Below are 72,089 nucleotides of genomic sequence, written 5' to 3'. Positions count from 1 at the left end.
ACACCATTGTTCACTGTATGATAACAGTGAGAAAATTAATCGTAAGAAGAAGTTTATATTAGTTAAAGTTTGCTCTCTGTGTATGTATTGTTCTGTTCCAGTGATGTTCTTTGATTAAATCTGAAGGGAAAAGATATCACCTAAGGGGTCAAAGCCTGTTCCCCAATGGTATCTGCTGAAGCTTTTGCAAGAGGCATATATAACCCTCGGGTGCCAGCAAGTTTTCACCAAGGTGGTAGGACCCAGCGATCCATTTCCCGCCTTTGCTTACCTTGTTTATTCGTGTAGCCAGCCCTCCAGATAATCAATATGCACTTGCTTAGCATTTTTTCCATTGGGTTATTATGGAATCAAACCAATCAAGCGTTCTAGACTTTGACAGGTTCTTCTTATTTGCTTTCATGTTACTATAGACAACTATGCCTAGGGTTTTGAAGTTATATCACACCGCATGTAGTCACTTACATGTATGCTTACTTGGCATATGTAATTCTTTAGGTATTTACAACACCATTGTTCACTATATGATAAAAGTGAGAAAATTAATCGTAAGAAGAAGTTTATATCAGTTCAAGTTTGCTCTCTGTGTATGTATTGTTCTGTTCCAGTGATGTTCTTTGATTAAATCTGAAGGGAAAAGATATCACCTATGGGGTCAAAGCCTGTTCCCCAATGGTATCTGCTGAAGCTTTTGCAAGAGGCATATATACCCCTCGGGTCCCAGTAAGTTTTCACCAAGGCGGTAGGACCCAGCGATCCATTTCGCCCCTTTGCATACCTTGTTTATTCGTGTAGCCTGCCTTCCAGATAATCAGTATGCACTTGCTTAGCATTTCTTCCATTGAGTTGTTACGGAATCAAACGAATCAAGAGTTCTAGACTTTGACAGGTTCTTCTTATTTGCTTTCATGTTACTATAGACAACTATGCCTAGGGTTTTGAAGTTCTATCACACCACATGTAGTCACTTACATGTATGCTTACTTGGCATATGTAATTCTTTAGGTATTTACAACACCATTGTTCACTGTATGATAAAAGTGAGAAAATTAATCGTAAGAAGAAGTTTATATTAGTTAAAGTTTGCTCTCTGTGTATGTATTGTTCTGTTCCAGTGATGTTCTTTGACTAAATCTGAAGGGAAAAGATACCACCTATGGGGTCAAAGCCTGTTCCCCAATGGTATCTGCTGAAGCTTTTGCAAGAGGCTTATATACCCCTCGGGTCCCAGCAAGTTTTCACCAAGGTGGTAGGACCCAGCAATCCATTTCGCCCCTTTGCTTACCTTGTTTATTCGTGTAGCCAGCCCTCCAGATAATCAATATGCACTTGCTTAGCATTTTTTTTTTCCATTGGGTTATTATGGAATCAAACTAATCAAGAGTTCTAGACTTTGACAGGTTCTTCTTATTTGCTTTCATGTTACTATAGACAACTATACCTAGGGTTTTGAAGTTCTATCACACCACATGTAGTCACTTACATGTATGCTTACTTGGCATATGTAATTCTTTTGGTATTTACAACACCATTGTTCACTATATGATAAAAGTGAGAAAATTAATCGTAAGAAGAAGTTTATATTAGTTAAAGTTTGCTCTCTGTGTATGTATTGTTCTGTTCCAGTGATGTTCTTTGATTAAATCTGAAGGGAAAAGATATCACCTAAGGGGTCAAAGCCTGTTCCCCAATGGTATCTGCTGAAGCTTTTGCAAGAGGCATATATAACCCTCGGGTCCCAGCAAGTTTTCATCAAGGTGGTAGGACCCAGCGATCCATTTCCCGCCTTTGCTTACCTTGTTTATTCGTGTAGCCAGCCCTCCAGATAATCAATATGCACTTGCTTAGCATTTTTTCCATTGGGTTATTATGGAATCAAACCAATCAAGCGTTCTAGACTTTGACAGGTTCTTCTTATTTGCTTTCATGTTACTATAGACAACTATGCCTAGGGTTTTGAAGTTATATCACACCGCATGTAGTCACTTACATGTATGCTTACTTGGCATATGTAATTCTTTAGGTATTTACAACACCATTGTTCACTATATGATAAAAGTGAGAAAATTAATCGTAAGAAGAAGTTTATATCAGTTCAAGTTTGCTCTCTGTGTATGTATTGTTCTGTTCCAGTGATGTTCTTTGATTAAATCTGAAGGGAAAAGATATCACCTATGGGGTCAAAGCCTGTTCCCCAATGGTATCTGCTGAAGCTTTTGCAAGAGGCATATATACCCCTCGGGTCCCAGCAAGTTTTCACCAAGGCGGTAGGACCCAGCGATCCATTTCGCCCCTTTGCATACCTTGTTTATTCGTGTAGCCTGCCTTCCAGATAATCAGTATGCACTTGCTTAGCATTTCTTCCATTGAGTTGTTACGGAATCAAACGAATCAAGATTTCTAGACTTTGACAGGTTCTTCTTATTTGCTTTCATGTTACTATAGACAACTATGCCTAGGGTCTTGAAGTTCTATCACACCACATGTAGTCACTTACATGTATGCTTACTTGGCATATGTAATTCTTTAGGTATTTACAACACCATTGTTCACTATATGATAAAAGTGAGAAAATTAATCGTGAGAAGAAGTTTATATTAGTTCAAGTTTGCTCTCTGTGTATGTATTGTTCTGTTCCAGTGATGTTCTTTGACTACATCTGAAGGGAAAAGATATCACCTATGGGGTCAAAGCCTGTTCCCCAATGGTATCTGCTGAAGCTTTTGCAAGAGGCATTTATAACCCTCGGGTCCCAGCAAGTTTTCACCAAGGTGGTAGGACCCAGCGGTCCATTTCGCCCCTTCGCATACCTTGTTTATTCGTGTAGCCTGCCTTCCAGATAATCAATATGCACTTGCTTAGCATTTCTTCCATTGGGTTATTACGGAATCAAACGAATCAAGATTTCTAGACTTTGACAGGTTCTTCTTATTTGCTTTCATGTTACTATAGACAACTATGCCTAGGGTTTTGAAGTTATATCACACTACATGTAGTCACTTACATGTATGCTTACTTGGCATATGTAATTCTTTAGGTATTTACAACACCATTGTTCACTGTATGATAAAAGTGAGAAAATTAATCGTAAGAAGAAGTTTATATTAGTTAAAGTTTGCTCTCTGTGTATGTATTGTTCTGTTCCAGTGATGTTCTTTGACTAAATCTGAAGGGAAAAGATACCACCTATGGGGTCAAAGCCTGTTCCCCAATGGTATCTGCTGAAGCTTTTGCAAGAGGCATTTATAACCCTCGGGTCCCAGCAAGTTTTCACCAAGGTGGTAGGACCCAGCGGTCCATTTCGCCCCTTTGCATACCTTGTTTATTCGTGTAGCCAGCCCTCCAGATAATCAATATGTACTTGCTTAGCATTTTTTCCATTGGGTTATTATGGAATCAAACTAATCAAGAGTTCTAGACTTTGACAGGTTCTTCTTATTTGCTTTCATGTTACTATAGACAACTATACCTAGGGTTTTGAAGTTCTATCACACCGCATGTAGTCACTTACATGTATGCTTACTTGACATATGTAATTCTTTAGGTATTTACAACACCATTGTTCTCTATATGATAAAAGTGAGAAAATTTATCGTAAGAAGAAGTTTATATTAGTTCAAGTTTGCTCTCTGTGTATGTATTGTTCTGTTCCAGTGATGTTCTTTGATTAAATCAGAAGGGAAAAGATATCACTTAAGGGGTCAAAGCCTGTTCCCCAATGGTATCTGCTGAAGCTTTTGCAAGAGGCATATATAACCCTCGGGTCCCAGCAAGTTTTCACCAAGGTGCTAGGACCCAGCGATCCATTTCGCCCCTTTGCATACCTTGTTTATTCGTGTAGCCTGCCTTTCAGATAATCAATATGCACTTGCTTAGCATTTTTTCCATTGGGTTATTACGGAATCAAACTAATCAAGAGTTCTAGACTTTGACAGGTTCTTCTTATTTGCTTTCATGTTACTATAGACAACTATGCCTAGGGTTTAAAGTTCTATCACACCACATGTAGTCACTTACATGTATGCTTACTTGGCATATGTAATTCTTTAGGTATTTACAACACCATTGTTCACTGTATGATAAAAGTGAGAAAATTAATCGTAAGAAGAAGTTTATATTAGTTAAAGTTTGCTCTCTGTGTATGTATTGTTCTGTTCCAGTGATGTTCTTTGACTAAATCTGAAGGGAAAAGATACCACCTATGGGGTCAAAGCCTGTTCCCCAATGGTATCTGCTGAAGCTTTTGCAAGAGGCTTATATACCCCTCGGGTCCCAGCAAGTTTTCACCAAGGTGGTAGGACCCAGCAATCCATTTCGCCCCTTTGCTTACCTTGTTTATTCGTGTAGCCAGCCCTCCAGATAATCAATATGCACTTGCTTAGCATTTTTTTTTCCATTGGGTTATTATGGAATCAAACTAATCAAGAGTTCTAGACTTTGACAGGTTCTTCTTATTTGCTTTCATGTTACTATAGACAACTATACCTAGGGTTTTGAAGTTCTATCACACCACATGTAGTCACTTACATGTATGCTTACTTGGCATATGTAATTCTTTTGGTATTTACAACACCATTGTTCACTATATGATAAAAGTGAGAAAATTAATCGTAAGAAGAAGTTTATATTAGTTCAAGTTTGCTCTCTGTGTATGTATTGTTCTGTTCCAGTGATGTTCTTTGATTAAATCTGAAGGGAAAAGATATCACCTAAGGGGTCAAAGCCTGTTCCCCAATGGTATCTGCTGAAGCTTTTGCAAGAGGCATATATAACCCTCGGGTCCCAGCAAGTTTTCACCAAGGTGGTAGGACCCAGCGATCCATTTCCCGCCTTTGCTTACCTTGTTTATTCGTGTAGCCAGCCCTCCAGATAATCAATATGCACTTGCTTAGCATTTTTTCCATTGGGTTATTATGGAATCAAACTAATCAAGCGTTCTAGACTTTGACAGGTTCTTCTTATTTGCTTTCATGTTACTATAGACAACTATGCCTAGGGTTTTGAAGTTATATCACACCGCATGTAGTCACTTACATGTATGCTTACTTGGCATATGTAATTCTTTAGGTATTTACAACACCATTGTTCACTATATGATAAAAGTGAGAAAATTAATCGTAAGAAGAAGTTTATATCAGTTCAAGTTTGCTCTCTGTGTATGTATTGTTCTGTTCCAGTTATGTTCTTTGATTAAATCTGAAGGGAAAAGATATCACCTATGGGGTCAAAGCCTGTTCCCCAGTGGTATCTGCTGAAGCTTTTGCAAGAGGCATATATACCCCTCGGGTCCCAGCAAGTTTTCACCAAGGCGGTAGGACCCAGCGATCCATTTCGCCCCTTTTCATACCTTGTTTATTCGTGTAGCCTGCCTTCCAGATAATCAGTATGCACTTGCTTAGCATTTCTTCCATTGAGTTGTTACGGAATCAAACGAATCAAGAGTTCTAGACTTTGACAGGTTCTTCTTATTTGCTTTCATGTTACTATAGACAACTATGCCTAGGGTCTTGAAGTTCTATCACACCACATGTAGTCACTTACATGTATGCTTACTTGGCATATGTAATTCTTTAGGTATTTACAACACCATTGTTCACTATATGATAAAAGTGAGAAAATTAATCGTGAGAAGAAGTTTATATTAGTTCAAGTTTGCTCTCTGTGTATGTATTGTTCTGTTCCAGTGATGTTCTTTGACTACATCTGAAGGGAAAAGATATCACCTATGGGGTCAAAGCCTGTTCCCCAATGGTATCTGCTGAAGCTTTTGCAAGAGGCATTTATAACCCTCGGGTCCCAGCAAGTTTTCACCAAGGTGGTAGGATCCAGCGGTCCATTTCGCCCCTTCGCATACCTTGTTTATTCGTGTAGCCTGCCTTCCAGATAATCAATATGCACTTGCTTAGCATTTCTTCCATTGGGTTATTACGGAATCAAACGAATCAAGATTTCTAGACTTTGACAGGTTCTTCTTATTTGCTTTCATGTTACTATAGACAACTATGCCTAGGGTTTTGAAGTTATATCACACTACATGTAGTCACTTACATGTATGCTTACTTGGCATATGTAATTCTTTAGGTATTTACAACACCATTGTTCACTGTATGATAAAAGTGAGAAAATTAATCGTAAGAAGAAGTTTATATTAGTTAAAGTTTGCTCTCTGTGTATGTATTTTTCTGTTCCAGTGATGTTCTTTGACTAAATCTGAAGGGAAAAGATACCACCTATGGGGTCAAAGCCTGTTCCCCAATGGTATCTGCTGAAGCTTTTGCAAGAGGCATATATACCCCTCGGGTCCCAGCAAGTTTTCACCAAGGTGGTAGGACCCAGCGATCCATTTCGCCCCTTTGCTTACCTTGTTTATTCGTGTAGCCAGCCCTCCAGATAATCAATATGCACTTGCTTAGCATTTTTTTTCCATTGGGTTATTATGGAATCAAACTAATCAAGATTTCTAGACTTTGACAGGTTCTTCTTATTTGCTTTCATGTTACTATAGACAACTATGCCTAGTGTTTTGAAGTTCTATCACACCACATGTAGTCACTTACATGTATGCTTACTTGACATATGTAATTCTTTCGGTATTTACAACACCATTGTTCACTGTATGATAACAGTGAGAAAATTAATCGTAAGAAGAAGTTTATATTAGTTAAAGTTTGCTCTCTGTGTATGTATTGTTCTGTTCCAGTGATGTTCTTTGACTAAATCTGAAGGGAAAAGATACCACCTATGGGGTCAAAGCCTGTTCCCCAATGGTATCTGCTGAAGCTTTTGCAAGAGGCATACCCCTCGGGTCCCAGCAAGTTTTCACCAAGGTGGTAGGACCCAGCGATCCATTTCGCGCCTTTGCTTACCTTGTTTATTCGTGTAGCCAGCCCTCCAGATAATCAATATGCACTTGCTTAGCATTTTTTCCATTGGGTTATTATGGAATCAAACTAATCAAGAGTTCTAGACTTTGACAGGTTCTTCTTATTTGCTTTCATGTTACTATAGACAACTATGCCTAGGGTTTTGAAGTTATATCACACCGCATGTAGTCACTTACATGTATGCTTACTTGGCATATGTAATTCTTTAGGTATTTACAACACCATTGTTCACTATATGATAAAAGTGAGAAAATTAATCGTAAGAAGAAGTTTATATCAGTTCAAGTTTGCTCTCTGTGTATGTATTGTTCTGTTCCAGTGATGTTCTTTGATTAAATCTGAAGGGAAAAGATATCACCTATGGGGTCAAAGCCTGTTCCCCAATGGTATCTGCTGAAGCTTTTGCAAGAGGCATATATACCCCTCGGGTCCCAGCAAGTTTTCACCAAGGCGGTAGGACCCAGCGATCCATTTCGCCCCTTTGCATACCTTGTTTATTCGTGTAGCCTGCCTTCCAGATAATCAGTATGCACTTGCTTAGCATTTTTTCCATTGAGTTGTTACGGAATCAAACGAATCAAGAGTTCTAGACTTTGACAGGTTCTTCTTATTTGCTTTCATGTTACTATAGACAACTATGCCTAGGGTTTTGAAGTTCTATCACACCACAAGTAGTCACTTACATGTATGCTTACTTGGCATATGTAATTCTTTAGGTATTTACAACACCATTGTTCACTATATGATAAAAGTGAGAAAATTAATCGTAAGAAGAAGTTTATATTAGTTAAAGTTTGCTCTCTGTGTATGTATTGTTCTGTTCCAGTGATGTTCTTTGATTAAATCTGAAGGGAAAAGATATCACCTAAGGGGTCAAAGCCTGTTCCCCAATGGTATCTGCTGAAGCTTTTGCAAGAGGCATATATAACCCTCGGGTCCCAGCAAGTTTTCACCAAGGTGGTAGGACCCAGCGATCCATTTCCCGCCTTTGCTTACCTTGTTTATTCGTGTAGCCAGCCCTCCAGATAATCAATATGCACTTGCTTAGCATTTTTTCCATTGGGTTATTATGGAATCAAACCAATCAAGCGTTCTAGACTTTGACAGGTTCTTCTTATTTGCTTTCATGTTACTATAGACAACTATGCCTAGGGTTTTGAAGTTATATCACACCGCATGTAGTCACTTACATGTATGCTTACTTGGCATATGTAATTCTTTAGGTATTTACAACACCATTGTTCACTATATGATAAAAGTGAGAAAATTAATCGTAAGAAGAAGTTTATATCAGTTCAAGTTTGCTCTCTGTGTATGTATTGTTCTGTTCCAGTGATGTTCTTTGATTAAATCTGAAGGGAAAATATATCACCTATGGGGTCAAAGCCTGTTCCCCAATGGTATCTGCTGAAGCTTTTGCAAGAGGCATATATACCCCTCGGGTCCCAGCAAGTTTTCACCAAGGTGGTAGGACCCAGCGGTCCATTTCGCCCCTTCGCATACCTTGTTTATTCGTGTAGCCTGCCTTCCAGATAATCAATATGCACTTGCTTAGCATTTCTTCCATTGGGTTATTACGGAATCAAACGAATCAAGATTTCTAGACTTTGACAGGTTCTTCTTATTTGCTTTCATGTTACTATAGACAACTATGCCTAGGGTTTTGAAGTTATATCACACTACATGTAGTCACTTACATGTATGCTTACTTGGCATATGTAATTCTTTAGGTATTTACAACACCATTGTTCACTGTATGATAAAAGTGAGAAAATTAATCGTAAGAAGAAGTTTATATTAGTTAAAGTTTGCTCTCTGTGTATGTATTGTTCTGTTCCAGTGATGTTCTTTGACTAAATCTGAAGGGAAAAGATACCACCTATGGGGTCAAAGCCTGTTCCCCAATGGTATCTGCTGAAGCTTTTGCAAGAGGCTTATATACCCCTCGGGTCCCAGCAAGTTTTCACCAAGGTGGTAGGACCCAGCAATCCATTTCGCCCCTTTGCTTACCTTGTTTATTCGTGTAGCCAGCCCTCCAGATAATCAATATGCACTTGCTTAGCATTTTTTTTTCCATTGGGTCATTATGGAATCAAACTAATCAAGAGTTCTAGACTTTGACAGGTTCTTCTTATTTGCTTTCATGTTACTATAGACAACTATACCTAGGGTTTTGAAGTTCTATCACACCACATGTAGTCACTTACATGTATGCTTACTTGGCATATGTAATTCTTTTGGTATTTACAACACCATTGTTCACTATATGATAAAAGTGAGAAAATTAATCGCAAGAAGAAGTTTATATTAGTTAAAGTTTGCTCTCTGTGTATGTATTGTTCTGTTCCAGTGATGTTCTTTGATTAAATCTGAAGGGAAAAGATATCACCTAAGGGGTCAAAGCCTGTTCCCCAATGGTATCTGCTGAAGCTTTTGCAAGAGGCATATATAACCCTCGGGTCCCAGCAAGTTTTCACCAAGGTGGTAGGACCCAGCGATCCATTTCCCGCCTTTGCTTACCTTGTTTATTCGTGTAGCCAGCCCTCCAGATAATCAATATGCACTTGCTTAGCATTTTTTCCATTGGGTTATTATGGAATCAAACCAATCAAGCGTTCTAGACTTTGACAGGTTCTTCTTATTTGCTTTCATGTTACTATAGACAACTATGCCTAGGGTTTTGAAGTTATATCACACCGCATGTAGTCACTTACATGTATGCTTACTTGGCATATGTAATTCTTTAGGTATTTACAACACCATTGTTCACTATATGATAAAAGTGAGAAAATTAATCGTAAGAAGAAGTTTATATCAGTTCAAGTTTGCTCTCTGTGTATGTATTGTTCTGTTCCAGTGATGTTCTTTGATTAAATCTGAAGGGAAAATATATCACCTATGGGGTCAAAGCCTGTTCCCCAATGGTATCTGCTGAAGCTTTTGCAAGAGGCATATATACCCCTCGGGTCCCAGCAAGTTTTCACCAAGGCGGTAGGACCCAGCGATCCATTTCGCCCCTTTGCATACCTTGTTTATTCGTGTAGCCTGCCTTCCAGATAATCAGTATGCACTTGCTTAGCATTTCTTCCATTGAGTTGTTACGGAATCAAACGAATCAAGAGTTCTAGACTTTGACAGGTTCTTCTTATTTGCTTTCATGTTACTATAGACAACTATGCCTAGGGTCTTGAAGTTCTATCACACCACATGTAGTCACTTACATGTATGCTTACTTGGCATATGTAATTCTTTAGGTATTTACAACACCATTGTTCACTATATGATAAAAGTGAGAAAATTAATCGTGAGAAGAAGTTTATATTAGTTCAAGTTTGCTCTCTGTGTATGTATTGTTCTGTTCCAGTGATGTTCTTTGACTACATCTGAAGGGAAAAGATATCACCTATGGGGTCAAAGCCTGTTCCCCAATGGTATCTGCTGAAGGTTTTGCAAGAGGCATTTATAACCCTCGGGTCCCAGCAAGTTTTCACCAAGGTGGTAGGACCCAGCGGTCCATTTCGCCCCTTCGCATACCTTGTTTATTCGTGTAGCCTGCCTTCCAGATAATCAATATGCACTTGCTTAGCATTTCTTCCATTGGGTTATTACGGAATCAAACGAATCAAGATTTCTAGACTTTGACAGGTTCTTCTTATTTGCTTTCATGTTACTATAGACAACTATGCCTAGGGTTTTGAAGTTATATCACACTACATGTAGTCACTTACATGTATGCTTACTTGGCATATGTAATTCTTTAGGTATTTACAACACCATTGTTCACTGTATGATAAAAGTGAGAAAATTAATCGTAAGAAGAAGTTTATATTAGTTAAAGTTTGCTCTCTGTGTATGTATTGTTCTGTTCCAGTGATGTTCTTTGACTAAATCTGAAGGGAAAAGATACCACCTATGGGGTCAAAGCCTGTTCCCCAATGGTATCTGCTGAAGCTTTTGCAAGAGGCATTTATAACCCTCGGGTCCCAGCAAGTTTTCACCAAGGTGGTAGGACCCAGCGGTCCATTTCGCCCCTTTGCATACCTTGTTTATTCGTGTAGCCAGCCCTCCAGATAATCAATATGTACTTGCTTAGCATTTTTTCCATTGGGTTATTATGGAATCAAACTAATCAAGAGTTCTAGACTTTGACAGGTTCTTCTTATTTGCTTTCATGTTACTATAGACAACTATACCTAGGGTTTTGAAGTTCTATCACACCGCATGTAGTCACTTACATGTATGCTTACTTGGCATATGTAATTCTTTAGGTATTTACAACACCATTGTTCTCTATATGATAAAAGTGAGAAAATTTATCGTAAGAAGAAGTTTATATTAGTTCAAGTTTGCTCTCTGTGTATGTATTGTTCTGTTCCAGTGATGTTCTTTGATTAAATCAGAAGGGAAAAGATATCACTTAAGGGGTCAAAGCCTGTTCCCCAATGGTATCTGCTGAAGCTTTTGCAAGAGGCATATATAACCCTCGGGTCCCAGCAAGTTTTCACCAAGGTGCTAGGACCCAGCGATCCATTTCGCCCCTTTGCATACCTTGTTTATTCGTGTAGCCTGCCTTTCAGATAATCAATATGCACTTGCTTAGCATTTTTTCCATTGGGTTATTACGGAATCAAACTAATCAAGAGTTCTAGACTTTGACAGGTTCTTCTTATTTGCTTTCATGTTACTATAGACAACTATGCCTAGGGTTTAAAGTTCTATCACACCACATGTAGTCACTTACATGTATGCTTACTTGGCATATGTAATTCTTTAGGTATTTACAACACCATTGTTCACTGTATGATAAAAGTGAGAAAATTAATTGTAAGAAGAAGTTTATATTAGTTAAAGTTTGCTCTCTGTGTATGTATTGTTCTGTTCCAGTGATGTTCTTTGACTAAATCTGAAGGGAAAAGATACCACCTATGGGGTCAAAGCCTGTTCCCCAATGGTATCTGCTGAAGCTTTTGCAAGAGGCTTATATACCCCTCGGGTCCCAGCAAGTTTTCACCAAGGTGGTAGGACCCAGCAATCCATTTCGCCCCTTTGCTTACCTTGTTTATTCGTGTAGCCAGCCCTCCAGATAATCAATATGCACTTGCTTAGCATTTTTTTTTCCATTGGGTTATTATGGAATCAAACTAATCAAGCGTTCTAGACTTTGACAGGTTCTTCTTATTTGCTTTCATGTTACTATAGACAACTATACCTAGGGTTTTGAAGTTCTATCACACCACATGTAGTCACTTACATGTATGCTTACTTGGCATATGTAATTCTTTAGGTATTTACAACACCATTGTTCACTATATGATAAAAGTGAGAAAATTAATCGTAAGAAGAAGTTTATATCAGTTCAAGTTTGCTCTCTGTGTATGTATTGTTCTGTTCCAGTTATGTTCTTTGATTAAATCTGAAGGGAAAAGATATCACCTATGGGGTCAAAGCCTGTTCCCCAGTGGTATCTGCTGAAGCTTTTGCAAGAGGCATATATACCCCTCGGGTCCCAGCAAGTTTTCACCAAGGCGGTAGGACCCAGCGATCCATTTCGCCCCTTTTCATACCTTGTTTATTCGTGTAGCCTGCCTTCCAGATAATCAGTATGCACTTGCTTAGCATTTCTTCCATTGAGTTGTTACGGAATCAAACGAATCAAGAGTTCTAGACTTTGACAGGTTCTTCTTATTTGCTTTCATGTTACTATAGACAACTATGCCTAGGGTCTTGAAGTTCTATCACACCACATGTAGTCACTTACATGTATGCTTACTTGGCATATGTAATTCTTTAGGTATTTACAACACCATTGTTCACTATATGATAAAAGTGAGAAAATTAATCGTGAGAAGAAGTTTATATTAGTTCAAGTTTGCTCTCTGTGTATGTATTGTTCTGTTCCAGTGATGTTCTTTGACTACATCTGAAGGGAAAAGATATCACCTATGGGGTCAAAGCCTGTTCCCCAATGGTATCTGCTGAAGCTTTTGCAAGAGGCATTTATAACCCTCGGGTCCCAGCAAGTTTTCACCAAGGTGGTAGGACCCAGCGGTCCATTTCGCCCCTTCGCATACCTTGTTTATTCGTGTAGCCTGCCTTCCAGATAATCAATATGCACTTGCTTAGCATTTCTTCCATTGGGTTATTACGGAATCAAACGAATCAAGATTTCTAGACTTTGACAGGTTCTTCTTATTTGCTTTCATGTTACTATAGACAACTATGCCTAGGGTTTTGAAGTTATATCACACTACATGTAGTCACTTACATGTATGCTTACTTGGCATATGTAATTCTTTAGGTATTTACAACACCATTGTTCACTGTATGATAAAAGTGAGAAAATTAATCGTAAGAAGAAGTTTATATTAGTTAAAGTTTGCTCTCTGTGTATGTATTTTTCTGTTCCAGTGATGTTCTTTGACTAAATCTGAAGGGAAAAGATACCACCTATGGGGTCAAAGCCTGTTCCCCAATGGTATCTGCTGAAGCTTTTGCAAGAGGCATATATACCCCTCGGGTCCCAGCAAGTTTTCACCAAGGTGGTAGGACCCAGCGATCCATTTCGCCCCTTTGCTTACCTTGTTTATTCGTGTAGCCAGCCCTCCAGATAATCAATATGCACTTGCTTAGCATTTTTTTTCCATTGGGTTATTATGGAATCAAACTAATCAAGATTTCTAGACTTTGACAGGTTCTTCTTATTTGCTTTCATGTTACTATAGACAACTATGCCTAGTGTTTTGAAGTTCTATCACACCACATGTAGTCACTTACATGTATGCTTACTTGACATATGTAATTCTTTCGGTATTTACAACACCATTGTTCACTGTATGATAACAGTGAGAAAATTAATCGTAAGAAGAAGTTTATATTAGTTAAAGTTTGCTCTCTGTGTATGTATTGTTCTGTTCCAGTGATGTTCTTTGACTAAATCTGAAGGGAAAAGATACCACCTATGGGGTCAAAGCCTGTTCCCCAATGGTATCTGCTGAAGCTTTTGCAAGAGGCATACCCCTCGGGTCCCAGCAAGTTTTCACCAAGGTGGTAGGACCCAGCGATCCATTTCGCGCCTTTGCTTACCTTGTTTATTCGTGTAGCCAGCCCTCCAGATAATCAATATGCACTTGCTTAGCATTTTTTCCATTGGGTTATTATGGAATCAAACTAATCAAGAGTTCTAGACTTTGACAGGTTCTTCTTATTTGCTTTCATGTTACTATAGACAACTATGCCTAGGGTTTTGAAGTTATATCACACCGCATGTAGTCACTTACATGTATGCTTACTTGGCATATGTAATTCTTTAGGTATTTACAACACCATTGTTCACTATATGATAAAAGTGAGAAAATTAATCGTAAGAAGAAGTTTATATCAGTTCAAGTTTGCTCTCTGTGTATGTATTGTTCTGTTCCAGTGATGTTCTTTGATTAAATCTGAAGGGAAAAGATATCACCTATGGGGTCAAAGCCTGTTCCCCAATGGTATCTGCTGAAGCTTTTGCAAGAGGCATATATACCCCTCGGGTCCCAGCAAGTTTTCACCAAGGCGGTAGGACCCAGCGATCCATTTCGCCCCTTTGCATACATTGTTTATTCGTGTAGCCTGCCTTCCAGATAATCAGTATGCACTTGCTTAGCATTTTTTCCATTGAGTTGTTACGGAATCAAACGAATCAAGAGTTCTAGACTTTGACAGGTTCTTCTTATTTGCTTTCATGTTACTATAGACAACTATGCCTAGGGTTTTGAAGTTCTATCACACCACATGTAGTCACTTACATGTATGCTTACTTGGCATATGTAATTCTTTCGGTATTTACAACACCATTGTTCACTGTATGATAACAGTGAGAAAATTAATCGTAAGAAGAAGTTTATATTAGTTAAAGTTTGCTCTCTGTGTATGTATTGTTCTGTTCCAGTGATGTTCTTTGACTAAATCTGAAGGGAAAAGATATCACCTAAGGGGTCAAAGCCTGTTCCCCAATGGTATCTGCTGAAGCTTTTGCAAGAGGCATATATACCCCTTGGGTCCCAGAAAGTTTTCACCAAGGTGGTAGGACCCAGCGATCCATTTCGCCCCTTTGCTTACCTTGTTTATTCGTGTAGCCAGCCCTCCAGATAATCAATATGCACTTGCTTAGCATTTTTTTTTTCCATTGGGTTATTATGGAATCAAACTAATCAAGATTTCTAGACTTTGACAGGTTCTTCTTATCTGCTTTCATGTTACTATAGACAACTATGCCTAGGGTTTTGAAGTTCTATCACACCACATGTAGTCACTTACATGTATGCTTACTTGGCATATGTAATTCTTTTGGTATTTACAACACCATTGTTCACTATATGATAAAAGTGAGAAAATTAATCGTAAGAAGAAGTTTATATTAGTTCAAGTTTGCTCTCTGTGTATGTATTGTTCTGTTCCAGTGATGTTCTTTGATTAAATCTGAAGGGAAAAGATATACCCTAAGGGGTCAAAGCCTGTTCCCCAATGGTATCTGCTGAAGCTTTTGCAAGAGGCATATATAACCCTCGGGTCCCAGCAAGTTTTCACCAAGGTGGTAGGACCCAGCGATCCATTTCGCGCCTTTGCTTACCTTGTTTATTCGTGTAGCCAGCCCTCCAGATAATCAATATGCACTTGCTTAGCATTTTTTCCATTGGGTTATTATGGAATCAAACTAATCAAGAGTTCTAGACTTTGACAGGTTCTTCTTATTTGCTTTCATGTTACTATAGACAACCATGCCTAGGGTTTTGAAGTTCTATCACACCACATGTAGTCACTTACATGTATGCTTACTTGGCATATGTAATTCTTTAGGTATTTACAACACCATTGTTCACTGTATGATAAAAGTGAGAAAATTAATCGTAAGAAGAAGTTTATATTAGTTAAAGTTTGCTCTCTGTGTATGTATTGTTCTGTTCCAGTGATGTTCTTTGACTAAATCTGAAGGGAAAAGATACCACCTATGGGGTCAAAGCCTGTTCCCCAATGGTATCTGCTGAAGCTTTTGCAAGAGGCATATATACCCCTCGGGTCCCAGCAAGTTTTCACCAAGGTGGTAGGACCCAGCAATCCATTTCGCCCCTTTGCTTACCTTGTTTATTCGTGTAGCCAGCCCTCCAGATAATCAATATGCACTTGCTTAGCATTTTTTTTCCATTGGGTTATTATGGAATCAAACTAATCAAGAGTTCTAGACTTTGACAGGTTCTTCTTATTTGCTTTCATGTTACTATAGACAACTATACCTAGGGTTTTGAAGTTCTATCACACCACATGTAGTCACTTACATGTATGCTTACTTGGCATTTGTAATTCTTTTGGTATTTACAACACCATTGTTCACTATATGATAAAAGTGAGAAAATTAATCGTAAGAAGAAGTTTATATTAGTTCAAGTTTGCTCTCTCTGTATGTATTGTTCTGTTCCAGTGATGTTCTTTGATTAAATCTGAAGGGAAAAGATATCACTTAAGGGGTCAAAGCCTGTTCCCCAATGGTATCTGCTGAAGCTTTTGCAAGAGGCATATATAACCCTCGGGTCCCAGCAAGTTTTCACCAAGGTGGTAGGACCCAGCGATCCATTTCGCGCCTTTGCTTACCTTGTTTATTCGTGTAGCCAGCCCTCCAGATAATCAATATGCACTTGCTTAGCATTTTTTCCATTGGGTTATTATGGAATCAAACTAATCAAGAGTTCTAGACTTTGACAGGTTCTTCTTATTTGCTTTCATGTTACTATAGACAACTATGCCTAGGGTTTTGAAGTTATATCACACCGCATGTAGTCACTTACATGTATGCTTACTTGGCATATGTAATTCTTTAGGTATTTACAACACCATTGTTCACTATATGATAAAAGTGAGAAAATTAATCGTAAGAAGAAGTTTATATCAGTTCAAGTTTGCTCTCTGTGTATGTATTGTTCTGTTCCAGTGATGTTCTTTGATTAAATCTGAAGGGAAAAGATATCACCTATGGGGTCAAAGCCTGTTCCCCAATGGTATCTGCTGAAGCTTTTGCAAGAGGCATATATACCCCTCGGGTCCCAGCAAGTTTTCACCAAGGTGGTAGGACCCAGCGATCCATTTCGCCCCTTTGCATACCTTGTTTATTCGTGTAGCCTGCCTTCCAGATAATCAGTATGCACTTGCTTAGCATTTCTTCCATTGAGTTGTTACGGAATCAAACGAATCAAGAGTTCTAGACTTTGACAGGTTCTTCTTATTTGCTTTCATGTTACTATAGACAACTATGCCTAGGGTTTTGAAGTTCTATCACACCACATATAGTCACTTACATGTATGCTTACTTGGCATATGTAATTCTTTCGGTATTTACAACACCATTGTTCACTGTATGATAACAGTGAGAAAATTAATCGTAAGAAGAAGTTTATATTAGTTAAAGTTTGCTCTCTGTGTATGTATTGTTCTGTTCCAGTGATGTTCTTTGACTAAATCTGTAGGGAAAAGATATCACCTAAGGGGTCAAAGCCTGTTCCCCAATGGTATCTGCTGAAGCTTTTGCAAGAGGCATATATACCCCTCGGGTCCCAGAAAGTTTTCATCAAGGTGCTAGGACCCAGCGATCCATTTCGCCCCTTTGCATACCTTGTTTATTCGTGTAGCCTGCCTTTCAGATAATCAATATGCACTTGCTTAGCATTTTTTCCATTGGGTTATTACGGAATCAAACTAATCAAGAGTTCTAGACTTTGACAGGTTCTTCTTATTTGCTTTTATGTTACTATAGACAACTATGCCTAGGGTTTTGAAGTTCTATCACACCACATGTAGTCACTTACATGTATGCTTACTTGGCATATGTAATTCTTTTGGTATTTACAACACCATTGTTCACTATATGATAAAAGTGAGAAAATTAATCGTAAGAAGAAGTTTATATTAGTTCAAGTTTGCTCTCTGTGTATGTATTGTTCTGTTCCAGTGATGTTCTTTGATTAAATCTGAAGGGAAAAGATATCACCTAAGGGGTCAAAGCCTGTTCCCCAATGGTATCTGCTGAAGCTTTTGCAAGAGGCATATATACCCCTCGGGTCCCAGCAAGTTTTCACCAAGGTGGTAGGACCCAGCGATCCATTTCGCCCCTTTGCTTACCTTGTTTATTCGTGTAGCCAGCCCTCCAGATAATCAATATGCACTTGCTTAGCATTTTTTCCATTGGGTTATTATGGAATCAAACTAATCAAGAGTTCTAGACTTTGACAGGTTCTTCTTATTTGCTTTCATGTTACTATAGACAACTATGCCTAGGGTTTTGAAGTTATATCACACTACATGTAGTCACTTACATGTATGCTTACTTGGCATATGTAATTCTTTAGGTATTTACAACACCATTGTTCACTGTATGATAAAAGTGAGAAAATTAATCGTAAGAAGAAGTTTATATTAGTTAAAGTTTGCTCTCTGTGTATGTATTGTTCTGTTCCAGTGATGTTCTTTGACTAAATCTGAAGGGAAAAGATACCACCTATGGGGTCAAAGCCTGTTCCCCAATGGTATCTGCTGAAGCTTTTGCAAGAGGCATTTATACCCCTCGGGTCCCAGCAAGTTTTCACCAAGGTGGTAGGACCCAGCGATCCATTTCGCCCCTTAGCTTACCTTGTTTATTCGTGTAGCCAGCCCTCCAGATAATCAATATGCACTTGCTTAGCATTTTTTTTTCCATTGGGTTATTATGGAATCAAACTAATCAAGATTTCTAGACTTTGACAGGTTCTTCTTATTTGCTTTCATGTTACTATAGACAACTATGCCTAGGGTTTTGAAGTTCTATCACACCACATGTAGTCACTTACATGTATGCTTACTTGACATATGTAATTCTTTCGGTATTTACAACACCATTGTTCACTGTATGATAACAGTGAGAAAATTAATCGTAAGAAGAAGTTTATATTAGTTAAAGTTTGCTCTCTGTGTATGTATTGTTCTGTTCCAGTGATGTTCTTTGACTAAATCTGAAGGGAAAAGATATCACCTAAGGGGTCAAAGCCTGTTCCCCAATGGTATCTGCTGAAGCTTTTGCAAGAGGCATATATACCCCTCGGGTCCCAGCAAGTTTTCACCAAGGTGGTAGGACCCAGCGATCCATTTCGCCCCTTTGCTTACCTTGTTTATTCGTGTAGCCAGCCCTCCAGATAATCAATATGCACTTGCTTAGCATTTTTTTTTCCATTGGGTTATTATGGAATCAAACTAATCAAGATTTCTAGACTTTGACAGGTTCTTCTTATTTGCTTTCATGTTGCTATAGACAACTATGCCTAGGGTTTTGAAGTTCTATCACACCACATGTAGTCACTTACATGTATGCTTACTTGGCATATGTAATTCTTTCGGTATTTACAACACCATTGTTCACTGTATGATAACAGTGAGAAAATTAATCGTAAGAAGAAGTTTATATTAGTTAAAGTTTGCTCTCTGTGTATGTATTGTTCTGTTCCAGTGATGTTCTTTGACTAAATCTGAAGGGAAAAGATATCACCTAAGGGGTCAAAGCCTGCTCCCCAATGGTATCTGCTGAAGCTTTTGCAAGAGGCATATATACCCCTCGGGTCCCAGCAAGTTTTCACCAAGGTGGTAGGACCCAGCGATCCATTTCGCCCCTTTGCTTACCTTGTTTATTCGTGTAGCCAGCCCTCCAGATAATCAATATGCACTTGCTTAGCATTTTTTTTTCCATTGGGTTATTATGGAATCAAACTAATCAAGATTTCTAGACTTTGACAGGTTCTTCTTATTTGCTTTCATGTTGCTATAGACAACTATGCCTAGGGTTTTGAAGTTCTATCACACCACATGTAGTCACTTACATGTATGCTTACTTGGCATATGTAATTCGTTCGGTATTTACAACACCATTGTTCACTGTATGATAACAGTGAGAAAATTAATCGTAAGAAGAAGTTTATATTAGTTAAAGTTTGCTCTCTGTGTATGTATTGTTCTGTTCCAGTGATGTTCTTTGACTAAATCTGAAGGGAAAAGATATCACCTAAGGGGTCAAAGCCTGTTCCCCAATGGTATCTGCTGAAGCTTTTGCAAGAGGCATATATACCCCTCGGGTCCCAGAAAGTTTTCACCAAGGTGGTAGGACCCAGCAATCAATTTCGCCCCTTTGCTTACCTTGTTTATTCGTGTAGCCAGCCCTCCAGATAATCAATATGCACTTGCTTAGCATTTTTTTTTTCCATTGGGTTATTATGGAATCAAACTAATCAAGAGTTCTAGACTTTGACAGGATCTTCTTATTTGCTTTCATGTTACTATAGACAACTATACCTAGGGTTTTGAAGTTCTATCAAACCACATGTAGTCACTTACATGTATGCTTACTTGGCATATGTAATTCTTTAGGTATTTACAACACCATTGTTCACTGTATGATAAAAGTGAGAAAATTAATCGTAAGAAGAAGTTTATATTAGTTAAAGTTTGCTCTCTGTGTATGTATTGTTCTGTTCCAGTGATGTTCTTTGATTAAATCTGAAGGGAAAAGATACCACCTATGGGGTCAAAGCCTGTTCCCCAATGGTATCTGCTGAAGCTTTTGCAAGAGGCATATATACCCCTCGGGTCCCAGCAAGTTTTCACCAAGGTGGTAGGACCCAGCGATCCATTTCGCCCCTTTGCTTACCTTGTTTATTCGTGTAGCCAGCCCTCCAGATAATCAATATGCACTTGCTTAGCATTTTTTTTTTCCATTGGGTTATTATGGAATCAAACTAATCAAGAGTTCTAGACTTTGACAGGATCTTCTTATTTGCTTTCATGTTACTATAGACAACTATACCTAGGGTTTTGAAGTTCTATCACACCACATGTAGTCACTTACATGTATGCTTACTTGGCATATGTAATTCTTTAGGTATTTACAACACCATTGTTCACTGTATGATAAAAGTGAGAAAATTAATCGTAAGAAGAAGTTTATATTAGTTAAAGTTTGCTCTCTGTGTATGTATTGTTCTGTTCCAGTGATGTTCTTTGATTAAATCTGAAGGGAAAAGATACCACCTATGGGGTCAAAGCCTGTTCCCCAATGGTATCTGCTGAAGCTTTTGCAAGAGGCATATATACCCCTCGGGTCCCAGCAAGTTTTCACCAAGGTGGTAGGACCCAGCAATCCATTTCGCCCCTTTGCTTACCTTGTTTATTCGTGTAGCCAGCCCTCCAGATAATCAATATGCACTTGCTTAGCATTTTTTTTCCATTGGGTTATTATGGAATCAAACTAATCAAGAGTTCTAGACTTTGACAGGTTCTTCTTATTTGCTTTCATGTTACTATAGACAACTATACCTAGGGTTTTGAAGTTCTATCACACCACATGTAGTCACTTACATGTATGCTTACTTGGCATATGTAATTCTTTTGGTATTTACAACACCATTGTTCACTATATGATAAAAGTGAGAAAATTAATCGTAAGAAGAAGTTTATATTAGTTAAAGTTTGCTCTCTGTGCATGTATTGTTCTGTTCCAGTGATGTTCTTTGATTAAATCTGAAGGGAAAAGATATCACCTAAGGGGTCAAAGCCTGTTCCCCAATGGTATCTGCTGAAGCTTTTGCAAGAGGCATATATAACCCTCGGGTCCCAGCAAGTTTTCACCAAGGTGGTAGGACCCAGCGATCCATTTCGCCCCTTTGCTTACCTTGTTTATTCGTGTAGCCAGCCCTCCAGATAATCAATATGCACTTGCTTAGCATTTTTTCCATTGGGTTATTATGGAATCAAACTAATCAAGAGTTCTAGACTTTGACAGGTTCTTCTTATTTGCTTTCATGTTACTATAGACAACCATGCCTAGGGTTTTGAAGTTCTATCACACCACATGTAGTCACTTACATGTATGCTTACTTGGCATATGTAATTCTTTAGGTATTTACAACACCATTGTTCACTGTATGATAAAAGTGAGAAAATTAATCGTAAGAAGAAGTTTATATTAGTTAAAGTTTGCTCTCTGTGTATGTATTGTTCTGTTCCAGTGATGTTCTTTGACTAAATCTGAAGGGAAAAGATACCACATATGGGGTCAAAGCCTGTTCCCCAATGGTATCTGCTGAAGCTTTTGCAAGAGGCATATATAACCCTCGGGTCCCAGCAAGTTTTCACCAAGGTGGTAGGACCCAGCAATCAATTTCGCCCCTTTGCTTACCTTGTTTATTCGTGTAGCCAGCCCTCCAGATAATCAATATGCACTTGCTTAGCATTTTTTCCATTGGGTTATTATGGAATCAAACTAATCAAGAGTTCTAGACTTTGACAGGTTCTTCTTATTTGCTTTCATGTTACTATAGACAACTATGCCTAGGGTTTTGAAGTTATATCACACCGCATGTAGTCACTTACATGTATGCTTACTTGGCATATGTAATTCTTTAGGTATTTACAACACCATTGTTCACTATATGATAAAAGTGAGAAAATTAATCGTAAGAAGAGGTTTATATCAGTTCAAGTTTGCTCTCTGTGTATGTATTGTTCTGTTCCAGTGATGTTCTTTGATTAAATCTGAAGGGAAAAGATATCACCTATGGGGTCAAAGCCTGTTCCCCAATGGTATCTGCTGAAGCTTTTGCAAGAGGCATATATACCCCTCGGGTCCCAGCAAGTTTTCACCAAGGCGGTAGGACCCAGCGATCCATTTCGCCCCTTTGCATACCTTGTTTATTCGTGTAGCCTGCCTTCCAGATAATCAGTATGCACTTGCTTAGCATTTCTTCCATTGAGTTGTTACGGAATCAAACGAATCAAGAGTTCTAGACTTTGACAGGTTCTTCTTATTTGCTTTCATGTTACTATAGACAACTATGCCTAGGGTTTTGAAGTTCTATCACACCACATGTAGTCACTTACATGTATGCTTACTTGGCATATGTAATTCTTTCGGTATTTACAACACCATTGTTCACTGTATGATAAAAGTGAGAAAATTAATCGTAAGAAGAAGTTTATATTAGTTAAAGTTTGCTCTCTGTGTATGTATTGTTCTGTTCCAGTGATGTTCTTTGACTAAATCTGAAGGGAAAAGATACCACCTATGGGGTCAAAGCCTGTTCCCCAATGGTATCTGCTGAAGCTTTTGCAAGAGGCATATATACCCCTCGGGTCCCAGCAAGTTTTCACCAAGGTGGTAGGACCCAGCAATCCATTTCGCCCCTTTGCTTACCTTGTTTATTCGTGTAGCCAGCCCTCCAGATAATCAATATGCACTTGCTTAGCATTTTTTTTTCCATTGGGTTATTATGGAATCAAACTAATCAAGAGTTCTAGACTTTGACAGGTTCTTCTTATTTGCTTTCATGTTACTATAGACAACTATACCTAGGGTTTTGAAGTTCTATCACACCACATGTAGTCACTTACATGTATGCTTACTTGGCATTTGTAATTCTTTTGGTATTTACAACACCATTGTTCACTATATGATAAAAGTGAGAAAATTAATCGTAAGAAGAAGTTTATATTAGTTCAAGTTTGCTCTCTCTGTATGTATTGTTCTGTTCCAGTGATGTTCTTTGATTAAATCTGAAGGGAAAAGATATCACCTAAGGGGTCAAAGCCTGTTCCCCAATGGTATCTGCTGAAGCTTTTGCAAGAGGCATATATAACCCTCGGGTCCCAGCAAGTTTTCACCAAGGTGGTAGGACCCAGCGATCCATTTCGCGCCTTTGCTTACCTTGTTTATTCGTGTAGCCAGCCCTCCAGATAATCAATATGCACTTGCTTAGCATTTTTTCCATTGGGTTATTATGGAATCAAACTAATCAAGAGTTCTAGACTTTGACAGGTTCTTCTTATTTGCTTTCATGTTACTATAGACAACTATGCCTAGGGTTTTGAAGTTATATCACACCGCATGTAGTCACTTACATGTATGCTTACTTGGCATATGTAATTCTTTAGGTATTTACAACACCATTGTTCACTATATGATAAAAGTGAGAAAATTAATCGTAAGAAGAAGTTTATATCAGTTCAAGTTTGCTCTCTGTGTATGTATTGTTCTGTTCCAGTGATGTTCTTTGATTAAATCTGAAGGGAAAAGATATCACCTATGGGGTCAAAGCCTGTTCCCCAATGGTATCTGCTGAAGCTTTTGCAAGAGGCATATATACCCCTCGGGTCCCAGCAAGTTTTCACCAAGGCGGTAGGACCCAGCGATCCATTTCGCCCCTTTGCATACCTTGTTTATTCGTGTAGCCTGCCTTCCAGATAATCAGTATGCACTTGCTTAGCATTTCTTCCATTGAGTTGTTACGGAATCAAACGAATCAAGAGTTCTAGACTTTGACAGGTTCTTCTTATTTGCTTTCATGTTACTATAGACAACTATGCCTAGGGTTTTGAAGTTCTATCACACCACATGTAGTCACTTACATGTATGCTTACTTGGCATATGTAATTCTTTTGGTATTTACAACACCATTGTTCACTATATGATAAAAGTGAGAAAATTAATCGTAAGAAGAAGTTTATATTAGTTCAAGTTTGCTCTCTGTGTATGTATTGTTCTGTTCCAGTGATGTTCTTTGATTAAATCTGAAGGGAAAAGATATCACTTAAGGGGTCAAAGCCTGTTCCCCAATGGTATCTGCTGAAGCTTTTGCAAGAGGCATATATAACCCTCGGGTCCCAGCAAGTTTTCACCAAGGTGCTAGGACCCAGCGATCCATTTCGCCCCTTTGCATACCTTGTTTATTCGTGTAGCCTGCCTTTCAGATAATCAATATGCACTTGCTTAGCATTTTTTCCATTGGGTTATTATGGAATCAAACTAATCAAGAGTTCTAGACTTTGACAGGTTCTTCTTATTTGCTTTCATGTTACTATAGACAACTATGCCTAGGGTTTTGAAGTTCTATCACACCACATGTAGTCACTTACATGTATGCTTACTTGGCATATGTAATTCTTTTGGTATTTACAACACCATTGTTCACTATATGATAAAAGTGAGAAAATTAATCGTAAGAAGAAGTTTATATTAGTTCAAGTTTGCTCTCTGTGTATGTATTGTTCTGTTCCAGTGATGTTCTTTGATTAAATCTGAAGGGAAAAGATATCACCTAAGGGGTCAAAGCCTGTTCCCCAATGGTATCTGCTGAAGCTTTTGCAAGAGGCATATATAACCCTCGGGTCCCAGCAAGTCTTCACCAAGGTGGTAGGACCCAGCGATCCATTTCGCCCCTTTGCTTACCTTGTTTATTCGTGTAGCCAGCCCTCCAGATAATCAATATGCACTTGCTTAGCATTTTTTCCATTGGGTTATTATGGAATCAAACTAATCAAGAGTTCTAGACTTTGACAGGTTCTTCTTATTTGCTTTCATGTTACTATAGACAACTATGCCTAGGGTTTTGAAGTTATATAACACCACATGTAGTCACTTACATGTATGCTTACTTGGCATATGTAATTCTTTAGGTATTTACAACACCATTGTTCACTGTATGATAAAAGTGAGAAAATTAATCGTAAGAAGAAGTTTATATTAGTTAAAGTTTGCTCTCTGTGTATGTATTGTTCTGTTCCAGTGATGTTCTTTGACTAAATCTGAAGGGAAAAGATACCACCTATGGGGTCAAAGCCTGTTCCCCAATGGTATCTGCTGAAGCTTTTGCAAGAGGCATATATACCCCTCGGGTCCCAGCAAGTTTTCACCAAGGTGGTAGGACCCAGCAATCCATTTCGCCCCTTTGCTTACCTTGTTTATTCGTGTAGCCAGCCCTCCAGATAATCAATATGCACTTGCTTAGCATTTTTTCCATTGGGTTATTATGGAATCAAACTAATCAAGAGTTCTAGACTTTGACAGGTTCTTCTTATTTGCTTTCATGTTACTATAGACAACTATGCCTAGGGTTTTGAAGTTATATCACACCGCATGTAGTCACTTACATGTATGCTTACTTGGCATATGTAATTCTTTAGGTATTTACAACACCATTGTTCACTATATGATAAAAGTGAGAAAATTAATCGTAAGAAGAAGTTTATATCAGTTCAAGTTTGCTCTCTGTGTATGTATTGTTCTGTTCCAGTGATGTTCTTTGATTAAATCTGAAGGGAAAATATATCACCTATGGGGTCAAAGCCTGTTCCCCAATGGTATCTGCTGAAGCTTTTGCAAGAGGCATATATACCCCTCGGGTCCCAGCAAGTTTTCACCAAGGCGGTAGGACCCAGCGATCCATTTCGCCCCTTTGCATACCTTGTTTATTCGTGTAGCCTGCCTTCCAGATAATCAGTATGCACTTGCTTAGCATTTCTTCCATTGAGTTGTTACGGAATCAAACGAATCAAGAGTTCTAGACTTTGACAGGTTCTTCTTATTTGCTTTCATGTTACTATAGACAACTATGCCTAGGGTTTTGAAGTTCTATCACACCACATGTAGTCACTTACATGTATGCTTACTTGGCATATGTAATTCTTTTGGTATTTACAACACCATTGTTCACTATATGATAAAAGTGAGAAAATTAATCGTAAGAAGAAGTTTATATTAGTTCAAGTTTGCTCTCTGTGTATGTATTGTTCTGTTCCAGTGATGTTCTTTGATTAAATCTGAAGGGAAAAGATATCACTTAAGGGGTCAAAGAATGTTCCCCAATGGTATCTGCTGAAGCTTTTGCAAGAGGCATATATAACCCTCGGGTCCCAGCAAGTTTTCACCAAGGTGGTAGGACCCAGCGATCCATTTCGCCCCTTTGCTTACCTTGTTTATTCGTGTAGCCAGCCCTCCAGATAATCAATATGCACTTGCTTGGCATTTTTTTCCATTGGGTTATTATGGAATCAAACTAATCAAGAGTTCTAGACTTTGACAGGTTCTTCTTATTTGCTTTCATGTTACTATAGACAACTATACCTAGGGTTTTGAAGTTCTATCACACCACATGTAGTCACTTACATGTATGCTTACTTGGCATATGTAATTCTTTAGGTATTTACAACACCATTGTTCACTATATGATAAAAGTGAGAAAATTAATCGTAAGAAGAAGTTTATATTAGTTAAAGTTTGCTCTCTGTGTATGTATTGTTCTGTTCCAGTGATGTTCTTTGATTAAATCTGAAGGGAAAAGATATCACCTAAGGGGTCAAAGCCTGTTCCCCAATGGTATCTGCTGAAGCTTTTGCAAGAGGCATATATAACGCTCGGGTCCCAGCAAGTTTTCACCAAGGTGGTAGGACCCAGCGATCCATTTCGCGCCTTTGCTTACCTTGTTTATTCGTGTAGCCAGCCCTCCAGATAATCAATATGCACTTGCTTAGCATTTTTTCCATTGGGTTATTATGGAATCAAACTAATCAAGAGTTCTAGACTTTGACAGGTTCTTCTTATTTGCTTTCATGTTACTATAGACAACTATGCCTAGGGTTTTGAAGTTATATCACACCGCATGTAGTCACTTACATGTATGCTTACTTGGCATATGTAATTCTTTAGGTATTTACAACACCATTGTTCACTATATGATAAAAGTGAGAAAATTAATCATAAGAAGAAGTTTATATCAGTTCAAGTTTGCTCTCTGTGTATGTATTGTTCTGTTCCAGTGATGTTCTTTGATTAAATCTGAAGGGAAAAGATATCACCTATGGGGTCAAAGCCTGTTCCCCAATGGTATCTGCTGAAGCTTTTGCAAGAGGCATATATACCCCTCGGGTCCCAGCAAGTTTTCACCAAGGCGGTAGGACCCAGCGATCCATTTCGCCCCTTTGCATACCTTGTTTATTCGTGTAGCCTGCCTTCCAGATAATCAGTATGCACTTGCTTAGCATTTCTTCCATTGAGTTGTTACGGAATCAAACGAATCAAGAGTTCTAGACTTTAACAGGTTCTTCTTATTTGCTGTCATGTTACTATAGACAACTATGCCTAGGGTCTTGAAGTTCTATCACACCACATGTAGTCACTTACATGTATGCTTACTTGGCATATGTAATTCTTTAGGTATTTACAACACCATTGTTCACTATATGATAAAAGTGAGAAAATTAATCGTGAGAAGAAGTTTATATTAGTTCAAGTTTGCTCTCTGTGTATGTATTGTTCTGTTCCAGTGATGTTCTTTGACTACATCTGAAGGGAAAAGATATCACCTATGGGGTCAAAGCCTGTTCCCCAATGGTATCTGCTGAAGCTTTTGCAAGAGGCATTTATAACCCTCGGGTCCCAGCAAGTTTTCACCAAGGTGGTAGGACCCAGCGGTCCATTTTTCCCCTTTGCATACCTTGTTTATTCGTGTAGCCTGCCTTCCAGATAATCAATATGCACTTGCTTAGCATTTCTTCCATTGAGTTGCTACGGAATCAAACGAATCAAGAGTTCTAGACTTTGACAGGTTCTTCTTATTTGCTTTCATGTTACTATAGACAACTATGCCTAGGGTCTTGAAGTTCTATCACACCACATGTAGTCACTTACATGTATGCTTACTTGGCATATGTAACTCTTTAGGTATTTACAACACCACTGGTCACTGTATGATAAAATTGTGAAAATTAATCGTAAGAAGTTTATATTAGTTAAAGTTTGCTCTGTGTGGATGTATTGTTCTGTTCCAGTGATGTTCTTTGACTAAATCTGAAGGAAAAAGATACCACCTATGGGGTCAAAGCCTGTTCCCCAATGGTATCTGCTGAAGCTTTTGCAAGAGGCATATATACCCCTCGGGTCCCAGCAAGTTTTCACCAAGGCGGTAGGACCCAGCGATCCATTTTGCCCCTTTGCATACCTTGTTTATTCGTGTAGCCTGCCTTCCAGATAATCAGTATGCACTTGCTTAACATTTCTTCCATTGAGTTGTTACGGAATCAAACGAATCAAGAGTTCTAGACTTTGACAGGTTCTTCTTATTTGCTTTCATGTTACTATAGACAACTATGCCTAGGGTCTTGAAGTTCTATCACACCACATGTAGTCACTTACATGTATGCTTACTTGGCATATGTAACTCTTTAGGTATTTACAACACCACTGGTCACTGTATGATAAAATTGTGAAAATTAATCGTAAGAAGTTTATATTAGTTCAAGTTTGCTCTGTGTGGATGTATTGTTCTGTTCCAGTGATGTTCTTTGACTAAATCTGAAGGAAAATGATACCACCTATGGGGTCAAAGCCTGTTCCCCAATGGTATCTGCTGAAGCTTTTGCAAGAGGCATATATACCCCTTGGGTCCCAGCAAGTTTTCACCAAGGTGGTAGGACCCAGTGATCCATTTCGTCCCTTTGCATACCTTGTTTATTAGTGTAGCCAGCCCTCCAGATAATCAATATGCACTTGCCTAGCATTTTTTTTCCATTGGGTTATTATGGAATCAAACTAATCAAGAGTTCTAGACTTTGACAGGTTCTTCTTATTTGCTTTCATGTTACTATAGACAACTATACCTAGGGTTTTGAAGTTCTATCACACCACATGTAGTCACTTACATGTATGCTTACTTGGCATATGTAATTCTTTTGGTATTTACAACACCATTGTTCACTATATGATAAAAGTGAGAAAATTTATCGTAAGAAGAAGTTTATATTAGTTAAAGTTTGCTCTCTGTGTATGTATTGTTCTGTTCCAGTGATGTTCTTTGATTAAATCTGAAGGGAAAAGATATCCCCTAAGGGGTCAAAGCCTGTTCCCCAATGGTATCTGCTAAAGCTTTTGCAAGAGGCATATATAACCCTCGGGTCCCAGCAAGTTTTCACCAAGGTGGTAGGACCCAGCGATCCATTTCGCGCCTATGCTTAAATTGTTTATTCGTGTAGCCAGCCCTCCAGATAATCAATATGCACTTGCTTAGCATTTTTTCCATTATGGAATCAAACTAATCAAGAGTTCTAGACTTTGACAGGTTCTTCTTATTTGCTTTCATGTTACTATAGACAACTATGCCTAGGGTTTTGAAGTTATATCACACCGCATGTAGTCACTTACATGTATGCTTACTTGGCATATGTAATTCTTTAGGTATTTACAACACCATTGTTCACTATATGATAAAAGTGAGAAAATTTATCGTAAGAAGAAGTTTATATTAGTTCAAGTTTGCTCTCTGTGTATGTATTGTTCTGTTCCAGTGATGTTCTTTGATTAAATCTGAAGGGAAAATATATCACTTAAGGGGTCAAAGCCTGTTCCCCAATGGTATCTGCTGAAGCTTTTGCAAGAGGCATATATAACCCTCGGGTCCCAGCAAGTTTTCACCAAGGTGGTAGGACCCAGCAATCCATTTCGCCCCTTTGCTTACCTTGTTTATTCGTGTAGCCAGCCCTCCAGATAATCAATATGCACTTGCTTAGCATTTTTTTTTCCATTGGGTTATTATGGAATCAAACTAATCAAGAGTTCTAGACTTTGACAGGTTCTTCTTATTTGCTTTCATGTTACTATAGACAACTATACCTAGGGTTTTGAAGTTCTATCACACCACATGTAGTCACTTACATGTATGCTTACTTGGCATATGTAATTCTTTTGGTATTTACAACACCATTGTTCACTATATGATAAAAGTGAGAAAATTAATCGTAAGAAGAAGTTTATATTAGTTAAAGTTTGCTCTCTGTGCATGTATTGTTCTGTTCCAGTGATGTTCTTTGATTAAATCTGAAGGGAAAAGATATCACCTAAGGGGTCAAAGCCTGTTCCCCAATGGTATCTGCTGAAGCTTTTGCAAGAGGCATATATAACCCTCGGGTCCCAGCAAGTTTTCACCAAGGTGGTAGGACCCAGCGATCCATTTCGCGCCTTTGCTTACCTTGTTTATTCGTGTAGCCAGCCCTCCAGATAATCAATATGCACTTGCTTAGCATTTTTTCCATTGGGTTATTATGGAATCAAACTAATCAAGAGTTCTAGACTTTGACAGGTTCTTCTTATTTGCTTTCATGTTACTATAGACAACCATGCCTAGGGTTTTGAAGTTCTATCACACCACATGTAGTCACTTACATGTATGCTTACTTGGCATATGTAATTCTTTAGGTATTTACAACACCATTGTTCACTATATGTGATGCGATCTGGGAAAACCCGTCGGATGTCGCGCTGGGCCGTTTTCAGTAAATTCCAAAATAGTTTGAATGTCAGTTTTTTTGTCAAATTTTTTTTTTCCATTAAATTATTATTCTATAACATCTTTTCTCTTATCTCTGAAAATATCTTGGCAAAATTCCCTTGTTTAGTGCAGAAAAACAGCGATTTATAGTGTCAAGCTGAAAATACTCTCTTTCTCTAATGCATTCTATGCGACCATTAGCGCCCGGCAGAGGTGAAAAAAAAAAAAAAAAACAATCGCCGTATATCCCATACACCTGTCCGTCTCGTAAGACTACAAAGATAGTTTACCTTTAAAATAAACCGCATACATGTACAGTGAATGTGTATAGTGCGCATTTCGCGCCAATCCTGTTTAAACTATAACGTCACGCAGTTTCATAACAATCGCGAGATGGACGCGTCTCAACGGTGACAGTTATTTAAACCTGTTTTTCTCAAAATTCCGTTCCAGAAAATCATAGAGATCGGCCGACTTCAGATAAACATAACTTCTGCTAGCAACAAGCTATGATAAAAATAAAAACAGATTTGGAAAGGGCTTGATACCAGCATCCATATGATATCAAAACCTGTAATAGGTAAAATTTCACCATGTGGTGGGTTTTCCCAGATCGCATCACATATGATAAAAGTGAGAAAATTAATCGTAAGAAGAAGTTTATATCAGTTCAAGTTTGCTCTCTGTGTATGTATTGTTCTGTTCCAGTGATGTTCTTTGATTAAATCTGAAGGGAAAAGATATCACCTATGGGGTCAAAGCCTGTTCCCCAATGGTATCTGCTGAAGCTTTTGCAAGAGGCATATATACCCCTCGGGTCCCAGCAAGTTTTCACCAAGGCGGTAGGACCCAGCGATCCATTTCGCCCCTTTGCATACCTTGTTTATTCGTGTAGCCTGCCTTCCAGATAATCAGTATGCACTTGCTTAGCATTTCTTCCATTGAGTTGTTACGGAATCAAACGAATCAAGAGTTCTAGACTTTGACAGGTTCTTCTTATTTGCTTTCATGTTACTATAGACAACTATGCCTAGGGTTTTGAAGTTCTATCACACCACATGTAGTCACTTACATGTATGCTTACTTGGCATATGTAAATCTTTCGGTATTTACAACACCATTGTTCACTGTATGATAACAGTGAGAAAATTAATCGTAAGAAGAAGTTTATATTAGTTAAAGTTTGCTCTCTGTGTATGTATTGTTCTGTTCCAGTGATGTTCTTTGACTAAATCTGAAGGGAAAAGATATCACCTAAGGGGTCAAAGCCTGTTCCCCAATGGTATCTGCTGAAGCTTTTGCAAGAGGCATATATACCCCTCGGGTCCCAGAAAGTTTTCACCAAGGTGGTAGGACCCAGCGATCCATTTCGCCCCTTTGCTTACCTTGTTTATTCGTGTAGCCAGCCCTCCAGATAATCAATATGCACTTGCTTAGCATTTTTTTTTTTTCCATTGGGTTATTATGGAATCAAACTAATCAAGATTTCTAGACTTTGACAGGTTCTTCTTATCTGCTTTCATGTTACTATAGACAACTATGCCCAGGGTTTTGAAGTTATATCACACCACATGTAGTCACTTACATGTATGCTTACTTGGCATATGTAATTCTTTTGGTATTTACAACACCATTGTTCACTATATGATAAAAGTGAGAAAATTAATCGTAAGAAGAAGTTTATATTAGTTCAAGTTTGCTCTCTGTGTATGTATTGTTCTGTTCCAGTGATGTTCTTTGATTAAATCTGAAGGGAAAAGATATCACCTATGGGGTCAAAGCCTGTTCCCCAATGGTATCTGCTGAAGCTTTTGCAAGAGGCATTTATAACCCTCGGGTCCCAGCAAGTTTTCACCAAGGTGGTAGGACCCAGCGATCCATTTCGCCCCTTTGCATACCTTGTTTATTCGTGTAGCCTGCCTTTCAGATAATCAATATGCACTTGCTTAGCATTTTTTCCATTGGGTTATTACGGAATCAAACTAATCAAGAGTTCTAGACTTTGACAGGTTCTTCTTATTTGCTTTCATGTTACTATAGACAACTATGCCTAGGGTTTTGAAGTTCTATCACACCACATGTAGTCACTTACATGTATGCTTACTTGGCATATGTAATTCTTTTGGTATTTACAACACCATTGTTCACTATATGATAAAATTGAGAAAATTAATCGTAAGAAGAAGTTTATATTAGTTCAAGTTTGCTCTCTGTGTATGTATTGTTCTGTTCCAGTGATGTTCTTTGATTAAATCTGAAGGGAAAAGATATCACCTAAGGGGTCAAAGCCTGTTCCCCAATGGTATCTGCTGAAGCTTTTGCAAGAGGCATATATAACCCTCGGGTCCCAGCAAGTTTTCACCAAGGTGGTAGGACCCAGCGATCCATTTCGCCCCTTTGCTTACCTTGTTTATTCGTGTAGCCAGCCCTCCAGATAATCAATATGCACTTGCTTAGCATTTTTTCCATTGGGTTATTATGGAATCAAACTAATCAAGAGTTCTAGACTTTGACAGGTTCTTCTTATTTGCTTTCATGTTACTATAGACAACTATGCCTAGGGTTTTGAAGTTATATAACACCACATGTAGTCACTTACATGTATGCTTACTTGGCATATGCAATTCTTTAGGTATTTACAACACCATTGTTCACTGTATGATAAAAGTGAGAAAATTAATCGCAAGAAGAAGTTTATATTAGTTAAAGTTTGCTCTCTGTGTATGTATTGTTCTGTTCCAGTGATGTTCTTTGACTAAATCTGAAGGGAAAAGATACCACCTATGGGGTCAAAGCCTGTTCCCCAATGGTATCTGCTGAAGCTTTTGCAAGAGGCATATATACCCCTCGGGTCCCAGCAAGTTTTCACCAAGGTGGTAGGACCCAGCAATCCATTTCGCCCCTTTGCTTACCTTGTTTATTCGTGTAGCCAGCCCTCCAGATAATCAGTATGCACTTGCTTAGCATTTTTTTTTCCATTGGGTTATTATGGAATCAAACTAATCAAGAGTTCTAGACTTTGACAGGTTCTTCTTATTTGCTTTCATGTTACTATAGACAACTATACCTAGGGTTTTGAAGTTCTATCACACCACATGTAGTCACTTACATGTATGCTTACTTGGCATATGTAATTCTTTTGGTATTTACAACACCATTGTTCACTATATGATAAAAGTGAGAAAATTAATCGTAAGAAGAAGTTTATATTAGTTAAAGTTTGCTCTCTGTGTATGTATTGTTCTGTTCCAGTGATGTTCTTTGATTAAATCTGAAGGGAAAAGATATCACCTAAGGGGTCAAAGCCTGTTCCCCAATGGTATCTGCTGAAGCTTTTGCAAGAGGCATATATAACGCTCGGGTCCCAGCAAGTTTTCACCAAGGTGGTAGGACCCAGCGATCCATTTCGCGCCTTTGCTTACCTTGTTTATTCGTGTAGCCAGCCCTCCAGATAATCAATATGCACTTGCTTAGCATTTTTTCCATTGGGTTATTATGGAATCAAACTAATCAAGAGTTCTAGACTTTGACAGGTTCTTCTTATTTGCTTTCATGTTACTATAGACAACTATACCTAGGGTTTTGAAGTTCTATCACACCACATGTAGTCACTTACATGTATGCTTACTTGGCATATGTAATTCTTTTGGTATTTACAACACCATTGTTCACTATATGATAAAAGTGAGAAAATTAATCGTAAGAAGAAGTTTATATTAGTTAAAGTTTGCTCTCTGTGTATGTATTGTTCTGTTCTAGTGATGTTCTTTGATTAAATCTGAAGGGAAAAGATATCACCTAAGGGGTCAAAGCCTGTTCCCCAATGGTATCTGCTGAAGCTTTTGCAAGAGGCATATATAACGCTCGGGTCCCAGCAAGTTTTCACCAAGGTGGTAGGACCCAGCGATCCATTTCGCGCCTTTGCTTACCTTGTTTATTCGTGTAGCCAGCCCTCCAGATAATCAATATGCACTTGCTTAGCATTTTTTCCATTGGGTTATTATGGAATCAAACTAATCAAGAGTTCTAGACTTTGACAGGTTCTTCTTATTTGCTTTCATGTTACTATAGACAACTATGCCTAGGGTTTTGAAGTTATATCACACCGCATGTAGTCACTTACATGTATGCTTACTTGGCATATGTAATTCTTTAGGTATTTACAACACCATTGTTCACTATATGATAAAAGTGAGAAAATTAATCATAAGAAGAAGTTTATATCAGTTCAAGTTTGCTCTCTGTGTATGTATTGTTCTGTTCCAGTGATGTTCTTTGATTAAATCTGAAGGGAAAAGATATCACCTATGGGGTCAAAGCCTGTTCCCCAATGGTATCTGCTGAAGCTTTTGCAAGAGGCATATATACCCCTCGGGTCCCAGCAAGTTTTCACCAAGGCGGTAGGACCCAGCGATCCATTTCGCCCCTTTGCATACCTTGTTTATTCGTGTAGCCTGCCTTCCAGATAATCAGTATGCACTTGCTTAGCATTTCTTCCATTGAGTTGTTACGGAATCAAACGAATCAAGAGTTCTAGACTTTAACAGGTTCTTCTTATTTGCTGTCATGTTACTATAGACAACTATGCCTAGGGTCTTGAAGATCTATCACACCACATGTAGTCACTTACATGTATGCTTACTTGGCATATGTAATTCTTTAGGTATTTACAACACCATTGTTCACTATATGATAAAAGTGAGAAAATTAATCGTGAGAAGAAGTTTATATTAGTTCAAGTTTGCTCTCTGTGTATGTATTGTTCTGTTCCAGTGATGTTCTTTGACTACATCTGAAGGGAAAAGATATCACCTATGGGGTCAAAGCCTGTTCCCCAATGGTATCTGCTGAAGCTTTTGCAAGAGGCATTTATAACCCTCGGGTCCCAGCAAGTTTTCACCAAGGTGGTAGGACCCAGCGGTCCATTTCGCCCCTTTGCATACCTTGTTTATTCGTGTAGCCTGCCTTAAAGATAATCAATATGCACTTGCTTAGCATTTCTTCCATTGGGTTATTACGGAATCAAACGAATCAAGATTTCTAGACTTTGACAGGTTCTTCTTATTTGCTTTCATGTTACTATAGACAACTATGCCTAGGGTTTTGAAGTTATATCACACTACATGTAGTCACTTACATGTATGCTTACTTGGCATATGTAATTCTTTAGGTATTTACAACACCATTGTTCACTGTATGATAAAAGTGAGAAAATTAATCGTAAGAAGAAGTTTATATTAGTTAAAGTTTGCTCTCTGTGTATGTATTGTTCTGTTCCAGTGATGTTCTTTGACTAAATCTGAAGGGAAAAGATACCACCTATGGGGTCAAAGCCTGTTCCCCAATGGTATCTGCTGAAGCTTTTGCAAGAGGCATATATAACCCTCGGGTCCCAGCAAGTTTTCACCAAGGTGGTAGGACCCAGCGATCCATTTCGCCCCTTTGCTTACCTTGTTTATTCGTGTAGCCAGCCCTCCAGATAATCAATATGCACTTGCTTAGCATTTTTTTTTCCATTGGGTTATTATGGAATCAAACTAATCAAGATTTCTAGACTTTGACAGGTTCTTCTTATTTGCTTTCATGTTACTATAGACAACTATGCCTAGGGTTTTGAAGTTCTATCACACCACATGTAGTCACTTACATGTATGCTTACTTGACATATGTAATTCTTTTGGTATGTACAACACCATTGTTCACTGTATGATAACAGTGAGAAAATTAATCGTAAGAAGAAGTTTATATTAGTTAAAGTTTGCTCTCTGTGTATGTATTGTTCTGTTCCAGTGATGTTCTTTGACTAAATCTGAAGGGAAAAGATATCACCTAAGGGGTCAAAGCCTGTTCCCCAATGGTATCTGCTGAAGCTTTTGCAAGAGGCATATATAACCCTCGGGTCCCAGCAAGTTTTCACCAAGGTGGTAGGACCCAGCGATCCATTTCGCCCCTTTGCTTACCTTGTTTATTCGTGTAGCCTGCCTTTCAGATAATCAATATGCACTTGCTTAGCATTTTTTCCATTGGGTTATTACGGAATCAAACTAATCAAGAGTTCTAGACTTTGACAGGTTCTTCTTATTTGCTTTCATGTTACTATAGACAACTATGCCTAGGGTTTTGAAGTTCTATCACACCACATGTAGTCACTTACATGTATGCTTACTTGGCATATGTAATTCTTTTGGTATTTACAACACCATTGTTCACTATATGATAAAAGTGAGAAAATTAATCGTAAGAAGAAGTTTATATTAGTTCAAGTTTGCTCTCTGTGTATGTATTGTTCTGTTCCAGTGATGTTCTTTGATTAAATCTGAAGGGAAAAGATATCACCTAAGGGGTCAAAGCCTGTTCCCCAATGGTATCTGCTGAAGCTTTTGCAAGAGGCATATATAACCCTCGGGTCCCAGCAAGTTTTCACCAAGGTGGTAGGACCCAGCGATCCATTTCGCCCCTTTGCTTACCTTGTTTATTCGTGTAGCCAGCCCTCCAGATAATCAATATGCACTTGCTTAGCATTTTTTCCATTGGGTTATTATGGAATCAAACTAATCAAGAGTTCTAGACTTTGACAGGTTCTTCTTATTTGCTTTCATGTTACTATAGACAACTATGCCTAGGGTTTTGAAGTTATATAACACCACATGTAGTCACTTACATGTATGCTTACTTGGCATATGTAATTCTTTAGGTATTTACAACACCATTGTTCACTGTATGATAAAAGTGAGAAAATTAATCGTAAGAAGAAGTTTATATTAGTTAAAGTTTGCTCTCTGTGTATGTATTGTTCTGTTCCAGTGATGTTCTTTGACTAAATCTGAAGGGAAAAGATACCTCCTATGGGGTCAAAGCCTGTTCCCCAATGGTATCTGCTGAAGCTTTTGCAAGAGGCATATATACCCCTCGGGTCCCAGCAAGTTTTCACCAAGGTGGTAGGACCCAGCAATCCATTTCGCCCCTTTGCTTACCTTGTTTATTCGTGTAGCCAGCCCTCCAGATAATCAATATGCACTTGCTTAGCATTTTTTTTCCCATTGGGTTATTATGGAATCAAACTAATCAAGAGTTCTAGACTTTGACAGGTTCTTCTTATTTGCTTTCATTTTACTATAGACAACTATACCTAGGGTTTTGAAGTTCTATCACACCACATGTAGTCACTTACATGTATGCTTACTTGGCATATGTAATTCTTTTGGTATTTACAACACCATTGTTCACTATATGATAAAAGTGAGAAAATTAATCGTAAGAAGAAGTTTATATTAGTTCAAGTTTGCTCTCTGTGTATGTATTGTTCTGTTCCAGTGATGTTCTTTGATTAAATCTGAAGGGAAAAGATATCACCTAAGGGGTCAAAGCCTGTTCCCCAATGGTATCTGCTGAAGCTTTTGCAAGAGGCATATATAACCCTCGGGTCCCAGAAAGTTTTCACCAAGGTGGTAGGACCCAGCGATCCATTTCGCGCCTTTGCTTAAATTGTTTATTCGTGTAGCCAGCCCTCCAGATAATCAATATGCACTTGCTTAGCATTTTTTCCATTGGGTTATTATGGAATCAAACTAATCAAGAGTTCTAGACTTTGACAGGTTCTTCTTATTTGCTTTCATGTTACTATAGACAACTATGCCTAGGGTTTTGAAGTTATATCACACCGCATGTAGTCACTTACATGTATGCTTACTTGGCATATGTAATTCTTTAGGTATTTACAACACCATTGTTCTCTATATGATAAAAGTGAGAAAATTTATCGTAAGAAGAAGTTTATATTAGTTAAAGTTTGCTCTCTGTGTATGTATTGTTCTGTTCCAGTGATGTTCTTTGATTAAATCAGAAGGGAAAAGATATCACCTAAGGGGTCAAAGCCTGTTCCCCAATGGTATCTGCTGAAGCTTTTGCAAGAGGCATATATAACCCTCGGGTCCCAGCAAGTTTTCACCAAGGTGGTAGGACCCAGCGATCCATTTCGCCCCTTTGCATACCTTGTTTATTCGTGTAGCCTGCCTTCCAGATAATCAGTATGCACTTGCTTAGCATTTCTTCCATTGGGTTATTACGGAATCAAACGAATCAAGATTTCTAGACTTTGACAGGTTCTTCTTATTTGCTTTCATGTTACTATAGACAACTATGCCTAGGGTTTTGAAGTTCTATCACACCACATGTAGTCACTTACATGTATGCCTACTTGGCATATGTAATTCTTGAGGTATTTACAACACCATTGTTCACTATATGATAAAAGTGAGAAAATTAATCGTAAGAAGAAGTTTATATTAGTTAAAGTTTGCTCTCTGTGTATGTATTGTTCTGTTCCAGTGATGTTCTTTGATTAAATCTGAAGGGAAAAGTTATCACCTAAGGGGTCAAAGCCTGTTCCCCAATGGTATCTGCTGAAGCTTTTGCAAGAGGCATATATAACCCTCGGGTCCCAGCAAGTTTTCACCAAGGTGGTAGGACCCAGCGATCCATTTCGCGCCTTTGCTTACCTTGTTTATTCGTGTAGCCAGCCCTCCAGATAATCAATATGCACTTGCTTAGCATTTTTTCCATTGGGTTATTATGGAATCAAACTAATCAAGAGTTCTAGACTTTGACAGGTTCTTCTTATTTGCTTTCATGTTACTATAGACAACTATGCCTAGGGTTTTGAAGTTATATAACACCACATGTAGTCACTCACATGTATGCTTACTTGGCATATGTAATTCTTTAGGTATTTACAACACCATTGTTCACTGTATGATAAAAGTGAGAAAATTAATCGTAAGAAGAAGTTTATATTAGTTAAAGTTTGCTCTCTGTGTATGTATTGTTCTGTTCCAGTGATGTTCTTTGACTAAATCTGAAGGGAAAAGATACCTCCTATGGGGTCAAAGCCTGTTCCCCAATGGTATCTGCTGAAGCTTTTGCAAGAGGCATATATACCCCTCGGGTCCCAGCAAGTTTTCACCAAGGTGGTAGGACCCAGCAATCCATTTCGCCCCTTTGCTTACCTTGTTTATTCGTGTAGCCAGCCCTCCAGATAATCAATATGCACTTGCTTAGCATTTTTTTTCCCATTGGGTTATTATGGAATCAAACTAATCAAGAGTTCTAGACTTTGACAGGTTCTTCTTATTTGCTTTCATTTTACTATAGACAACTATACCTAGGGTTTTGAAGTTCTATCACACCACATGTAGTCACTTACATGTATGCTTACTTGGCATATGTAATTCTTTTGGTATTTACAACACCATTGTTCACTATATGATAAAAGTGAGAAAATTAATCGTAAGAAGAAGTTTATATTAGTTCAAGTTTGCTCTCTGTGTATGTATTGTTCTGTTCCAGTGATGTTCTTTGATTAAATCTGAAGGGAAAAGATATCACCTAAGGGGTCAAAGCCTGTTCCCCAATGGTATCTGCTGAAGCTTTTGCAAGAGGCATATATAACCCTCGGGTCCCAGAAAGTTTTCACCAAGGTGGTAGGACCCAGCGATCCATTTCGCGCCTTTGCTTAAATTGTTTATTCGTGTAGCCAGCCCTCCAGATAATCAATATGCACTTGCTTAGCATTTTTTCCATTGGGTTATTATGGAATCAAACTAATCAAGAGTTCTAGACTTTGACAGGTTCTTCTTATTTGCTTTCATGTTACTATAGACAACTATGCCTAGGGTTTTGAAGTTATATCACACCGCATGTAGTCACTTACATGTATGCTTACTTGGCATATGTAATTCTTTAGGTATTTACAACACCATTGTTCTCTATATGATAAAAGTGAGAAAATTTATCGTAAGAAGAAGTTTATATTAGTTAAAGTTTGCTCTCTGTGTATGTATTGTTCTGTTCCAGTGATGTTCTTTGATTAAATCAGAAGGGAAAAGATATCACCTAAGGGGTCAAAGCCTGTTCCCCAATGGTATCTGCTGAAGCTTTTGCAAGAGGCATATATAACCCTCGGGTCCCAGCAAGTTTTCACCAAGGTGGTAGGACCCAGCGATCCATTTCGCCCCTTTGCATACCTTGTTTATTCGTGTAGCCTGCCTTCCAGATAATCAGTATGCACTTGCTTAGCATTTCTTCCATTGGGTTATTACGGAATCAAACGAATCAAGATTTCTAGACTTTGACAGGTTCTTCTTATTTGCTTTCATGTTACTATAGACAACTATGCCTAGGGTTTTGAAGTTCTATCACACCACATGTAGTCACTTACATGTATGCCTACTTGGCATATGTAATTCTTGAGGTATTTACAACACCATTGTTCACTATATGATAAAAGTGAGAAAATTAATCGTAAGAAGAAGTTTATATTAGTTAAAGTTTGCTCTCTGTGTATGTATTGTTCTGTTCCAGTGATGTTCTTTGATTAAATCTGAAGGGAAAAGTTATCACCTAAGGGGTCAAAGCCTGTTCCCCAATGGTATCTGCTGAAGCTTTTGCAAGAGGCATATATAACCCTCGGGTCCCAGCAAGTTTTCACCAAGGTGGTAGGACCCAGCGATCCATTTCGCGCCTTTGCTTACCTTGTTTATTCGTGTAGCCAGCCCTCCAGATAATCAATATGCACTTGCTTAGCATTTTTTCCATTGGGTTATTATGGAATCAAACTAATCAAGAGTTCTAGACTTTGACAGGTTCTTCTTATTTGCTTTCATGTTACTATAGACAACTATACCTAGGGTTTTGAAGTTCTATCACACCACATGTAGTCACTTACATGTATGCTTACTTGGCATTTGTAATTCTTTTGGTATTTACAACACCATTGTTCACTATATGATAAAAGTGAGAAAATTAATCGTAAGAAGAAGTTTATATTAGTTCAAGTTTGCTCTCTGTGTATGTATTGTTCTGTTCCAGTGATGTTCTTTGATTAAATCTGAAGGGAAAAGATATCACCTAAGGGGTCAAAGCCTGTTCCTCAATGGTATCTGCTGAAGCTTTTGCAAGAGGCATATATACCCCTCGGGTCCCAGCAAGTTTTCACCAAGGCGGTAGGACCCAGCGATCCATTTCGCCCCTTTGCATACCTTGTTTATTCGTGTAGCCTGCCTTCCAGATAATCAGTATGCACTTGCTTAGCATTTCTTCCATTGAGTTGTTACGGAATCAAACGAATCAAGAGTTCTAGACTTTGACAGGTTCTTCTTATTTGCTTTCATGTTACTATAGACAACTATGCCTAGGGTTTTGAAGTTCTATCACACCACATGTAGTCACTTACATGTATGCTTACTTGGCATATGTAATTCTTTTGGTATTTACAACACCACTGGCCACTATATGATAAAAGTGTAAAAATTTATCGTAAAAAGAAGTTTATATTAGTTCAAGTTTGCTCTGTGTGGATGTATTGTTCTGTTCCAGTGATGTTCTTCGACTAAATCTGAAGGGAAAATATATCACTTATGGGGTCACAGCTTGTTCCCCAATGGTATCTGCTGAAGCTTTTGAAAGAGGCATATATACCCCTCGGGTCCCAGCAAGTTTTCACCAAGGTGGTAGGACCCAGCGATCCATTTCGCCCCTTTGCATACCTTGTTTATTCGTGTAGCCTGCCTTCCAGATAATCAGTATGCACTTGCTTAGCATTTCTTCCATTGGGTTATTACGGAATCAAACGAATCAAGATTTCTAGACTTTGACAGGTTCTTCTTATTTGCTGTCATGTTACTATAGACAACTATGCCTAGGGTTTTGAAGTTCTGGCATATGTAATTCTTTAGGTATTTACAACACCATTGTTCACTGTATGATAACAGTGAGAAATTTAATCGTAAGAAGAAGTTTATATTAGTTAAAGTTTGCTCTCTCTGTATGTATTGTTCTGTTCCAGTGATGTTCTTTGACTAAATCTGAAGGGAAAATATATCACCTAAGGGGTCAAAGCCTGTTCCCCAATGGTATCTGCTGAAGCTTTTGCAAGAGGCATATATAACCCTCGGGTCCCAGCAAGTTTTCACCAAGGTGGTAGGACCCAGCGATCCATTTCGCGCCTTTGCTTACCTTGTTTATTCGTGTAGCCAGCTCTCCAGATAATCAATATGCACTTGCTTAGCATTTTTTCCATTGGGTTATTATGGAATCAAACTAATCAAGAGTTCTAGACTTTGACAGGTTCTTCTTATTTGCTTTCATGTTACTATAGACAACTATGCCTAGGGTTTTGAAGTTCTATCACACCACATGTAGTCACTTACATGTATGCTTACTTGGCATATGTAACTCTTTAGGTATTTACAACACCACTGGCCACTATATGATAAAAGTGTGAAAATTAATCGTAAGAAGAAGTTTATATTAGTTCAAGTTTGCTCTGTGTGTATGTATTGTTCTGTTCCAGTGATGTTCTTTGATTAAATCTGAAGGGAAAATATATCCCCTAAGGGGTCAAAGCCTGTTCCCCAATGGTATCTGCTGAAGCTTTTGCAAGAGGCATATATAACCCTCGGGTCCCAGCAAGTTTTCACCAAGGTGGTAGGACCCAGCAATCCATTTCGCGCCTTTGCTTAAATTGTTTATTCGTGTAGCCAGCCCTCCAGATAATCAATATGCACTTGCTTAGCAGTTTTTCCATTATGGAATCAAACTAATCAAGAGTTCTAGACTTTGACAGGTTCTTCTTATTTGCTTTCATGTTACTATAGACAACTATGCCTAGGGCCTTGAAGTTCTATCACACAACATGTAGCCACTTATATGTATGCTTACTTGGCATATGTAACTCTTTAGATATTTACAACACCACCGGTCACTACATGATAAAAGTGTGAAACTTAATCTTAAGAAGAAGTTTATATTAGTTCAAGTTTGCTCTGTGTAGATGTATTGTTCTGTTCCAGTGATGTTCTGTGACTAAATCTGAAGGAAAAAGATACCACCTATGGGATCAAAGCCTGTTCCCCAATGGTATCTGCTGAAGCTTTTGCAAGAGGCATATATACCAGTGATGCGCGGGTTAATGTATAAACAACCCGTACCCGACCGACGTTTTCAACGAACCCGCCCGCAACTCGGACTGCAAAAAAAAGAAAGAAAGCATTGTACCCGACCCGCTTCCTGACCCGCATTTTTTAAAAGTAGTAAATACTCATCGTAGCGTCATTGGGCCATAGACGTAGGAACTAGGGGTGTGGGGGGGCTCCCGACTTTCCCAACAAAAATCCCGCCCCCTCTCAGAAAATACATAAAACTGACATTACTGAGCTATATGCCTTTAAAAGTAGCCTATTAAAATGGTAAAATGGCATTGCTCCTTTCAATGTGTTGGGAAATCGGCATGTTGTCCCGCGTCAGCATTTATTCAAAAGTTAATAACGCTCAACATTCAAAAGGTAAATAAGGATTTCCCACTTCTCCAACACGTTGCTCGCGAGCTACCAGTAGCTCGTGGCCGTTCACATATCGCGTCTTTTGCGCGCTCAAGTTCGTTATTTCAAATAATTGAAGCGATGCGCTCATTTTTTCCAGGCACAGCGAGTCAACATGACGGATGGGGGTGCATCCAAAGTACGGGTGTTTTTTTCTTCTCCATAAATAAATCTTGTAGCAAAGCTACAGCAAGCATTTTTCGATGGTGGAAATCCATTAGCTCTTAAAACTTTTGTGGTTGTGGTTGCATAGCAAGTTTTCACCAAGGTGGTAGGACCCAGCGATCCATTTCGCACCTTTGCTTACCTTGTTTATTTGTGTAGCCAGCCCTCCAGATAATCAGTATATGCACTTGCTTAGCATTTTTTCCATTGGGTTATTATGGAATCAAACTAATCAAGAGTTCTAGACTTTGACAGGTTCTTCTTATTTGCTTTCATGTTACTATAGACAACTATGCCTAGGATTTTGAAGTTCTATCACACCACATGCAGTCACTTACATGTATGCTTACTTGACATATGTAATTCTTTAGGTATTTACAACACCATTGTTCACTATATGATAAAATTGTGAAAATTAATCGTAAGAAGAAGTTTATATTAGTTCAAGTTTGCTCTGTGTGGATGTATTGTTCTGTTCCAGTGTTGTTCTTCGACTAAATCTGAAGGGAAAATATATCACTTATGGGGTCACAGCTTGTTCCCCAATGGTATCTGCGTAAGCTTTTGCAAGAGGCATATATAACCCTCGGGTCCCAGCAAGTTTTCACCAAGGTGGTAGAACCCAGCAAACCATTTCGCCCCTTTGCATACCTTGTTTATTCGTGTAGCCAGCCCTCCAGATAATCAATATGCACTTGCTTAGCATTTCTTCCATTGGGTTATTATGGAATCAAACGAATCAAGAGTTCTAGACTTTGACAGGTTCTTCTTATTTGCTTTCATGTTACTACAGACAACTATGCCTAGGGTCTTGAAGTTCTATCACACCACATGTAGTCACTTACATGTATGCTTTCTTGGCATATGTAACTCTTTAGGTATTTACAACACCACTGGCCACTATATGATAAAAGTGTAAAAATTTATCGTAAAAAGAAGTTTATATTAGTTCAAGTTTGCTCTGTGTGGATGTATTGTTCTGTTCCAGTGATGTTCTTCGACTAAATCTGAAGGGAAAATATATCACTTATGGGGTCACAGCTTGTTCCCCAATGGTATCTGCTGAAGCTTTTGAAAGAGGCATATATACCCCTCGGGTCCCAGCAAGTTTTCACCAAGGTGGTAGGACCCAGCGATCCATTTCGCCCCTTTGCATACCTTGTTTATTCGTGTAGCCTGCCTTCCAGATAATCAATATGCACTTGCTTAGCAGTTTTTCCACTGGGTTATTATGGAATCAAACGAATCAAGAGTTCTAGACTTTGACAGGTTCTTCTTATTTGCTTTCATGTTACTATAGACAACTATGCCTAGGGTATTGAAGTTCTATCACACCACATGTAGTCATTTACATGTATGCTTACTTGGCATATGCAACTCTTTTTAGGTATTTACAACACCACCGGTCACTACATGATAAAAGTGTGAAAATTAATCGTAAGAAGAAGTTTATATTAGTTCATGTTTGCTCTGTGTGGATGTATTGTTCTGTTCCAGTGATGTTCTGTGACTAAATCTGAAGGGAAAAGATATCACCTATGGGGTCAAAGCCTGTTCCCCAATGGTATCTGCTGAAGTTTTTGCAAGAGGCATATATACCCCTCGGGTCCCAGCAAGTCTTCACCAAGGTGGTAGGACCCAGCGATCCATTTCGCCCCTTTGCATACCTTGTTTATTCGTGTAGCCTGCCTTCCAGATAATCAATATGCACTTGCTTAGCATTTCTTCCATTGGGATATTATGGAACCAAACAAATCAAGAGTTCTAGACTTTGACAGGTTCTTCTTATTTGCTTTCATGTTACTATAGACAACTATGCCTAGGGTTTTGAAGTTCTATCACACCACATGTAGTCACTTACATGTATGCTTACTTGGCATATGTAACTCTTTAGGTATTTACAACACCACTGGCCACTATATGATAAAAGTGTGAAAATTAATCGTAAAAAGAAGTTTATATTAGTTCAAGTTTGCTCTGTGTGGATGTATTGTTCTGTTCCAGTGATGTTCTGTGACTAAATCTGAAGGGAAAAGATACCACCTATGGGGTCACAGCTTGTTCCCCAATGGTATCTGCTGCAGCTTTTGCAAGAGGCATATATATGCGCCTCAGGTCCCAGCAAGTTTTCACCAAGGTGGTAGGACCCAGCGATCCATTTCGCCATTTGCTTGAGTCATCTCAGCCTTAATAAGCCTGTTAACAAGCAGAATCACTGAAGGAGATGAGTATAAACACAAGAACTACAACTGACTTCAGCCACAGTCTTAGATGAAATCAACAGAAGATAAAAGATGACAATAAATCTCTCAAGATCTCATCAGAAGAGGATTAAACAACTCCACAAAAAGCATTACCACCTTCACTTATTACTAACCAGAATTACTTTATTTCTGTCAGATGTCCACTGAGAATTAACAGGGGTTTAACTCTCTGTTTCATTTGAAATCACCATAATGGTGATTATTGTTTCCATTAGTTGGTCTTTATAACTCTTGCAAAGAAAGCAATACCAGCCAGCAGTGGTCAACCTGAAGCTTCCACCTGCACTCCCATCGAAGCTAAGTAGGGTTGAGCCTGGTCTTTATCTGGATGGGAAACCTCCTGGGAGACTGGGTAGCTGCTGGAAGAGGTGTTAGAGAGGACGCAGGTCTGATCAACCTGTGGCCTTAGTGGGTCCTAACGCCCCAGTACAGTCACAATAAGCTGTACTGTAAAAGGGTACCCCTGGTGTAAAATAGTCCCTATATCCCATAACATCCAATGCCCCAGTACAGTCGCAATAAACTGTACTGAATAAAGGGTGTCACCCTGGGGCAAAAATAATCCGTAACATTATTATTATTTTTTCTGGCTGGTGTGACTGTGTGTTTGTATGGTATGGCGTGTTTGTTATGTAAAAGAAAGCCTCTCACCATCCAATAGCAGTGCGCAGGCACAAGATGGAGTGCCAAAAGCCCATCAAGTTCCTCCAGAGGTGTATAGTCCAGGGGTCAGAAAGTAGAAGTCCTGCCATATGTTTATTCCACCCATGAACTCAGCCAGCTGATTTCACTGATTAGTTCTATCTCCTGTCTGAATTAGCAAATCCAGGTGATTGGAACAAAATACTGAGGAGGACTTTTACTTTCTGAACCTGCACTTTACACCTCTGGTCACATGTCAGCCAAGAGCAAAATAAATAAACCACAACTGGACCTTATCTGAGCCACAAAATCTGTGTATATTAAATATGGAGTCATCTCAGCCTAAATAAGCCTGTTAACAAGCAGAATCACTGAAGGAAAGAAGAGAACAGAAAAAGAGACGAGCAGAAACAAGAACTACAACTGATTTCAGTCACAGCCTTAGATGAAATCAACTGAAGAGAAAAGAAGACATTAAATCTGTGAAGATCTCAGCAGAGGAGGATTAAACAACTCCACAAACAGCATTACCAGCTTCACTTATTACTAACCAGACTGACTTTATTTCTGTCAGACGTCTACAGAAGTTTTTATTGAGAATTAACAGAGGTTTAACTCTAATGTGGTTCATTTGAAGTCACCATAACAGCGATTAGTGTTTCCATTAGTTGGGCTCTTAACTCTTATGATAGACAGTATGTTTGTTAAGCAGCAAAAGAAGGTAAAGTCAAATGAGATCAGGTGATGATGGTTACCTGTTGATGGTTTTATAATCGTCATGAAGAAGCCTGAATCACTGATGTTTTCAAAGTCAAATAATTGTGTTCCATTATATTTTCACATCACAAACCCTGTGTTACTGCTGCATGAGATCGAGCAATATTATAACAAACATGAGCATGAAAAAGTCAGTTTAATATGACACACACAGACACCAACAATCAGCGTATGAATCTCAACAATGGTGACAATCAAAAGTCCAATGCATGCTGGGTACCAGCATAGAGTACAAAACGCCCAGCATGCATTGCAGCATGAATAAATTATGTAGCTGAATTGTCCTATTATTTTGTTTAATTCTAAATATTTGCATTTATTTTTTGCTGTTGTTTTTGTAGTGACATTTAGTAGTTTTTTGTGATGTTCAGAGTTGATCTGTTTATCTGAATATTGTTTATTGTCACCATTGTTGAGATTCATACACTGATTGTTAATAACTGTGTGTGTCACTCTAGGTAGAAATTTTGTGCTCATGTTTATTAAAATATTTTAACTGATAGGTATAATACTGTTGGATCTCATGCTAGAGTAACACAGGGTTTGTGATGTAAATGTATTAATGGAACAAAAAAATAGTTATATACAAATAAAAGCAGGGACTCAGTCTATTTCATGATGATTACAAAACCATCAACAGGTAACAATCACACCTGATCTCATTTCAATTTAGCTTTTTTGCTTTTGCAAATGTGTTTGACAAACACACTGTCACAGCGGCCAAAAACAGACAAAAGGCATAATAAGAGTTAAGAGCCCAACTAATGGAAACACAAATCACTGTTATGGTGACTTCAAATGAAACACATTAGAGTTAAACCTCTGTTAATTCTCAACAAAAACGTCAGTGATTCTGCTTGTTAACAGGCTTATTAAGGCTGAGATGACTCAATATTTAATATACACAGGTTTTGTGGCTCAGATAAGGTCCAGTTCTGGTTTATTTCTTTTGACCTTGGCTGACATCTGGCCAGAGGTGTAAAGTCCAGGTTCAGAAATTAAAAGTCCTCCTCAGTATTTTGTTCCAATCACCTGGATTTGCTAATTCAGCCAGGAGATAGAACTAATTAGTGAAATCAGCTGGCTGAGTTCATGGGTGGAATAAACATATGGCAGGACTTATACTTTCTGACCCCTGGACTATACACCTCTGCTTTTATCATATAGTGAACAATGGTGTTGTAAATACCTAAAGAATTACATATGTCAAGAAAGCATACATGTAAGTGACTACATGTGGTGTGATAGAACTTCAAGACCCTAGGCATAGTTGTCTATAGTAACATGAGTAACATGAAAGCAAATAAGAAGAACCTGTCAAAGTCTAGAACTCTTGATTAGTTTGATTCCAAAATAACCCAATGGAAAAAATGCTAAGCAAGTGCATATTGATTATCTGGAAGGCAGGATACACGAATAAACAAGGTATGCAAAGGGGCGAAATGGATCGCTGGGTCCTACCACCTTGGTGAAAACTTGCTGGGACCCGAGGGGTATATATGCCTCTTGCAAAAGCTTCAGCAGATACCATTGGGGAACAGGCTTTGACCCCATAGGTGGTATCTTTTTCCTTCAGATTTAGTCAAAGAACATCACTGGAACAGAACAACACATCCACACAGAGCAAACTTGAACTAATATAAACTTCTTCTTACGATTAATTTTCACAATTTTATCATACAGTGACCAGTGGTGTTGTAAATACCTAAAGAGTTACATATGCCAAGTAAGCATACATGTAAGTGACTACATGTGGTGTGATAGAACTTCAAATCCCTAGGCATAGTTGTCTATAGTAACATGAAAGCAAATAAGAAGAACCTGTCAAAGTCTAGAACTCTTGATTAGTTTGATTCCAAAATAACCCAATGGAAAAAAAATGCTAAGCAAGTGCATATTGATTATCTGGAGGGCTGGCTACACGAATAAACAAGGTAAGCAAAGGCGCGAAATGGATCGCTGGGTCCTACCACCTTGGTGAAAACTTGCTGGGACCCGAGGGTTATATATGCCTCTTGCAAAAGCTTCAGCAGATACCATTGGGGAACAGGCTTTGACCCCTTAGGTGATATATTTTCCCTTCAGATTTAGTCAAAGAACATCACTGGAACAGAACAATACATCCACACAGAGCAAACTTGAACTAATATAAACTTCTTCTGACGATTAATTTTCACACTTTTATCATATAGTGGCCAGTGGTGTTGTAAATACCTAAAAAATTACATATGCCAAGTAAGCATACATGCAAGTGACTACATGTTGTGTGATAGAACTTCAAGACCCTAGGCATAATTGTCTATAGTAACATGAAAGCAAATAAGAAGAACCTGTCAAAGTCTAGAACTCTTGATTAGTTTGATTCCATAATAACCCAATGGAAAAAATGCTAAGCAAGTGCATATTGATTATCTGGAAGGCAGGCTACACGAATAAACAAGGTATGCAAAGGGGCGAAATGGATCGCTGGGTCCTACCACCTTGGTGAAAACTTGCTGGGACCCGAAGGTTATATATGCCTCTTGCAAACGCTTCAGCAGATACCATTGGGGAACAGGCTTTGACTCCTTAGGTGATATATTTTCCCTTCAGATTTAGTCAAAGAACATCACTGGAACAGAACAATACATACACAGAGAGCAAACTTTTAACTAATATAAACTTCTTCTTACGTTTAATTTTCTCACTTTTATCATACAGTGAACAATGGTGTTGTAAATACCTATAGAATTACGGTAACACTTTATTTTGATACTCCGTTCGTTGAGACTTTACTAGTTATTAGTAGCCATTCAGTAGCTTGTCAACAGTGCATCAGTTGACATTCAACAACACTGTTTCAACTGACAAGAAACATACGTTCAACTGACTGCCTATAGACTACAATGTACAATTCAAGTGTTAATCTACAGATTTGACGAAAAAGTGCCTGTTGACTGTCAATGTTATTTTGCAACAGGTTGTTAACCAGTTGTCGACTAACTTTCAATTGTCAACTAACTTTCTGTAGATTGAGTACCAACAACTCAAGATCATTCTGTCAGTTAAATGTCAACAGTCATGTCAGCATATGAAGTATATGATACTGTATATCCTACTCAAGGGGTCTGATGTGCATCAAATTAATGATTATTTTAGCTGATTTAAAGCTGTTTTAAAAATTGTTAACCATTTGTAGATAATCTGTTGATAGTCAACTAAAGATTAGATCTGTTGCTTGTCAACAAAGAAATTGTTTATGATCAGTAGACTATTAATAGACATTCTCAACTAAGCGTTAGTAGATATATTTTAGGACTATCTAATTAAAGTGAAAAACAGTTTATATCAGTAGAAAGTCTATAACCTATCAACAGATTAATATATTGTTTATAATCAGTTGACTATTAATAGACATTATCCACTAAGTGTTAGTAGATATCTTTTAGGACTATCTAATTAAAGTGAAAGACAGTTTATATCAGTAGAAAGTCTATAACCTATCAAAAGATTGCATACCTAACCTGACTGAAGTAGAACAAACACTATGGCCAGCACATCAGAGAAAAAAAATCACTTTTATTAAATAAAAAAAAAATAATAAAAAAATAATACAACCCATTATTTACTAGGATATCACGATCACATCTGAACCATCTGATTATGTGAAAAAAAATCATTTTATTAAAAACTTAATTATTTATTTATACAAAAATACAGAATATAAAAAGAATAAAACACTTTATGGACAGAGATGTGTAGGGAAATGCCAGTTTTATTCATAGCATTAAAATATATTTTGAGCCACTAACATTAATCCTACCCCTGCCCCTAAACCTACCCATAACCATTTCTTAAAACTATGCAGGCTAAAATTATGAAGAAAAACAACAGATGAGTAATCATAATAATTTATTGCGAAAATGTAAATCGGTACCAAAAGTCGCTCAAATGACGATGTGTTGCAGTCCTCTCTGGCAGTATATAATAGTTTTGTATAAGAGACAGAGCAGAATTTAAGTTATTAATCCATGAAAATGTTAACCCAGCTTCCCTCTGCGTGAAGACGGCGCGCGCGCGCACACGCTTCTGCATTTCAATGTTGTTTCAACTGAAACACGGCATGCAGCAATCTGTGACGAAGCAGGCGAGAGCCAATGAGCGTTTGATATCACTGCCGTAAAACATGTCGTAACGCTTCTTGAGGGCGCAATTTTTTAATTTAAATTCATCAGGAGCGCGGGATTTGACATACGGTCGCTGCTGAGAATGGAGATGGAGTTCACTGGATGTGGATGAAGAGCTGAATTTGGATCTGTTTCTTGCTTGCGTATGGATTATAAAGATTTGGATTACATCTAACGTTATGTTAGCTAATAAAAAATATTTATTTTGTTAATTTATATTGTGTTTTGGTGTTAAATTGTTTAGTGTTCTGTGAATTCGTAATAATAATACGTTGCAGACACGTCTGTATCATACGTTTCAGCATCTATCCAAACGTACAAAAAAAGTATGTTTACAATCTGTTGATAGGTTATAGACTTTCTACTGATATAAACTGTTTTTCACTTTAATTAGATAGTCCTAAAAGATATCTACTAACACTTAGTGGATAATGTATATTAATAGTCAACTGATCATAAACAATATATTAATCTGTTGATAGGTTATAGACTTTCTACTGATATAAACTGTTTTTCACTTTAATTAGATAGTCCTAAAAGATATCTACTAACACTTAGTGGATAATGTCTATTAATAGTCAACTGATCATAAACAATATATTAATCTGTTGATAGGTTATAGACTTTCTACTGATATAAACTGTTTTTCACTTTAATTAGATAGTCCTAAAATATATCTACTAACGCTTAGTTGAGAATGTCTATTAATAGTCTACTGATCATAAACAATTTCTTTGTTGACAAGCAACAGATCTAATCTTTAGTTGACTATCAACAGATTATCTACAAATGGTTAACAATTTTTAAAACAGCTTTAAATCAGCTAAAATAATCATTAATTTGATGCACATCAGACCCCTTGAGTAGGATATACAGTATCATATACTTCATATGCTGACATGACTGTTGACATTTAACTGACAGATTGATCTTGAGTTGTTGGTACTCAATCTACAGAAAGTTAGTTGACAATTGAAAGTTAGTCGACAATTGGTTAATAACCTGTTGCAAAATAATATTGACAGTCAACAGGCACTTTTTTGTAAAATCTGTAGATTAACACTTGAATTGTACCTTACAGTCTATAGGCAGTCAGTTGAACATATGTTACTTGTCAGTTGAAACAGTGTTGTTGATAGGGATGCAACGATACCATTTTTACAGAACCGATCCGATCCGATACCAAAAATTCTGAGTATCGGCCGATACCGATCCGTACCGATACCAGCGCAGTTTTTTTTTAATCAAGTAGAATTTCTATAACTCTGTGTTGAACTGATAATAAGAACTGAAAAAAATAAATACAACAACAAAAAATATATGATCATAATCTGACATAAATGCTATTATAAACTAGATTAGTGTATAATTCAGCAGTAAAATTTAGTCTAGAAAAATCACGAGTGCACAATAATTGTATAAAATCTGAACATTTTGTAAAAAAATTAAAAAATAAAACGTTTAGTGGGGAACAAATTAGAGACAATAAGTGTAACACTAAATCTGGTAAAACTTTACACATTGCTCTTTGTATTGTTGTAAAATACATTCATGAAAAACAAGATAAAAATCAAAAATAGCAATTATTTTATATCCTACTATAAAATTGAGACATTTTTTAAATGTATAGCACAGCTGTTTAATGAGGTAGCAACATAATAGATAGGACAGAACAAGAACGGCTATTGATAATCTTTCATTGCATCCCTGTATTATGATATGAAAGGCTCCAATGCAGTGCGGCACAGAGCGCTTATGCGCATCCCGAGCGCAGAATGATGCGCTTGAAGCAACATGAGTCACAGCGAGCAGCGCGTCGAGTCTGCATTGGGAAGTTTAAAGCACAAAGAAAATACATATTGATGCGTAGTGTATTATACAGTATCTATCTATGCAATAGTCTATTCAGCATTTTCTTTTAACAGTTTTAAATTTCAGTTACTGTGCGCGTGAAGAACAAATAGTGCTCTGACTTTACTGCAGTGTTGTGATCTAACATACACCCGGTAGAAAGTAACATGATTAAGGTACAGCAATAAAGTCCAGCAAGATAAAGTTGTTTTATGCGAAACCATAGACCTTTATCTACAGATCAAGTATAATAATAGTAACATTGAATCATCTTGGAGAGAGTTTCATCGTGTTAACTGTCGTAACCGAACGCGACGCGCTGTTTGAGTGCTGAATGAAGAATGATTGACAGCCGGAGCTGAGGTAAACGTTTACCTTGAATTTAACAACTTAAATATTAATTTTTATCTCACATTATACTATATAATGGCTTCAGAACACTTATAATATTGTGCACGAAAACGTATGGTGCTTTATAATGTTTGTGTGCCTTTTGTGGGGCTTAACAATAACACTGAATAGTATACGCACAATATCGGATTTGGATCGGCCTCATCTGACCGATACCCGATCCGGCAAAAATGGCAGTATTGGAGCCGATACCGATACTGAGTATCGGATCGGTGCATCCTTAGTTGTTGAATGTCAACTGATGCACTGTTGACAAGCTACTGAATGGCTACTAATAACTAGTAAAGTCTCAACAAACGGACTATCAAAATAAAGTGTTACCAGAATTACATATGCCAAGTAAGCATACATGTAAGTGACTACATGTGGTGTGATAGAACTTCAAAACCCTAGGCATAGTTGTGTATAGTAACATGAAAGCAAATAAGAAGAACCTGTCAAAGTCTATAACTCTTGATTAGTTTGATTCCATAATAACCCAATGGAAAAAAAAAAAGCTAAGCAAGTGCATATTGATTATCTGGAGGGCTGGCTACACAAATAAACAAGGTAAGCAAAGGGGAGAAATGGATCGCTGGGTCCTACCACCTTGGTGAAAACTTGCTGGGACCCGAGGGGTATATATGCCTCTTGCAAAAGCTTCAGCAGATACCATTGGGGAACAGGCTTTGACCCCATAGATGGTATCTTTTTCCTTCATATTTAGTCACAAAACATCACTGGAACAGAACAATACATCCACACAGAGCAAACTTGAACTAATATAAACTTCTTCTTACGATTAATTTTCTCACTTTTATCATATAGTGAACAATGGTGTTGTAAATACCTAAAGAGTTACATATGCCAAGTAAGCATACATGTAAGTGACTACATGTGGTGTGATAGAACTTCAAGACCCTAGGCATAGTTGTCTATAGTAACATGAAAGCAAATAAGTAGAACCTGTCAAAGTCTAGAACTCTTGATTAGTTTGATTCCATAATAACCCAATGGAAAAAATGCTAAGCAAGTGCATATTGATTATCTGGAAGGCAGGCTACACGAATAAACAAGGTATGCAAAGGGGCGAAATGGATCGCTGGGTCCTACCACCTTGGTGAAAACTTGCTGGGACCCGAGGGTTATATTATGCCTCTTGCAAAAGCTTCAGCAGATACCATTGGGGAACAGGCTTTGACCACATAGGTGATCTCTTTTGCCTTCAGATTAAGTCAAAGTACATCACTGGAACAGAACAATACATACACAGAGAGCAAACTTGAACTAATATAAACTTCTTCTTACGATTAATTTTCTCACTTTTATCATATTGTAGCGACAATGCCTGACATGCGGTCACATGCTGTTCCAATTAGTAATTCCTTGTTTCCAAACACATCCTTCGTTGTCTTTGTAGACAACGGGTCTGTCCACACTAAGTCTGCTTGGACATGTCAAAATGGCAATCTGGTGCTCCCCAGAGGGACATTTTAGTCACAAAAGGAAACCTGTTCTGGACAATCTCCTCTAAAACCCCCATTTCTGCATGGACTTCCTGTGACTTTACAGCCTCGTGACATTCCACACACACACACACACACACACACTCGTGGACTTTCAACCAGAAACCCACCACGAGATGCAACTGAAGCACATTTCCATATATGGACTTCCACATAGTAAAATTTCATTTTACCATTCATTACAAATTTATAATAGAGGTGTGACTTGCTAGAGTAAAATCTTTAATTCTGAAGGTTCATGAAAGAAGTTCCTCAATAGTGTCTTGTGGTAACCCTACCTCAGACCATAAAACTTTACAACCCAGGAAAACTAACATTCCAGCGTGTCACGTCCCAAACGCACCACACACACACGTCCAGATTTTCCATTGACTTACCCACATAGGACATTACCAAAATGTTGATATGTATTCCTATGTCTCTCAAGTGTCTTCACATGCCATAACGGAAATACTGACCATTTCATTGTGTGTTTAATCAAACTTTATTTGTGTGTAATTATGCATATAAATGTAACGTTATGTTTCCCAAATCTTTACCTGTCATAATGGATATCTATGTAATCCTCTCCATCTCACGGAGACGAATCTTGACTGCAAAGTACAATAATATGCATTTGTTCCAGGAAATATCATATTTCTAAGTATGAAACCTTTCCCTCATAAGACATATGGTAAGAGGGGGCGTGTTTTTCTTCACACAAAGAAGACGTCTTCCCACTACAGATCAGAAGTTTTGATTCGCTCTGTCACAAAACAAGGCGTAAACAGATTGTCTGTTAAAAGGAAGAGACCCCCACTCTTCACTCTCTTCTCTCATCGACCCCGCTGATCTCTCCTCTTCTCTTCTCCGGTCGCTCTCATCCCTGACCTCTCACCCTTCCTCCCCTCCCCGGCGCAGCGCTTCTCCAAGGATCATCTGAAGAAGGCCTTAGTCTTCTCTATCGAGCGAGCACATGTCCGAGTCGTAGCTGCGTCCCTTGCAACAAAGACTCTAAACCTCTCCCATCCCGGGAGATGAATCTGATTTTCCGGTAACACTACATTCAGTGAGCCTTTTCGAACTTCGCGGCACTGGAAGACCCAGCGGAAAACAGGACACCACCCTCGCTTCCTGCCTCAGCATCACTCGAAAGAGCACAGAATTCTGCAAGTACATTGTCTGATATAAGCTGTTTTCCCGGTGTCTCGTAAACTTAGGTTTCTGTATGTAATAATTACTAGCTCTTCCTCTTCTCTTTTCTTTCTTTCTTTCTTTCATTTCATTCTGATCACTTATGTTATTGTTTGGTTATATGTTGTTTGTTTATTGTTTGCATTTTTACGTACGTTTATATTCGTAGCTCATATAATCTCTAGTTTTGCATTTATTAAAATTCATAAATACCTTTCACTGCCTCTGTGTTTGGAAATCCACCTTATAAGTCAATGAAACTTTAAAAGATCCAACTATAAGCTACAAAGCTCGAAATATAGACTACTTGAGTAGTTTTAATTAATAAACTCAGGAAGTTTGATGTCCGTGGCCAGGACATGAAACTCTCTTGAAGTTTGTGAATACCTCTTCTTGACTGTAATGATTTTACATTTATTTCGCTGGACGAATTAAATGTTGGTCAGACAGTTATAGAACAAGGTAATCTCGATAATTGATAAAATAAATGTACATGCGACTTATGAATTATGACCATGAGTCATAAATATTAATATTCCCAAGATTCCCCATATTCTTGAGCTAATTCATTTTTACCCAGAGTCGTAATCGCTACAATATAGTGACCAGTGGTGTTGTAAATACCTAAAGAGTTACATATGCCAAGTAAGCATACATGTAAGTGACTACATGTGGTGTGTTAGAACTTCAAGACCCTAGGCATAGTTGTATGTAGTAACATGAAAGCATATAAGAAGAACCTGTCAAAGTCTATAACTCTTGATTAGTTTGATTCCATAATAACCCAATGGAAAAAATGCTAAGCAAGTGCATATTGATTATCTGGAGGGCTGGCTACACGAATAAACAAGGTAGGCAAAGGCGCGAAATGGATCGCTGGGTCCTACCACCTTGGTGAAAACTTGCTGGGACCCGAGGGTTATATATGCCTCTTGCAAAAGCTTCTGCAGATACCATTGGGGAACAGGCTTTGACCCCATAGGTGATATCTTTTCCCTTCAGATTTAGTCAAAGAACATCACTGGAACAGAACCATACATACACAGAGAGCAAACTTTAACTAATATAAACTTCTTACGATTAATTTTCTCACTGTTATCATACAGTGAACAATGGTGTTGTAAATACCTAAAGAATTACATATGCCAAGTAAGCATACATGTAAGTGACTACATGTGGTGTGATATAACTTCAAAACCCTAGGCATAGTTGTCTATAGTAACATGAAAGCAAATAAGAAGAACCTGTCAAAGTCTAGAAATCTTGATTCGTTTGATTCCGTAAAAACCCAATGGAAGAAATGCTAAGCAAGTGCATATTGATTATCTGGAAGGCAGGCTACACGAATAAACAAGGTATGCAAAGGGGCAAAATGGATCGCTGGGTCCTACCACCTTGGTGAAAATTTGCTGGGACCCGAGGGTTATAAATGCCTCTTGCAAAAGCTTCAGCAGATACCATTGGGGAACAGGCTTTGACCCCATAGGTGATATCTTTTCCCTTCAGATGTAGTCAAAGAACATCACTGGAACAGAACAATACATACACAGAGAGCAAACTTGAACTAATATAAACTTCTTCTTACGATTAATTTTCTCATTTTTATCATATAGTGAACAATGGTGTTGTAAATACCTAAAGAGTTACATATGCCAAGTAAGCATACATGTAAGTGACTACATGAGTGTAGTACATGCACTTCATGCAGCATATGAAATAGAGCGGCGCGGCCGGTCTATAAACATATAACAGTACAAACAGTAGGGCCGGCAGAGCGAGCCCATACAGTACATAAGCACTCATAAGGGTAGGAGAAAACGACATAGTCGGTCTCACATGAAGAGAAAAATTCCCGCGCGGCAGAGAATAATACGGGTGGCCAGCAGCGCGGGCCAGCACCGATAACAGCGCGTAACGGGAAATAGGAAACAGAACGGATCAGCCGGTCTGAGTCAAACACTTCACCCTGAGTAGTTACCAGAATAGCGCCAGCATATGAACGTAGTCTGCACACGAGAGCTGGGCAGAGCATACATGTCACTTATACTGACAATATTTTTGCCTGTAGGGCAGGAACTTCCAGGTTATAAAACCTCACGAATATTGACGGGGAGGCCCAGCCCGCCGCCATACAAATGTCGTGGATAGAAATTCCGCTGGACCAGGCCCACGACGAGGCCATGCCTCTAGTGGAATGGGCTCTGATGCCCAGAGGGCACTGCAGGTGTTTGGAGGCATAAGCTGCTGCTATCGCATCCACTATCCACCTGGACAAGCTCTGCTTCGAGGCAGCAAGACCTTTGGTGCGTCCGCAGAAGGAAACAAAGAGCTGCTCTGAACACCTGAAAGCGGCGGAGCGCGTGATGTAAACTCTCAGCGCCCGGACAGGGCATAGGAGGTTATCACTGTCCCCACTATCGGATGCTGGCAGAGACGAGAGGGAAATAACTTGTGCCCTAAACGGGGTTCCAATCGCTTTGGGGATGTAACCGTGCCTCGGTCTGAGAATGACTTTCGAGTCATTCGGCCCGAACTCGAGACATGCAGGGCTAACAGATAGCGCGTGCAAATCACCCACTCGTTTGACTGAAGACAGAGCTATCAGAAAAACGGTTTTAAGCGACAGATACTTTAGATCCGCGGATTCAAGCGGTTCAAAGGGAAAAGCCTTTAGGGCCGCCAGGACCAAGGACAGATCCCACGAGGGAACCGAGGGGGGCCGCGTGGGATTCATCCGTCTAGCTCCTCTGAGGAAGCTGATAATGAGCTCATTCCTTCCCATTGCCCGGCCGCGCGTCGTCTCAGCGAACGCTGCAATAGCGGCCACATATACTTTGAGCGTGGAAGGGGATCTGCCCTTTTCCAACAGCTCTTGTAAGAAGGAGAGCACCCTAGGGACCCCGCATGCGCGCGGATCCAAGTTTTTAGTAGCGCACCATTTAGAAAACACCGACCATTTAGACGCGTAGAGCCGTCTAGTGGAGGGGGCTCTCGACTGTGTGATCGTGTTCACGACCCCTTCTGACAGGTCAACGGGTATCCGTTGATTACCCATGCATGCAGCGACCAGCGCTCTGGATGGGGATGCCAGATCGATCCAGCGGCTTGGGAGAGGAGATCCTCTCTCACCGGGATCGGCCATGGGGGTGAGTGCGACAGCCTCACTAGCTCTGGGTACCAAGTTTGGTTTTCCCATCGCGGGGCTATAAGCAGCACTGAGTGGTGCGTTTCTCTGATCCTCGAAATGACCTGTGGCAACAAGGAGATCGGAGGAAAAACATACAGCGGGAGGCTGGGCCATGTCTGGGACAGCGCGTCCTCGCTCTTCGAATAAAACTTCGGGCATTGAGCATTGTCTTTCGACGCAAAGAGGTCGATTTCCGCTCTGCCGAATAGGCGCCAGAGAAACTGGACTGTCTGGGGGTGCAGAGACCATTCTCCCGGGGGAATGTTGTCCCTGGACAGTCTGTCTGGACCGACATTCAGGTGGTCCGGCACGTGCACGGCTCTCAGCGAGCGCATCGAGTGGTAAGCCCACACGAGAAGGCGTTCTGTCAGCCTGCACAGATTCCTGGATCTGACACCGCCCTGTCGGTTCACATAGGATACCACGGACATGTTGTCCGAGCGGAATAGCACATGGTGATCCCGTATGAATGGGAGGAAGCGCCTGAGCGCGTTCTCGACCGCCATCATCTCCAAACAGTTTATGTGGAGGCATTTTTCCCGGTCTGACCATAGGCCCAAAGCCGGTTTGCCCTCGAACAGAGCGCCCCAGCCTGAGGTGGAAGCGTCCGTCGAGATAACTTTGTGGTGTGAGATAGCTCCCATTGTCACTCCCCGCTGGTACCAGTCGGCCGCTAACCAGGGCTTCAGAGCTGAAACGCAGCTCTGAGACACTCTGATGCGAACACCGCCGGAAGCCCATGCTCTGTGAGGCACTCGGGCATTCAGCCAGCGTTGTAGCGGGCGCATTCGTAAAAGACCCAGCCGAAGCACTGCTGCGGCTGAGGCCATACAACCCAGTAACCTCTGAAATGTTTTGAGAGGTACGGTGCTGCCCGGCCGGAGGGACGCGGCCAGGCGTCGAATGCAGCGCGCGCGCTGTGTCGACAGGCGGGCCGTGTACTGATATACCTGACCGTCGAAGGCGAATCTCAAGAATGGCCTGTGACGGGGTATTATCTGGATCTGAAAGTACACGTCTTTTAGATCGAGAGATATAAACCAGTCCCTCGGGCGAATTTGCGCGAGAATTTGTCTGGTTGTGAGCATTTTGAACGGTCTTCTCATAAGAGCCTTGTTCAAACGTCTCAGATCCAAAATTGGTCTGAGAGCTCCGTCCTTCTTGGGAACGAGGAAATAACGGCTGTAAAAGCCCGACTCGCTCATGGAAGGGGAAACCGGTTCTATAGCCCTTTTGCACAGAAGTGTAGCTATTTCTGCTCGAAGTAGATGTGCTACTTCCACATTCACTCTGGTCTCGATACGCGCTTGAAAGCGCGGAGGGCGGCGAGCGAACTGCAGAGTATAGCCCTGTTTTACTGTGCTTAGCACCCGTTCTGATGCGCCTGGAATAGCTTCCCACGCTTTTGCGTGTGCAGCCAGGGGCAGAATGGCCTCCGGGCTCCGATCGCCGCGCATCGCGGGCTCGAGAGCTCGAAACGGAGGGGCGGGCACGGCGCGCGCACTCTTGGTGCTTAGATACGGCGGATCGCACGCAGCGATAGCTGGCCGTTTTACACAAAGTGTCCCGGTGGCTTTAGACGGGGAACATATAGTGTGAGGCGCGACGCGCGATGTCGGCGCCGGGGCGAAAATGTTAGTTAGTATGTGTGAGCGCTCGAGGGCGGGCACAGGACTTACATTTCAGGGGCGGGCGCGGCGCGCGCGCTCTTGGTGCTTAGATACGGCGTATCGCACGCAGCGATAGCTGGCCGTTTTACACACAGTGTCCCGGTGGCTTTGGACGGGGAACATATAGTGTGAGGCGCGACGCGCGATGTCGGCGCCGGGGCGAAAATGTTAGTTAGTATGTGTGAGCGCTCGAGGGCGGGCACAGGACTTACATTCAAAACATGACCGGTCGTGCGAGGCCGTGTGACAGAGCGGGCAGTGAGAAGGTGTGGGCACGGAGAAGTGGACACGTGACCTACTTCTAACACTAAAGCGGCTTTTGCCTGCTTCATGAGAGTGGGCTCTGTGAGAGACACGGGATGTATAGTGCTTGTGTACAGGGGTGAGCACAGAAACGTGGGCACATTCACTGTACTAGAAACACATACGGCGTCAGCCGTGCAACCAGACATTATGCTCTTTTGAAATTTCTCTGGGTTGCCGTGAGAACGGCGGATGCGCGCAGGCGAGCGGGTAGATATACCGGCTCGTTGACTGCGAGGTAAACAGCTGCAGTAGCCGTGGCAACGGGGACTGACAGTGCGTGAAGCTTCGACGGTGGTCCAGCCGCAGAGCTGCGGGGCTTAACCGTCTTTTCTTCTCTCGTGTTTAGACGCTCATAAATACTCGAGCACCCTGAGTAGGTGTGGTGCGAGAGGCGGGTTCGCTTTCTGTAAGTAAGAAAGACTGGAAGAGAAGCAAGCAGCATAAATTTTTATCTGCCCCCGAGAGCTGGGATCGAACGCGGATCTCCCGCACGAAAGCGTATGATTCTGCCACTGAGCCACAGGGGCAAACACATTAGCTTTCAGTTAGCGCGAGCATATAAAAAGCGACCTCATGTGTCGCGTCGGCGTTTGTTTGCAGGTGTGCGTGTGTTTAAAACAGGCTCGTTTACTGCAATAGTAATATTTCCAGTCGCCTGAACTTAAGAGGGGACTGAGAAATGTGTGAGAATTGGTGGTTGTCCAGCCATAGCGAGACTAACACACTCTCTTCTCTTTTCGCCGGTGAGTGAGGCGCGCACGCTGAACGCTGCTCGTGACCGTCCGCTTCGTCATCCCTTGAACGGCGCAATCTGCGCGGCCCAACGAGGGAGAGAGCGGGCTTGCTTTCTGTATGTAAGAAAAACTGGCCGCGAGCTCGGAGAAGCGAACAGCATAAATTTTTAACTGCCGCGAGAGCGGGGACCGAACCCGGGTCTCTAGCTTGACAGTCTAGGATTCCGTCACTGAGCCACAGGGGAGAATACAGGGGTTTGCTTGCAGGCGAGCGTCTATTTATAACAGGCTCGTATACTGCAATAGTAACAATTCCAGTCGCCTGAACTTAAGAGGGGACTGAGAAATGTGTGAGAAATGGAGGTTATAGTCCAGGCCACAGCGGGACGAAAACACTCTGTTCCCCTTTCACCGGTGAGTGACGCGCGAGGACGGAGTAGCTTTCTTGTAACGTAAAGAGAGCTCCAAGACCGTCCGCTCCTGCCATCCCTTGTGAGCGGCGCAGTTTGCGCGGCTCGAACAGAGGGAGAGGAAACTCGCTCCGAGACCGTCCGCTCCTGCCATCCCTTGTGAGCGGCTCAGTTTGCGCGGCTCGAACAGAGGGAGAGGAAACTCGCTCCGAGACCGTCCGCTTCTGCCATCCCTTGTGAGCGGCGTAGTTGCACGGCTCGAACAGAGGGAGAGTACGGGTATCTATCACATTCGCCTCATCTCCTGACGCGGCGCCGGCGCAGGCGAGAGCCGGCGGTTGAGCGGCCGGGAGGGAGAGGGCGAGAGAGAGCTCGAGGGAGAGGTTCCGGCGAGCTCCTCAGTCACAACAGTCTCCGGTGGTCGCTGCGAGCGGCGCTTCTTATTGCGCGGCCCGGCAGGGACAGGCGGAGCGACAGCTTGGTCGAAAGCTTCAAGTCGAGCACGCAGGGTCGACATTGAAAGCTCTTCGCACTCAGAGAGTGCGGTGGCGGCGTGCCCGCGGCCCAGGCGGAGAGCGCAGAGAGGTGGCGGTCTCCGTTGCTGAGCGGGGCGCGGCACGAGCCGCAGGAAAAACGAGGCGTTTTTACAAAAACGCCTCGTGCGCCTGTGTGCTCTTTAGAATACACACAGTAACAGTAATAATGTAAAAGATATGTCACCGGATAGCATAGCAGGCACGGATGGCTGAAGGCGGCGAAGACGGCCGGATTCCTCAGGCGCTGTCCTAAGCTTGCTGGTCGCTGGTTTCAACGGCGGCGGCTCTCAAGATCCAGCGATGCGAAGAAAATCAGAATTTTAGCCTGTGAGCACTGAATATATACACGCTGGCCACGACCATTCTGACGGTTAGAAGGGTGTGGAGGGCGCGAAGCGCCCTCATTGGTTGCCGCGTTCAGAGCGCTCACCGATAGGCTTAAGCAGTTGCCGCCGAGCAGCCAATAAGCACGCTTATACAGCCTGCCTAGGTCTGTCGGCTGCTGCACTGCTTTGACAATGAATACAAAATTAAGGATAATTTTTTGGCTTCAGATCTCGAAGAAAGAAGACTTTCCCGATGCGTAAGCTACTTACGCAATACGAGAGAACCTCTCGTAAGAGAACCTTTCATTGACAATGGCAATAAAATCTATTCTGATTCTGATTCATAGCCTACTCATACTGTGTGTGTATATATATATATATATATATATATTTCTCACATAGCACATCCTGTTTTTGATTTAAACATTGTCTAGAATTTATCTTATTTTTTATTCAGTGTACACTAGAGTTGCCTATACAGTTTTATCGGTAGATGCTAAGAGACATTTATTTATATATTACCTGTTTGCAAACTTTTTTTTTTTCTTTGATGGCACATTTTCCTGACCTTTCTGCTTTTTCGTGCTTTACAGCTTTACAGGGGGTATGGCTTATCTAAATGATATGTAAATGAGCCTCTATTGTCACTCCCAGCAGGAGAGAGAGGTGAGAACTGAACAATCTTCAGTGGCAATCTTCAGTATTATGGAATCAAACTAATCAAGAGTTCTAGACTTTGACATGTTCTTCTTATTTGCTTTCATGTTACTATAGACAAATATGCCTAGGGTTTTGAAGTTCTATCACACCACATGTAGTCACTTGTAGTTACTTGGCATATGTAATTCTTTAGGTATTTACAACACCATTGTTCACTACATGATAAAAGTGTGAAAATTAATCGTAAGAAGAAGTTTATATTAGTTCAAGTTTGCTTTGTGTGGATGTATTGTTCTGTTCCAGTGATGTTCTGTGACTAAATCTGAAGGGAAAATATATCATCTATGGGGTCAAAGCCTGTTCCCCAATGGTATCTGCTGAAGCTTTTGCAAGACGCATTTATAATCCTCGGGTCCCAGCAAGTTTTCACCTAGGTGGTAGGACCCAGCGATCCATTTCGCCCCTTTGCTTACCTTGTTTATTCATGTAGCCAGCCCTCCAGATAATCAATATGCACTTGCTTAGCATTTTTTCCATTGGGTTATTATGGAATCAAACTAATCAAGAGTTCTAGACTTTGACAGGTTCTTCTTATTTGCTTTCATGTTACTATAGACAACTATGCCAAGGGTTTTGAAGTTCTATCACACCACATGTAGTCACTTACATGTATGCTTACTTGGCATATGTAACTCTTTAGGTATTTACAACACCACTGGTCATGACATGATAAAAGTGTGAAAATTAATCGTAAGAAGAAGTTTATATTAGTTCAAGTTTGCTCTGTGTGGATGTATTGTTCTGTTCCAGTGATGTTCTGTGACTAAATCTGAAGGGAAAAGATATCACCTATGGGGTCAAAGCCTGTTCCCCAATGGTATCTGCAGAAACTTTTGCAAGAGGCATATATAACCCTCGGGTCCCAGCAAGTTTTCACCAAGGTGGTAGTACCCATCGATCCATTTCGCCCCTTTGCTTACCTTGTTTATTCGTGTAGCCTGCCCTCCAGATAAACAATATGCACTTGCTTAGCATTTTTTCCATTGGGTTATTATGGAATCAAACTAATCAAGAGTTCTACACTTTGACAGGTTCTTCTTATTTGCTTTAATGTTACTATAGACAAAATATGCCTAGGGTTTTGAAGTTCTATCACACCACATGTAGTCACTTACATGTATGCTTACTTGGCATATGTAATTCTTTAGGTATTTACAACACCGTTGTTAACTATATGATAAAAGTGTGAAAATTAATGGAAGAAGTAGTTTATATTAGTTCAAGTTTGCTCTGTGTGGATGTATTGTTCTGTTCCAGTGATGTTCTGTGACTAAATCTGAAGGGAAAAGATATCACCTATGGGGTCAAAGCCTGTTCCCCAATGGTATCTGCTGAAGCTTTTGCAAGAGGCATTTATACCCCTCGGGTCCCAGCAAGTTTTCACCAAGGTGGTAGGACCCAGCGATCCATTTCGCCACTTTGCTTACCTTGTTTATTCGTGTAGCCAGCCCTCCAGATAATCAATATGCACTTGCTTTGTATTTTTTCCATTGGGTTATTATGGAATCAAACTAATCAAGAGTTCTAGACTTTGACAGGTTCTTCTTATTTGCTTTCATGTTACTATAGACAACTATGCCTAGGGTTTTGAAGTTCTATCACACCACATGTAGTCACTTACATGTATGCTTACTTGGCATATGTATTTTTTTAGGTATTTACAACACCAATGTTCACTATATGATAAAAGTGTGAAAATTAATCGTAAGAAGTAGTTTATATTAGTTCAAGTTTGCTCTCTGTGTATGTATTGTTCTGTTCCAGTGATGTTCTTTGACTACATCTGAAGGGAAAAGATATCACCTATGGGGTAAAAGCCTGTTCCCCAATGGTATCTGCAATAGCTTTTGCAAGAGGCATATATAACCCTCGGGTCCCAGCAAGTTTTCACCAAGGTGGTAGTACCCAGCGATCCATTTCGCCCCTTTGCTTACCTTGTTTATTCATGTAGCCTGCCTTCCAGATAATCAATATGCACTTGATTAGCATTTCTTCCATTGGGTTATTACGGAATCAAACTAATCAAGCGTTCTAGACTTTGACAGGTTCTTCTTATTTGCTTTCATGTTACTATAGACAACTATGCCTAGGGTCTTGAAGTTCTATCACACCACATGTAGTCACTTACATGTATGCTTACTTGGCATATGTAACTCTTTAGGTATTTACAACACCACTGGTCACTGTATGATAAAATTGTGAAAATTAATTGTAAGAAGTTTATATTAGTTCAAGTTTGCTCTGTGTAGATGTATTGTTCTGTTCCAGTGATGTTCTTTGACTAAACAACTATGCCGAGGGTTTTGAAGTTCTATCACACCACATGTAGTCACTTACATGTATGTGTAACGGGTACCGTGGCGACGGCACTCGAAAGGGACAGATTATTCTCCTGTAACACACAGGAGAGAAATGAGGAGACGTTCAAGCTCTCTGGAGTAATTTATTCACAATATGTTCATTAAACAAATCTCTGTTTCTCAGAGTCACATTATGCTTCACATATCACATTTTCAATGTCTTCTTAACATTATAATGACTTATGTCCATGTCAATTCACAATCTGCAATAAAATAAACTTCTCAATTTCACATTCATGTTCACTGACTCTGTATTTTTTATATTTCACACTATTCATCAAAAAAGAAATACAAAAACCATAGTAATATACCTCAATTACTTCTCTTAAATGATTAAACATTTCTATTCACAATATTTTACCAGTATCACATTAATACGATGCTGCAAATCACTCTCAGAATTATTAATATACTTCAAATATAACTTTAAACCTTATTTAACACATTAACCATTATCAGTTGACATTCAACACACATATATAGTACATTAAACAATACTTTTAGAGCTTATAGAATACCTTCATGTGCATTTGTATAAGGAAAAATGTATATTTTTAACTGACGCGCTCACAAACGTTACACGTGCGTTTTCAGTAGGCCGCTAATCGGTCGAGCTTTTCTCTCTCGCTTAAATCAAACTCAAAAACAACCTCTGACGAACATCACTTCTCTAAAACAATTCACTTATATTCTAAACACATTTCAGCATGGTTAAATTCAACTTTAAAGTGTTTTTATTAGGGCTGTCAATCGATTAAAAATTTTAATCGCGATTAATCGCATGGTTGTCATGAGTTAACTCGCGATTAATCGCACATTTTTTTTTTTTTTCTAAATGTACCTTAAATGAATACTTTTCAAGTTTGTAATACTCTAATCAACATGGGCATGGATAAATATGGATGCTTTATGCAAATGTATGTTTATTATTGAAACCATAGTCAACATAGAGCATGAAGACGAGACATGTTTCAAAGGTCATATGTTTTTCAAAGAACTTGTTCATGTCTATTAGACACATGTAGAAAGAACAAAGAAATACCAGGTTCCCATTACTTCTCTTTCTTTGCACTGAGCAATTTACTAACACAAACATGTTTAGATTTTTGCATGACAGGGCAGCTCTTCTGAAAATGCTAAAAGTATATTTATTATTTATTATTACATTATAGTTTGTCTCTCTCTGTGCCCATTTTGATGAAGCTAAATTCTCAATAAAACTGTTTTCATTGGTATATTTTACTGTTTCTGTTGTCAAACAACGGAATGAATATGAAATGGTGACTGAAACGCGACCCATTAAGACATAGCTAGCTCTCCCTTCCAAGATGTTAATCTGCACAAAAATCCTGATAATCGAGCCGCCGTCTGATGGAATCAAATACACATAAAATAAAGATAATATCTGTGCTCTGATTTCGGCTATACTTGCATGTAAAATTAGAGAAGCAACATCATATCCGTGTTTAACTGAATTAAAGCGCTGCTCCTCTCTCCAGCGCGAGACGCAGAGAGAGAGCGAGAGAGAGAGAGAGAGGCGCGTGCGCGTGCTGGGAGAGCAGTACCGGCGGTACCGGTAGATTCTCAGACACTAAATAAGGTTTGGGCGCTTTGTTGAAGGGAAAAAATCGCTAAAGGGGTCTGCAATGTCGCTAAGTTGGCAACACTGTGTATCTCCATTTCTCCAGCTAGGTCAAACAGAAAATACGCGCTGCGTTAATCGAGCGTTAAAAAAAATTAGTGCCGTTAATATGATTTTGCGTTAACGCGTTATTAACGCGCTAACTTTGACAGCCCTAGTTTTTATACATTTACCCACCTGTAACACACAGGAGAGAAACGAGGAGACAGTGTCACGTTCAAGCTCTCTGGAGTAATGAAAAACTCACGACTCGCACAGCTTAACACCCATCGCTCGACTCTGCCCCTAAAGGTCAGGAGTAGCATTGCACACTTCTCTTTTTTTTTACAAGGAATCACATTAAAATAAAACCCTTCCAAATGTTTCTTTTTCCAAAATAACACAATAACATATTCAAAATGAAACCAATAATTTTGAATATACCTTATGTACAATTAATATACTTGTGTGATCGTCACACACTTCCCAGCAGAAAGAAATGGGTCCCACCATTTTCTTCTCTACTTATCTAACTCAAAGCCTCTTTTAACAAGCAACCGGAACTGGCAATATATATGGTGTTGCTGGTACCGTATAAGGCATGTATGTAAATAGGGGGTAAAGGGTAGAATAAGGGTTAAGTGGACATGTTGGGGTTGAATAAGGCATAAATGGGTGCAAAGGTTGAGTAGTCTGAGGTACAGGGTAAACAGGTGACTGTAAGTGTGTGTTTGTCACATTAACTGTAGCCTGTGTTGTCTGTGTAGGCTGACCAAAGTTCTCATGTGAAAATCTGTTTAGGTCGTCGCTCCCGACTTGACCTTCTGACCTGGGTCTGGTTATCTGGCACTGCACTGACTGGAAACTGTTCCTCTTGACTGAACTCTGGATCCTCATCATATCCATCTCGTTCCTCAGGTCCCGCAACAACAAACTGATCTTCATCTTCTCCGGGTTCCTCTATCTCTATGGTTCCCTCAGGTAACAAATCCGTTTCAGGTAAGTGGTGCATCCTAAATTCCTCCTCTTCTTCAGCAGGTATTGGAGTTGGCTGGCTCAGAGAGGTTACTGGTCGTTGTGGTGGGGCTACCACGGGTATCTCCTTTATTTTTTCTACTGGTACCCTCAACCAATAACGAGGACCACCTGAGTCATCTCCAGAATCTGAATCTGAACCTGATACTTCCTGTAGACTTGCACGTTCTGAGACATTGGGGCGTCGAGTCTGGTGTTTCCTTTTCTGTGTTCTCTTTTCAGGAGCATCTTGGCATGGAAGAGCTTCAACCGGAAGGTCATTTGCTAATAACAACAGATTACAGTGTAATGTCCTTGTCTTTCTCTTGTCTCCAAACTCAGGGTAGACTACGTATACTGGGTTATCCGCGAACTGTTCTTTCACAACGTAGATCGATTTCTCCCAATATGACCGTAGTTTTCCTGGTCCACCACGCTCACTAAGGTTCCTGACCAAGACTCTATCGCCAGACTGTAGTACCACTCCCCTTGCTTTCTTATCGTAAAGCACTTTGCCCTTGGCACTGGCCTGTTTACTACTCTCGTTAGCAATTCGATAAGCCTCCGACATCTGCTTTGCCCACTTCTTCGCATATCCCTTTGGCGAGTCAGGCTCTGTTTCTCCAACCAACCCAAACAGTAAGTCAACGGGAAGGCGAGGATGACGACCATAAAGAAGGAAGAAAGGTGAGTAGCCTGTCGACTCGTGCCGAGTACAGTTATACGCATGAATGACTTGTGGAATTTGATCTTTCCATCGTTCCTTTTCTTTCTCTGGCAACGTTCTTAGCATCTGGAGTATCGTCCGATTAAACCGTTCCTCCGGGTTCCCCTGGGGATGGTATGGTGATGTTATCGAATGACGAATACATGACAACTGTTGCAACATACGAAAGAGCTCGTTCTCAAATTCACGGCCTTGGTCGTGGTGTAACTTTGATGGATATCCAAAGCGGAGGACGATATCATTAAAGATGCGCTCAGCTGCCGTTTTCCCACTCTTGTTCTTTGTCGGATACGCTTGGGCGAATCTTGTAAAATGATCGACGACCACAAGGATATATTCGTAACCCCCACGGCTGGTCTCTAGGTGTAGATAGTCGATACACACCAACTCCAGTGGCGAGCTTGATGTGATACTACCCATTGGGGCGTGAACATGAGTAACTGGCTTCTTCGATTTTATGCATGGACATTTCCTCGTGATATGTTCTTCGATCTCTCTAGCCATGAAGGGCCAATAAAATCTCTCTCTGGCAAGATTGAGGACTCTTTCTGTGCCGACATGGGCCATTTCATTATGGAGTTTCTTCAAGACAATGTCTTTGTACTTAGCAGGGAGCACCAACTGCCTTCTTTCATTAGCACGCCTGTACAAGAGACCATTCTCCAAAACTAACTTTCCCCATTCATGAAATAGTCTTCTAGTGGCTCCACTAGCCGCTTTCTGTATCTCGTCAGTTAACCCTCTGAGGTCTGAGCTGTTTTCTGGGCCCTGGAGGTGTTCTGACATGCTCTGACATTTCTGGTTATTTCTGTTACTTGTGACATTTTCATGGCTAAAGTCTAATTACACTGTATTCAGCACAAACTCTGCTACAATAATATATCAGCAGCATGTATGTAAAAGTTTGTAGTTTTGAGATAATGACATTTATGCATAGTTTGTGAAAATACAAAAAAAATTCTCACTGAAATAAGGCAATGAAACCCATATTGATTATTTTTTCACAAGACTTTTGAAAATTGTATGACGTAGCCTAGAATATTTGCTGCAAAACTATGTGAAAATCACCCTGACTGCTCATTCAGATAAGACAATATATTGATTTAAAAATGTTATGACGTGTTTTGTGT

The sequence above is a fragment of the Scardinius erythrophthalmus genome (assembly GCF_964197995.2).
Source record: "Scardinius erythrophthalmus genome assembly, chromosome: 6".
In the NCBI taxonomy this organism is placed as follows: Eukaryota; Metazoa; Chordata; class Actinopteri; order Cypriniformes; family Leuciscidae; genus Scardinius; species Scardinius erythrophthalmus.
Note: the sequence above shows the minus strand (reverse complement) of the source record.